Below are 70,458 nucleotides of genomic sequence, written 5' to 3' on the forward strand. Positions count from 1 at the left end.
TGGCGGCGGAGAATGAACACACAGAGAGAGAGAGAGAGATTACGATAATTAGAAGCTCAAACTCAAAAAATAATTTATGGTTTTAAAAAAAAAAAAAAAAAAAAAAAACATTTTACAAAAATTAAATAATATTTTTCTGATTAAATGAAATTGTTTGAGTTTGCTCACGATTTTCTATCACACCAAAACCAAAGAAGACAAAAAGAAAAGAAAAAAGATTTCCAAAATTCATTTCATGACATGGAAACAACCGAAGCTGTGTACTGTGGCTCACCAGGAAAAGGAAAACCAGGGAAACAATTAAACATACAAACATATGCACTACTTATGAGTTATGGATGTAGTGTGATCGATGCATAACCCTAAAACCCAAACCCAAACCCACAAAAATCACAATTAGGGAAAAAAACCCTAATGGTGGCGAAGGCCATATTAGGGCAAGGCAAGTTGAGGAATCCCAAAGTCCCCCAGCAAAGGTGCAGCACAAAAGGCAAAGGGCAAAGGCAAAACGAAATGATTACTTGAATGAGATGGGACCCAGGTGATAGTCTTTCCTTTCCAAGTCTCTCCATTTTTTGACTTGGGATTGGTCCCACCTCGGCCACCATTGTCTTTATGGATTGAATGATAAAAAGAGCACCTCACGTGGAGTCTGAACCAAAGGGCCTGTCCAACCACAGAATCAAAAAGGAACCCCCCCCCCCCCCCCCCCCCCCCCCTTCACTCACAAAAATAAAAATCATCCTCCCAGATATTTTTCCCCCCCAAAAAAACAGGGCACATTTAATTATTTATTTCCTACAAACAATTAAATAAATAAATAAATAAAGAAATTAGCTTTTTAAAGCTCACCCATATAATTCCCACTCATTATCTTTGTTGCTTAAAGCTAGCTAGCTTGCCCTCCTTATCCTCTCTCCATCTCTAGAGATCGAGTAGTAGAGACTAGAGAGTAGAAGAAAGAGAGAGAGAGGTAGTCGTCGATATATCCCCCCAACAACAACACATGAATGAAAGAGAGGAAAAACACAGTCTTTTATATATATAGGGAGAGAGCGTAAGAGAGAGACCCACCAAAAGATTAAATTAAAGGGTCCGGCCTCACTCAACTCACACACACAGTCTCTCTCATAAAGAAGCAAATTTTAGACTGGACCTCTAGCTATTTCCATGCGATCATGGAAGGAGGCGATGAGCTCAACCGCCCTAATTTCCCCTTCCAGTTGCTAGAGAAGAAGGAAGACGACCCCTGTTCCACCTCCGCCGGCTACCCTTCCCTTGACATATGCGCCCCCGAGCCCAACGCCATCATACCCGTCGCTGAACCCTCCAAGAAGCCGCCGCCAAAGAGAGCTTCCACCAAGGACCGACACACCAAGGTCGACGGCCGAGGCCGCCGTATCCGAATGCCTGCACTCTGCGCCGCCAGGGTCTTTCAGCTCACGCGCGAGCTGGGTCACAAGTCCGACGGCGAGACCATCGAGTGGCTGCTCCAGCAAGCCGAGCCGGCAGTGATCGCCGCCACTGGAACCGGCACCATCCCCGCCAACTTCACTTCGCTCAATATATCGCTCAGGAGCTCCGGCTCCAGTATGTCCGTCCCCTCCCAACTAAGATCCTCCTACTTCGGTCCAAATTACTCGATGCAGCAGCAAAGCCGGCGAAGCTTGTTTCCCGGAATTGGATTGTCCTCCGAAACTGGCTCGTCCACGCTCCTCAATTTTCAGTCTTCTACCGGCATGAACTCCATGCTGCAAGCGAAGCAAGAGTTGCGTGACGCGACGTCGTCTCTGGAATTGTCGGAGACGACGGAGGATAGCATAGGAGGAGGAAGGAAGAGGAGGCCGGAGCAGCAGGACCTAATGTCGCAGCACCAAATGGGGAGCTACTTGATGCAGTCGAGCACAGGGGCGATTCCGGCCAGCCACGGTCAGATTCCGGCCAACTTCTGGATGCTTGCTAATTCTAATAACCAGGTTATGAGTGGTGACCCGATATGGACGTTTCCTTCTGTTAACAACAGTGCTGCTGCTTTGTATAGGGGCACCATGTCTAGTGGCTTACATTTCATGAATTTTCCTCCCCCAGTAGCCCTAATGCCTGGCCAACAACTCGGCTCAGGAATGGGCAGCGGCGGCGGTGGCGGCGGTGGCGGCGGCAGTGGCAATAACAGTATGAGTGAAGGGCACTTGAATATGCTTGCCGGGTTCAATCCGTATCGGCCGATATCTGGCACAAGTGTTTCGGAGTCTCAGGCAAGCGGTTCCCATTCGCATCACGGTGGTGGCGGAGATGATCGGCACGACACAACTAGTCATCATTCATAGATCATCATCATCATCACCATCCCCCACCCCCACATCACATGTGTACTAGTTTGATGTGTAACACACGTGAGGCTTGATTGCTCTTAAAAATTTGAGTTTTATTATTTCCCAAATATTTTTTTCTTGTGTGATTAATATGAGGTTTTTTAGGGTTTGGGGAAGACTCTCTCTCTCTCTCTCTCTCTCTCTCTCTCTCTCTAGTCCCCAAATATATACATATATTTAACATGGGGTATTGGGTGTTTTTTCAGCTAAAAGTCGCATTTGGGTTTTTTTACTACACGATATCTTATCATCATTGTTTGTGCAATCTTTGCCTTTTTTTTTTCTTTTTCTTTTATTTTTTCTTTTCTTTTTCTCCAAAGCTGTTACTTTGTAATTTATGCTTTTTATGTTGGAGAAAATGACATCTTTGCATGCTAGGGTAAGTCTCCTACCTAACTGGCATCTGGGTTCTCAATACTTTTCCTCCCTCTACATGACTGACTTGGTGCAGTGAAATTCCAAATTGCAATGTAGTACTGTTCAAAATTTACACTTGTTTTTGATCAAAATCTGTAGCTAGCTACCATGGATCTGAAGGTTTAATTTACAGCATCAATGATTAAGATTTTGGAGGGAGATGGGGGGTTAATAGTGATACAAGGGTGGGGTCCAGAGCCTTATCAGTTCCAGGTGTTGGCTCAGGTGGTGGGGCCGAGCTGCTGGTCATTGCCCAAACCAATGTACAATGTCACTGACAAACAGGTGGATCATTCCCCATCTTTTCTTATGGTGCAGTTGCTGGCACCATAGAGGGATCGGTGGTGGGTGTTAATGACCCCACTGCGACTTGGCCCCATCAGCTCATTAATCTAGGCCGTTCATTCGGTGGGCCACCTTTTTGATGGGCACATTGAATGATTGGGTCTCAGTGAGGGGAAAAGTTGTGGGAATCTGGAGTTCCCATGGTCCAACTTGTTTACTGTCTCCCTTCAACATGTTTTTTTAAGACTACTTTCTAGTTGGCATGTCACAAATGGAGCTTTTCTCTTTTAACACCCAATACCATTCATGTTCTGATATCACAAATATCATTTATGCTCTTTCTTTTGGTAAGTGGAGATCGATGATTTCTGCTCTTTAATTTGTTATTCATTTACTTTCTAGGGTTTGTTTGGCTTGATTTATACTTCAGTCAAAACTAAATTCGTTAGGCTTGTAACACATGTCCCGTATCACGACACAAATGACATATATACGTCACAATCCCCTAATTAATTTGCATATATCATGATTAGAGCTACTTACTAAAAACAAAAATCATGATTAGAGTTGAAATAATGACATGGTTGGGAGGTACTGGTAATGCTACTAAGCTGATATGACAATACCTATCAATTCTTTATTTTTATTTTTTTAATAATGACGGATTCGATGCATACCGTCACGTTAACTGATCAGTGAAATGGGAATGTGAATAAAGTGTGGCATGGGTCATTTATCGCCCTTGAAAGAGATGTCATCCATTCAAATTATCCAATGCATGAAGTGAAGGGTAAGTTAGGATCTAAGAAGTGGCTTTATGGTATGTTCTACCAACTTGCCTTAAAATGTAAACATTTGTTCTTGATACACAAGCAACAGAAAATGAATTACGTCACAACTCACAAGCACTATAGACTATGGACGTAATACATCGGAATTTTTATTTTTTATTTTTTATTTTTTATTTTTTATTTTTTATTTTTTATTTTTTTCAATGCTGCCAATGATGTGATAAATTTCTTACAAATTTATACAATAATCTCGGTGTTATTTTTCTCTATCTCCTTCTGTGTTGTAATTACATTTTGGTGTATACAAATATCTTGGTCTTGTAATCACCGGATCAAGATTCTCTCTAATTATTTGTCCGAATTTAAGAAAATTAATTCGAACAAATAGTTGTGAGATGCTACTTATAGTATCCAACCTGACCGAATAAGTGGCTGGATAGCTAAACTTTTATTTGGTCAAATGAGTCTCATAAGTAGTCTTTCACAATCACATGTCCGAATTCTCTCAAATTCGGACAAATAATTTAAACGTATCATAAACCGTAATCATCTGCCTTGGACAAACAAAGAGTTAAATTCAAGTTGATCGAGTAATATTACACACTCCTGCCTTTACACTCTTTGATGTAACTTTTAAAATTACTATTTAATTTGAAATAAAACAATATTAAATTTTAATCCAATAATAATTTTAAAAATCGCATTTAAAAATGTAAGAGCAAGAGTGTGCTTATGAGCTGATGTTTTTTTTATTATTATTATTTTCCAATGCCCAAGAACTAAAACATTGTACCATAAAAATGGTCGGAAAATGATTCATGCACTACTAGTTACATCTGGGTCCTACCATAATGTGTTTTAGGGTTATGCAATAATCGTGCACCAGTAATAATTTAGCATTTCCCAAAGTGGTCATTCAGCGGGGTTCTTAATGATGATATGGCATGTAAAAAGAGAGTCTGACAGGTGTACTCGCATTGTAAAATTCAAAATACCAGCTTCGTAGATTCCAGAAGTTATCAAACTTTATTAATAATTAAATAAACCATATTAAATTAATCACGACCTCTAACAAAAGTTTGCCATTAATTACATATTATATATAATTATATATCATATCCGTTATTAAAAATCATTGTCTTAAGTATTCCCAACCGCCATCTCGATTTTTGTGATATGACACTAGATCATTCTTATCTTCTTAACAAGCTTTTTTATTTTTTTATTTATTATTTTTCCTGTTTACGAGGACTTTAATTGAATTATGATAATATTTTTCTGACGAGTAATATTACTATTCATGTCTATTTATCACACTAATTTTATATCGGTTAATATAACATATTTTAAGTGACTTTATATGTCAAAAACTTAAAAAAAAAAAAAAAAAAAAATCACTTAAAACACGTCGTGTCAACCAATGTGAAGAGTAGCATTATTCTTTCCTCACATAATGTAAAATTTCAAATCATTCCGCTATTTTTAGAGTAATGATACTATTCATATTCATCGGTTGATATGACGTATTTTATGTGACTTTTCATGTTAATCACTGAGAAAAAAAAATGCTACATCACCTGGTATGGTATGAAATGAATGTGAAAACTTAGTATAAACATTACTCATAAATAATGTGCAAAAAAAATCATGACAAATAAACATAGTTTGATCAACATGTACTTGTTTGTGATTTCTCTATATTAAAATATTAATTGAACACTCAAGTAATGGATTTTTTTTAGTTAATATAGGCTCAATGTATGTGGAGATATGTATGTATATAGTCATTATTTTCTTTTGGGTGTAATTTAAAACAAGTTGAAACTTTAAATATATTATATGATTACTCCATCAAACTATGAGTCTGAGTTATATGGTAGAAGTTGTTGAGTTGCTTGTTCATGTTCATACAAAAAAATAAAAATAAAAAGCTAAATTACAAATTGGCCGTCTCCTTAAATTTCCATTTATTGTCTACATTTTATTTTTAATCTGCCTCGACTAACAAAATAGAGTCCCTAAAACGGTAACCGAGTTCCTACACTCTCATCTCACATTCATTTTATTTGGTCTATATGATAGTGTTCATCAGTCATTGAATTATCTCTTGTTAAAAAAAAAAAAATCAAGAGTAGATGGGCACTGTCACATAAGCCTAGTCAGATGGATGTGTAGTATATATATATATAACATTACTTTTTTTATCATCTTATGCTTTTGGTATAATTAGTGACTTAACATGGCCGGTATTAGAGTTAGAATCCTAAGTTCGAACCTTAACTGTACAGTTTATAGACATTTTTAGTTAAATATTATGCATGTTATACCTCAATTATTGAGAGAGAGTTTGCTTGAGCCGATAAGATCGAGGAGTGTTAAAATAATTGTACATAGAGACCACAACACATCGATTATCAACTTTTATGTCAAACTAATATATTAATCTCATTTCTATAAAGAAAAACATTTATTTTCATTTTCTTACATATCTTTTATCCATCTTCGTACAAAAGATATGTAAATCCACCATTAAATATGTGAGATTCATGTGCAGGTTTTCCAAAAAAAAAAAAAAAGAAGATTGACAAAAGACGTGTAAGAGATTAATATAAAACGTCTTTATCACATTCAGCCAATTAAATTCTATCATATTCTTAATGAGTTTGGCTTACCTCTCGTGAAAAAATAAACGACGAATATAAAGTAAATGAGAGAGAATTAACCCGGCCTAATTATATATACTTACTAAAGGCAATCTCTACTGTTTATTTTTTTTTCCAACAAATTAAACTCCTCCTCAATAATCTACGTACCATGACAAGAACAGTTTTTGCCATTTATTGTGTTGTTGTATTTGTCTGGGGGAATGGTGTCATAGCATCATCATCCAATAGAAATGGTCTTGGTTGAACACATGCATGTTGCACATGGATGTGAATCCATATCATCGAACCGAATGGTCCCTTGCAACACAATCTTGTGCCCCAAAAATAGCATGATTAGACCATCTAAGCCACGTATTCTTCTGTCCAAGTCGGCAACTATATAAGAGCACTAGCAACAGATTCTCAACCATTTTTTCTATATTTAGGGAATAAAACTACTGTTTGCTTCCCTATAAAAAAATACCCCACAATAGATTCCCTTACCTTTCCCTATATCAATTAAATATTATTTTTTTACTCTTATTTTATTCTTTTTCTTTATTTCCTACTTTTTCTCTCTTCCCTATATCAATTAATTATACTTCTTTTATATTAAAATAATACATAGGGAATGAATAGTAGACATGTATACATTGGAAATCACTATTCATTCCCAACCCTCTCATCTAAATATAGGGCATCTGCTGTGGGAGGTTTTTTTGATGTTTTTCATGAAATTTTCCCTAAATATAGGGAAGGGAACCAATATAGGGTAACTGCTACTAGTGCTCTAAGTATGTAAAAAGTTGCTTAATACATACAAAGAATCAAGAGATTCCTATTAATTTGGCCCATTAAATCTCTTAATTCCCTTTTGATTTGGTTGTTTGGGCCCAGGAAATCTATTAATCCCACCCCCTACCCCCCACCCCCCACTGGTTTTTGGATGTTACACAGGCATGTGCCTGCCCACTTCCTACTGGCATTCAGTGTACAAGTTGGTTGTTAGGATGAAAATTAAAAGTAATTAGGGTTAGACCCACCAACACATCCACCCCCAAATAGTGGCTACTGCAATGCTCATGTTGGGACATGTCTGTCCTCTACATTAAAGTTGCGATTTGATATTACGATTGGGTAGGTAAAAAGTACGATCTTAAACCAAGTCGTAGAAATGAAACGTTTGGAATTGTATTTTTAAAAAATTGCGATTTGAAAACGTAAAAAAGCAGACAATGTGGTGCTTTTTTGAAAACGTGCAAGTTTAAAGGCTAAATTGTAATTTTAAAGGCCAAACTGCGATTTTGCCACACGCTTAACTGCGTTTTTAAAAATCATTTTTGAAATGAATTTGGCTTAAGTGCTGTACTTTTTTTCATGGTACGGATTTAATTTCAATTTTTAAAATTTATTTTCAATTAAATCTATACCGTTGAAATAAATACAACATATATTTAATAGTTATTTTTATTTTTTATTTTTTACGGCACCCCAGCCAAAACCATACAAATAGCCATTGTGTTCAATAATTACCGTGTGGCATACAAAACCTAGGCCCAAAGTCCATAGAAGCACCCACCGAACAACGCAGAAAGGGTTTTTGGGGCCAGCGAAAGAGGAAAAGAAAGGGTAATTTGGCGTATTAGCAGCCTGCTTGGTAATTGGGATCAGTTTGCTAATTTTGTGTCACGCTATGCTCCAAGTGTGTGATCCATGCCGCTTTCGGTCGAGCATTATCATTTAATTACATTGGACCATACCTCTGTGGCTCTGTCCTATAATTTAGGACTTTTGCCGAATGTATTATCATGAAAATTTAGTAATTTTAAAAGTCAATTGGAGGTAAACGCCAAACAAGAATGAGTCGTAGAATTACTTTCAAACGGCAATGTATTACTGTTAATAATAACGTGGGAGAATGGTGACGCCAAGGGCTCCGAACGGTAATGGGTGGAATCCCTCAAAACGCGTAGCTCTGATCTGGGTCACCTCCGCCTTCATCTTTTACGCTCTGTTCCAAATGGCCCTCCACAACTCCTCCCATGACCAAATCCCTACTTCATCATCTTCTTCTTCTTCGTCTTCGTCTTCAGGTACTTATCCTAATTCCTTCTCCTTCTGCCCTGTTTGGGAATCTTGGGCCTGAACTCAAAATCCGAAATTCTCTTTACCACAATAAGTGAAACCTCAAACGGGAGAGACCCATTAATTTAATGGTGCTTAATTTTATGCATATTTCAGTTGAAGCTCACTGCTAGATATATTATAAAATTCTCGTCTGCATAAATTTGTGGAGTAAGGTGTGATATAAAAATATTGGATCTACCGGCTAATCCGTTTCAAAATCAAAACTTTATGCGAATTTCGGTTTGGGTGCATAACTAGAACTAGGCTCACTGCTATGTGTATTCTAGATTATCTAGAATCTGTTTTATTATTATAATTTGTAGTAGTAGATTAGTGGGGGTAATGCTAACTTGGGATAAACTTGCATCAGGTTCTGCAATTACTAATGGGGAACAAAGATCGAAGATGTATGATAAGATGGAGAGGGAATTAGATGAGAAGGGGGCGTCTTTTCTTAATCAGGGTGAAACATCTCAGTCGTTGTCGCTTTCGGATATTTTCACTTTGAAGGATGGGTCTGTAACACCCGTACTTAAAGTATGAGACAATAATTAAGCTATTCCAGTTACATACTAAGCTAGCATAATTAATTTCTTCTTCAATTGAGTGGCAAACGATGGCTTACATCTTTTGTGTGTGTGCGTAGGCAGCAAACCCTCCTGTACGAGCTAATGTTTTGTATCTGAGCAATGAATACTCGATGCATATCTCGTAAGCATTTATTTTTCATAATCCATGCTGTTTCAATTTGTTGTACTTCCTTGTATGTTTATGATTTATTGCGAAGCAAACATTTGGAGTTTTTAATTTTGTAATTATTAGAAACTAAAAATCAAGTTCCCAATGGTCACCTTTCCTCTACATGTGGCAAGATTGTGAAAACAGTGGGAAAGGGTGCAGTCATATAAAAATCAAGCTCCCATTTGTTTGAATGATTTGTGAGACATTTCAAAAATCAGCATGACCGAAAGGTTAACAGTTTAACTTGAATGATTTTTGAAACATTCTTAAGGCTCAGCCCAACATTCATAGAAGTTGAGATGGCTAAACTTATCCAATCTTATTGATTCTCGCATTGTCGGTTATTAGAAGGTGGCCTCTAATATATGGCCTTCTATCCTCTGATTAATTGAATTCACATGGCATGAAATTTGACCAGTAGAGACACCATGCTTCTCGGTCCAGGAATGTTGTTTGCCAACAGCTTCACCTGTCATCCTCTGTGGGTTACTTACAGAAAAGGTTTGGCCCACATTCCAATCTGCTCTAGTGAGGAATTAATTTTTTTGGGGGAAAATCAACTTAACTGAATGGATTTATTATCTAACTGCAAACATAATGGCCTACTAATTGAAGGATCACATTGATTGGATTAACTGTGCAGAGAATTTCCATGATTTAATGAGTTATTGCTGTCAAATTTACATGTTTTTTGTCCTTAAAAAAAAATTCTTACATGGGTTTTGTGTCATCTATGAAAGGCATGCGAACTAGATGGTTAAAACTCATCCAATCATGATAACTTTTGGATACTAATTCCATAACTCATCAGATGATTAATCTAAGTCCTTAGTTTTGCTAAATTGCGTGGTTGAAGTATGGGTTTTTAAGCCTTTAATGGTTTTGGATGCGAAATATAAATTTGACCTTCACAATAAGATTGTCAAGTATTGATTCCAAAATTGTGATACTCAAGTATCTGTTGGGTAGAATACATTAAATATTACACCTTTCCTTATTTTTCATATTAGCACCTTAATCTCCTTAGGTTTTATATAGTATTTTTCCTTCTTTCCTTTTTAAATTCATACATGCTTGCTTGGGACAGGGAGGCTGTAAAAGATATATTTAATCCATACTTTGATAAAGGTATGCTTTTAACTTGCGTACTTCTTCACATTCGTGTTGTGTTTGAAAATTGAGTTGTTATGTTATTCATTGCTTTTAAACTATTTCAATTTGGTTTAGTTGATATAATTCACATTTTTTAGAAAATTATGATTTGAGTTTGTTGCCTTATTTTGTTGTCATTCTTATTTGTATTTGGTTAGCAATCTGGTTTCAGAACTCCAGTTTGTACCATTTTAGCATGTTTCATGCCTCACATCATATTGCACCTGTTCCTGCTAATGAAGATGAGGTAAACTGTCTTTTAGAGCAATTTTATGTGTCTATATAATTCTTCTTGTTGGAGTACAGATTTAATTCTTGAACCTTCTTTTTGATTTCTCAGATAGAAGCAGAAGCAAGTGCTGTTCATGCGGTTGCAGATGTTCTTTGCCCTTTAAAAATTATTTTAGACAGGGTGGTTTTGACTTCTACTGGAGTGCTTCTGGGGTGCTGGCAGGTTATTCTTGATAACTTTTATACGCTCTTTTGCTTTTCTTACCTCTAAATGTATGTATAGATGAGATATGATCTGCATTGTTAAAAATTATATATATCTCAATGAGCCTTGCAATGAAGCTTTATCTTTTGTGCATGTTTTCACCAAACCTTTACTTGTATCATTCAAACTTTTAAACTTAAACCTTGAATTTTCATCTTACAAGCTTCTGTTCCTATTAGTGAATGGTTGTTACCGTCATATTGGTTAATTATTGACTAGGGAGACCAACCTGGTGGGGAAGAACCTTTTATTTGGTAACTACTCCGTGTGTCACTGAAATTCTTAAGCAGCATTAGTGTCTGGAGAATTTATTGTGAATCATTACACTGACAGATTTTTGTAAGAAATACAATAATCACCAGTTCATATTAATGGTTTAGTCTTTAATGTAGGTAATCTCTGGGACAGATCCCATAACCATTCGTGCCAAGCTGAGGACTGCTCTTCCACATGCGCCACAAAAGCAACTTGTAAGCTCATGATTCAACTCCTAATATTGGATTGCAATATTTGAACCACTGCATGCCGTGTTTGCCCTTTACCACCCCCCCCCCCCGCCCACAAACAAAGAAGTTCGAATAGTCCTCTCTAATTAGTTTTGCATTTCCCTTGCTTGGAAGAAGTTTGAAATTCTTTTTAGGTGTCCTTTACACGCTCACCATGGACTTGATTTCTATCCTTTCATATATTCTATTTTTTTTATCTGTAGAGAAGACAGTGGCCCCTAGGAAAATAACTGGGACTTCAAATCCCGAAAACTTGACATGTTATCAAAGTCACCTTTTGAAAAGCATATTTTTCTCTATGGCCTCCCAGAAGGAAAACCTTTTCAGGTCCAGCACCACCTGGTGTTTTTGTAGAATACATTGACTGATGATATGTGAATCCAACTATGTTAGTTTATTTTAAGAATAAAGAGATGGTGATATATCCTATGTTGGAATTTATTTCTGCATGGTGGGTCCTATCTTCTTGTCCTGGCCTTATTGGTTCCTTACTCAATAGTATTGGTAGATTCAAACTGTGTAGCTTGAAGCTTCCGTTCCTCAAGTAGAATGATTATATAAGAAATGATAAGCATGTGGTTACTATCATTTGCTAATCTGCAGTTATTTTCTGCTGCAGTATGATGCTGCCATTCTTCACACGTCATTTGCCAGGCTTCTAGGACACCCTAAAGCATCGTCAATGGTAGTACACCTTATCTCTAACTTTGTTGCATCTTATGTTGTGATCAAGTTGCTGCTTGAAATCACTCACAACTTTTAAAAAGTGGCAATGGCAACCAGCTGAAACGTACATGCTTTTGTTGTCTCAGAAGTCAATAAGTAACTTTTGGCACTAGCTTTAGAAGAATTGCATAGAAACAAATGCTGATCATATGTATATTCTTCATGTCAACTTGTGATAACATAAAAACTCCAATAGATATCAAAGGCATTTTAGTGCCCATGCAATACACCTTTCACGTGGCCTGAGGTTACTGGTCATGGATGACTAACATAAATTAGTTTATTGGTAACAGTGAGATATATTCTTTAACGGGGGGATGCTAGTAAACCTAAAAAGAAAAAAAGAAGAGAACAACTGAAATTCAAATTTATATGTACCTAAGGGAAAGAGAGTTTCAGATGTAAAAATATGAAAATTCCTAATTAATAAATTGTGGATGTGATCATGACTTAGTTGCTTTTAAGAAGTTTTATATGAGTGTTCAAATGTCGCATTTTGATCTCCTCTCCCAAATCAGTAGTCAAGGAACATTTGTTGTTTCTCATGTTAAGGTGAATTGCATCTTTATTTTCTTTTGTATACTCAGTTCTAAGATTTACTCTTGTGATTGTTGTCTTATTTAGGAGCTGCATAAAACTTCAGACGAAGTTCAATTTTTCCATGATCTAGTTGCTCGCCTAAACAATAAAATCAGAGGATTTGAGGTAAGTTGTTATGTTCAATTATGGTAGTATTTAAAATTTAAAAGCTTTTGGTTACATAGTTGTAGTTGAACTTGGGCCTTTTGTTTTAGTAGCATTCAGTACAAAGTTGTCAATTTCTGTTTTTACTCGTGTTAGAAGATGAGTTTAGATGGGAATATGTCCATACATTTGGAAAAATCGTTGCATGTGACCATGTATTGTGCACTGCATGCATAAGCAACCTTCACTTGTTAGTCATGTGATGGGTCCTTTTTGAATGTGGCGAGCCATGTGATGATCGTGGTCCAGGTCAAACTGTATATTACATTCTGGTTGAGACAAAAAATGGATTACAGATTACAGTTATCCTGCATTTCTCTCAAATCTAAATACTCCTTTATCACAAATGTTTCTTGGCTAGCTTTTGATTGTACATTCTAGCGGTCACTCTCAAGATTTTATTTGCGAAAGCAAAGCAAAACTTTTTCTGGTATAATGGCATACAATAACATTGGGACTGTATGATCCTTGTGAAATTAAGTTGTAACTTTGTCCTGCATGCTTTGATAAGTGTGGAACTGAAAAAATGATTATAGTAACAAAAAAAAAGTAAAAGGTGTCGGCATAAGGTAATTTTTTTTTTCAAGCACCTTTATTGAGGGTAAGAATTTGGTGATGGTGAATAGAAGGTTCACATAGCACTTTCTTTGCATCTTCAGAGATGAATCAAACGAACTTTTCATAAAGTAGGATACATTCGCCTTTTCAAGGTACCTTGTTGAGCATAATGTCGAAGTGCACTTTTCTTAGTGATTACCAAGCATCTTTCACTTTTACCTGGAGCAGCCTTTAGAAATTGTTCTTGTAGAGTCAGTCTAGCACAGTTTTGGCAGCAACTTAATGGAGGAAAACCCCTTTACAAACTCACGTGGCAGTATTTTAATAGTAAAAGAGTAATGCTACTCTTAACATCCATTTATCACTCATTTTACACCAACTAACATTGTATTTGAAGTGGCTTTCCTTTTGTTTTTTTTAAGTACATGACATAGGAAGCTTCTTAAAATATGCCACGTTAGTCGGTATGAAGTGGATGTGAAGAGTAGCACTACTCATAGTGAAAAAAAAAAAAAAAAGCATGTAGGAATATGGACTGCCACCACATAGGGCAAAATTTAATTATTTAGTGGCTGACGTGGTAGTATCACATGGACTGCAACATCAATTTGTAAAAGGCTTGTAGTAGAAGTTGTAATATTCCACGCAACACTCCATTTAAAGAAATGTATGATCTTTCGAACTTTACACCAAATGTGTAGAACTTTAGACTTTTGGCAAGTCTTTAATTCTTCTAATGACTTTTTGCATGAAATTCTTCTTACATGGTATGGCATTTGGCCTGTGAATATAAATTTCAGGCAGTGGTATCCGAGCTCTGGTATGTAGAGGAATATGATATGCTGGCTCTTGCATTGGATGGAAGAATGAAGGTTCGCAGGTTTCAACTTGGCTGCTCATGAATCCAAGATTCCATAGATGATAAATGTAGCTTAAAATATATTTCATAGGCTTATAGAATCTCTCTCATCTTGGACATGTCTATGTAAATATACAAGCTTAGTCATTGATGGTCGTAATACCAGACAATCTCCACATTCCCTCTTTCATTTTCAATAATTATACATGTGTGTGTATCTTACATCAGGTAGATTACGGTTGTTTATGGAAAAAGTCTTAGGCTGTGGTTGTTTTGACTTAAAACGATTTTAAAAAATTATTATAGTATCAATTTTTTTTTTTGAAAAAATACATTTTATCTCTCCAAAGTTTGACTACTTTTTCACTTTTGCTCTCGATTTTAAAAAGTGGCAGTGTATTCCAATAAAGTTTTCAAATTTTTCAATATAAACACTATTAATTTTTTATTTCATCTTTAACAGAAATTGTTGAAAAGACTTTTTTTTTTTTTTGAATAGACTTAAATGTCCCTAAACCCTTAAAAAAAAAAAAGGAAAAAAAGAAAAAAAAAGAAAAAAAAAAGAAAAAAACCAAAGGGGTAGCCATAGCCACCCCAAATGGCCCATGGGGGTGGCAATTTATTTTATGGTTTTTTTTTTTTAAAAAAAAAAAAGAAAAAAAGAAAAAGAAATGGTATTTTGAGAATTAACACGTATATATGGTGCAATTTTAAAAATTTGATCTCAAAAAATGTAAGTTTAGTGCATGTGAGCAATTTTCTGTCAAAGAAGACGGAAATGACTAATATAGTGGTTATATTGAAAAATTCGAAAACTTTGTTGAGGTAAAATGTCATTTTTTAAACATCAGTGATAAATATGAAAAAATTGTCAAATTTTGAAGGGGTAAAATGTATTTTTTTTAAAAAATAAAAATAAAATATTGACCAGTATGAAAATTATTATCCATCAATACCCCAAAACTTAAATCTGATTAAATTGATCCGGAACCATTGCATACCACATCTAAAATCTCTTAAAAATACACTATAATCTCATTCCAAACAATCAAAAATCAGAAAAAAAAAAAAAAAAAAAAAAAAAAAAACTAAAAATGGAACCAGTTACATTCAACGTCCATCTGTATGACTTTTTTACCTTTGAATTTTAGTGCGTTGGCGGATTAAAATATTCACTCACTTTTGAATGCGACCTCGTGGACGACACGCGCTTCTTGGTTGAGACAAATCAACTACAAAAGACTGCACGTACAAGTTATGGCTGCCATTCGTGGATACCACACGCCCCTTGCGGGCCAGATCCGCTGTGGAAACATGCTGTATATTGAGAGTGCAGTTTCCACTTTCAGACAGAAATAATAACAATAATAATAAAATTCAACTAAAATATTAAAAATTTCAATATTCTTTTTTCCTTCTTTCCAATAATCATTGTGTTAAATATAATTAATATGAATAAAAAAATGATAAAAATTTTTATAAAACTTACATAAAAAAAAATGATAAGCGGCCTTTAAATATGTGATAAATACAAGTTATTAAAATAATATGTGTTTCTCATATATGAAGAGATACATATAAATCTTATATGTAAGTTGTACAAAATTTATTATAAATCAGTTTGTAGAAAATTCTTGCCTTATTAATATTATCAGAAGTATTTGTGAAATAAATATATATCTTTCAGTATTATCAAAAAAAAAAAAAATTATATACCGTAAAAAGAGACAAAGGAGAAATCACGTGGCGGACTCACACGTTGGAGTACAATGCACCCAAGTGGCACCTGCTCGCCACGCGCTCTCGTGTGCCTCCTATTGTCCCCCGCCGCTCTTCCCACTCTCCATCTCGATACTATACAAAGCACGCGTTTTGATTTCTCTCTCTGTCTAAAATCCCTAAATTTCATCGTCAAGTATACCGATTCCTCGCTCATAATCTCCCTGTTCTTCGTTTTTGCATTTGTTAAGGTTGTTCAGAAACCGTTTTCTTGTGGAGCTGTTTGTGGTTGGGTTGCTGCTGGGCTTTTGATTTGGAGGTATCAATATTGTGGGTTCTCTCTTTGGCCTTTTGTTTGATCAATGGTTTTCAATGTGCTTCCTTTGTTTTATTTGCTTTGCTTTTTTGGTTTTATTTGGCGGGTTGGTTTCTGATTTCATTTTTTGGGTTTACCAATGCCCTGTTTGGTTGCTATGAAATTGGTGGAAAAGTACAGGAAAGTGAAATTTTTAGATTTTTTGGTTCCCAAGAATTCGTCAAATTTGAACTAACTTGTCTTGAGAATCCCTCTAATGGGTTCTTTTCTTTTTGTCCAGAGAAAATGTTTTTAGTTTTTTTTTTTTTTTTTTTTTTTTCCGTCGATATATATATATATATACATTGATGCTGAAGCGTGGAAAAAACAAACCTAATTGTTAATATATGATTGTCTCCTTTCTATTTGGTTATCTGCAATTATAAGAAAAGAAAGTTTGAATTGGTGTTATTTTTTATTTTGAAGGGATTCTCCACTGGCTTTTAATTCATCAAGACGAGCATGGATTCGGAGGCTCACACCCCATTGGTTGACAAGGTCAATGTGGTGGTGGAGGAGGATTCTATGAACAGGTAATTGCTCATAGATCCTAAGTTTGATGCTGGATGGTTGAGTGTTGATCTACCACTAAGATATCTTGTAATCGAAGCAGAGTATCTCAATGCTTGAATTGCAGATTAATTGGGATGGATATTGATACATATGTAGTTTATAGATGGTTTGATTTTCTTTAGTATGAACTAATGTACCTGAAACTAAAAATTACCCTTTTAAAAGAATGTTTTTCAAGAGACAAGGTACGGTTGATTGCAATGCCACTTAAGTGCAACATTTAAAGATTCAGAAGATAAACAGTTGAATCATTTTAAGTGGTTGACTGGAATTCTTTTCACAAATGGGGTTTCTATGATGTTACGTTTGCTTACATTTTCTTGATGATTGATCCAAAAGTTTGTATTCACCTTTTCATGTCAAGTCCTAATTCATATTGTTAATATTAGGCTACAAAACATCCTTGTTTTTTTAGGAAGAAAAATCTTTGTCTACTAGATTGTGGGAAGTAATTTTTTTTTTTTCCTTTTTCTTTCCATGTTCTTGTTATCAACCCTTAGACACTGTCTGCTTGTATGTAATTCCTAGTCTTATGCATTGCGTTCTTTAATGGGTACCTTAATAGTTTAGTTGAAGAAGCCCACTTGAGTTATACTTGGATGCATTGCTCTGCATTGACAGGCATCTAATTTTGGGCATATTCCTACATGCATCAATACTAATGGTTAGCAGTTTCTGCTAATGCCGATGCAACTTACAGATGCTAAATGGTCAGCACTTCTTTTTAGCGACATTAATTCTGGCCATAACCAGTGCATGTTAATTTCTTGACACTAGGTGTCGTAATTCATCTAGGTAGCTTCACATGGATTTTAAATGTGGGTGAAATATCACAAGGGCACCTTGTTAGATTGCCTTAAAGCTGTTTGTGGTGCAGGACTTGTCCTGGCAAAAAGAATAAGGGGAAAGTTCCAAAAAGAATACAAAAGGCTGAGAGGGAAAGATTGAAGCGTGAGCATTTGAACGAGCTTTTTCTTGACCTGGCCAGTGCTCTCGGTAACTTCCTTTCGTTTAATGATGAGATTACTCAGCCACCTACTCATGTTTTAGATTCGTAGAAGTCCACTGGTCAACATGTGTACTCTAAGCAACCTTATAATCTTGATTAGCTTTTTGGCTTTGCCTTTATAAACAGTGGTCATTTTCAAGATGATGTGGATCTTGTGCAGAACTGAACCAGCATAACAATGGAAAGGCCTCTACATTATGTGAAGCTGCTCGACTATTGAAAGACTTGCTAGGTCAGATTGAGTGTCTAAAAAAGGAGAACGAATCTCTCTTGTCAGAATCTCACTACGTAAGGCACTTAACAATCTTTTACTGATCTCTGGTAAATAGTCTTCTCTCATGTGTGAGGTTATCCAGCTTAAATGGTAGCAGCAGAATTTCTTCCATTAAAGCAGGCTAGAGAATTTTCATTTTCTCTTGCTTGTTACATTGACTGACCCTGATCCATTCTCCTTTTTATAAGAAAATGCGTTGAATTGCTGATCCTAGTTTAAATTGTCTTGAACAGGTGAGCATCGAGAAGAATGAACTAAGGGAGGAGAATTCTGCCCTAGCAAATCAGATTGAGAAACTGCTGAGTGAGCTAGAAGCGAGGGTGGCCCAGTCTAAACCTGACCTAAATGTATCACCTCCCGAATTTCAGCAACCAGAACTGACATCACATTTTCCGGGAGAATGTCTCAGATTGCCTGCTGTAGAACCTTCATTGCAGCAAGCACCTGCTGTCTTTGTCCTCCCCATTGGTCCAGATCCCCAAGCTTATCCGTTGCCTGATGTTTCCCAGCTGACATCTAAGCCCAACTCAAACGTGAGCAAACCACATGCTAGGTACCCAACTCCGGCGGATTCGTGGCCATCAGAACTACTAAGGCAGCAGGTTACAGCTAGGAAGGAATTTCAACTTAGTGGTAGCAATTGTACTGGGGAAGGTGGCCCTCGAAACATTTGACTTTTGTCCTACTCACTAATCTGTAGCAGTGCATTTCCTCTCCTTATTTTTGGTTAATTGGTAATGCCCATTTGGAGGTTGTGTATCAATATGGATAAGTGGTAATTAGTATACCGTTCTTGAGGTCAACTGGGTGATGCTTGATTTCTTGCCAAGGCAGGTGGTGGTTGGTCACCAATGCCACTGCAATCAGAAAAATGTTCCAAACATGGTGGTTTAACTCATGAAACGTAAAGTGGTCAGTTGAACCATTTTCAAAGGACCGGATCTCCTGTAATTTTCTACCCGAATTGTAGTCCATCTAAGTAGGCAATTGAGAGAGGGCCTCAATTGGCGCCTACGCTCCCGAACACCTGCTAGGCAGGTGGGCCCACCGGCGTCCCCTTGTGAAAAGGTTGGGTAGGCTGTAGTTTAGTCGACGGATTGCTCTAGACTTGTTCAAGCACGCTGGTCTCATCGAAGCTCCCTCCTAGGCTCCTATAGGGTTCGGGCAATTTGCAATTTAGTCAACGAATCGGAGGAATACAATTTTTATGCTAGCTTTTATTTCTTCTTCTTTTTTCTTTTACCTTATTAAAAAAGGCATGATGGAGCGACCATAGTGACTATTCTACTTGATTGTAAACATAGTAGTACTTGCTCGCTGAAAATCAATGACAGGAGAGGCCTAGATAGACAAGAAGACTGCATGTGCTCCATCAAGCCAGATTAGCTAAAACCTGACCTAGTCCTACTAATGACACTAGAGATACCCAAGTTATTATGCTAGCATCTTCATTCAGCTTGTGAAGATTTTAAAATGTGAATTCATACCGGCGAGTTATTCTAGTTTTACTTGCCCAAAAAGAGAGTAAATGCACTTTACTTACTCCTCCCAAAAAAGTGATAGTGCTTTGGAATATAAAAAATAAAAATAATGTTACTTTTATGCTCATTTCATACCGACTAATATAGCATATTATAAGTGATTATCTAATGCAACTTTAGTCAGATGCGCCGTACATAAAACTTGATTTCAACAAAAATAAAATTATAAGTAATGATTCTTAGTAGACTGTTATACGATTGTTATGTAATTAGGATAATGTAACTTTAAAAATTAATAACAAAATTCTTTATTTTAAGTATTAATTTAAAGATAAATTTATCTGTCATACCATTCTAATTATACGTCGTCATCGCATTAAATACCATTGCTCCAAACAAATTATTTTGTCCACACAACTATTTCATCCACGCAAGGTCGGTGCTGATTCTCCGGATCAACAACTTCCCTATACTTTCGCCACGACCGCGAACATACAAAAGAGCTTTTGCTTTTTTTTTTATATGAAGAAGTCGGAAGTGAGTAGAGAGTGGCAATCCTGTGATTACAAGGACAGAGAGGTTACCTTGTAGACAATCTACAGATTCTACACAAACGCTGTTGCCAGATTCCCCAACTCCTTTGTACGAATGCTTGTCACCCACTTGTCTGATCTGGTTTCTGACACAGTAGCAACTCTCTTTTCCGTCTTTACCAATGCAACCTTAACCTCATATAAGTAGACAAAGAACCAACCTTTGCCTGCTTTGGGAGGAGATTTGAGATCAGAACTAAGGAAGAAGACGCTTTGAGGAATCAGAGAGAGAGAGAGAGGGGGAGAGAGATGGGATCTGGGGCTGCAAGTTTCTTTAAGGTGGTTCTCAAAAACTTTGACATTCTTGCCTGGTATGTCTTCCTCATTCGCTCTTTTACCTACTTTACCAATTTGCTTTGTTAACTCAAGAAGGGTTTTTTTTTTTTTTTTTTTTTTTTTTTAAAAAAAAAGATTTTTTTGTTGTTGTTGGGTTTATGAGAGATATATGCTGTATAAGTTAATCTCTTATATTAAGTTTACTTTATTAGAAAATTTTCACTAATTTGATTCGTTGGTTTGATTCGCAGGCCTGTGGTTAGCCTTGTTTATCCTCTGTAAGTGGGGTTCTGATTCTTTTCCTAAACTTCCCTTTTGTTTTCTTTTTTCTTTTTTTAACCAAAAAAAAAAAAAAAAAAAAAACAACACAAAAAAATCGAAGATAATGTCTAGCATCCCTTAATTTATTTTATTGAATTTTTGCAATGCTTATGATTTTCTATGATGGGTGGTTTTATATTTTGTAGTAAGTGTATTCATGGCTGCTGTGGTTTGGGTTATTCCACAGATATGCCTCAGTTCGGGCAATCGAGACCAAATCTCCTGTCGATGATCAGCAATGGCTTACTTATTGGGTTCTGTACTCCATGATCACACTCTTCGAGCTCACCTTAGTCAAAGTCCTTGAATGGTGAGCAGCTATACCTTTAGTTTTGTTTACTCGCAGTTGCTTTGTTATTTCGGAAGCAATTGCTGTTCAGAAACTCTCTGTATTAATTTGCTAAGTTATGAAAATTATGGGTATTGAATTTGGTGCATCTGGCCATTAGCAATCTTAGTATTAATTTTCTATGTGTTGTTTCACCTAATTTTGGTAGTTTTATAGAACCCTCTAATGGAATTACTGCTTCAGACTGTTGCAGTAGAAGGTATATTGATAATCTGAGACTCCTTCGCCACCTGGGCTGTCATTATATGGAAAGTAAACTTAATGTGTAGGGGATTGTATTGAGCATTTGAATTGTTTTATGCTAAATTGTGTTTCCCACCCTAAACAATAAGGTCATTTGCAATGTTCCTCCCAAACTTTAAATTTGAGATCAACTCCCTAAATTAAGTGATTAGTTGCAATGTTGCCTCGCTATCTTTTTCTATTCTTGGCATACTTAACCTTACTTTTCACATGCTTATTATGTGATCATAGACAGAAAAAAAAGAAAAAGAACAAAAAAAAAAGGAAAGGAATAAAAATACATAGGCACGTGATAATAGGATAAGTACGTGAGTTATAAGTTCAACGGAAGCTTTAACGGCCAGAGACATTGCAATTGACCTCATAGCTTAAGGGTATTAAGTTTAAAGCTTGAGGTGGACATTGCAGACCTCATAATTTAGGATGGGAAAGTGCAATTTGTCCAAGTCTTTTAATTCACATATTTCGCATGTGTTGTATAGCCTATGGGCCTTCGCTCAGATGGTTAAGCGATGGGATCAAATTGGGGCTTTGGGGGAATGCCTTAGATTCAAATCCTATAAATGAAAAAACAGTACTGCTTATGATTTTTGTGTGTGGAGCGGTTAGGGATTACTTAGCTTTTGCTATAATTTTCTAAATTTATGTGGCAGGATTCCCTTCTGGCCCTATGCAAAGCTAATCTTGGTCTGCTGGTTGGTCATCCCATACTTCAGTGGTGCTGCATTTGTATACGAGCATTACGTGAGACCTTTGTTTGTCAATCCACAAACTATAAACATCTGGTATGTCCCAAAGAAGAAGGATATCTTCAGTAAGCCAGATGACATTCTTACTGCTGCAGAGAAATATATTGCTGAGAACGGGACAGACCAGTTTCAGCAGATTATTAACAAGGTATCCTCATCAGCCATAATTGTTTAGGAAAATAATGTATTTATACATGCTTTTGAGACTATATTGGTAAATGATGCAAATGCATGTGCGTGTTCCTGGAATTAGTGCAATTAATGACTAATGCTTTTTGGGAGCTGGCTCAATGTATTTTTTTCTCTTGTTCCACAGGCTGACAAGTCCAGGAGGAGTGAAGGCCATCCAATCTTTGATCAGGACCATCGATATTGAGCATTGTAGCTCTGAGTATGTTTTCTGTCATCTGGTTTCTTGTGGAGAAAAGGATGTTCACGGTTAATGCTTGGTTTTTCTGTTTGTTGTTTGAAACAATCGTTGGTTATTGTAAAAAGTTGCTTAATGTCCTTAGTTTACTGTATGTAATTAGCAAAGGGTGCTTCGCATTTCCTTTTTTCCATATCAGAACTCTATGGTACAGTTTTTCCTGCCCGCAATGCTAACTTGAATTAAGCATTAGATTATTTAACCTTACAGTTTTTCCGTTTGCTATTTTTCCTATTACTTTATTTATGTAAATATCACGTTCCTCTTTCTATTACAGAACCATCAGGTTTCAGAGCTTGCATATTCTCATTTGTGGTTACATGATATTGTCTTCTAACTTCCTTGCATCATAGTCTACCTTGTGCTTCCCTTCAACTTGGGACCTATCATTCTTTCACCAGGTGATCCATGTTCATTGCATAGAGCATCATCTCAGCCGAGTTTTCGTATTCTGGTTGCCTATCAAATTCACCTCTAATTCATTCGGCTGTGTTTTACTTCTGTACTTTTTGGTCCAAAAAGATAATGCTTGTTACTTTGTTCTCACTTGCCAGTTGCAGCTTCCTTGGTGGCTAAACCTGCCTCTTTCTTTTTCTGTCTAGCCAAGAGCCAGTCTTGATCACCAAGATGGTCATACCTTTTCGAAAAACCAAATAAATAGAAACAGATATATATGGAATTAAATATGGTTGAGCATAAGGTGTACCATGGTGTTATTTGTGGCTGAATGTAGAGTCATGGATGTGTTGACAGGCCATGATTTCAGGAGCTTTCCTGCAGTTTTTTTAAACGGTGTAGATTTAATTTTAAGTTTTCCATGAAAGAGAGAGATTGAAATTAAATCTTGGTTGAATAACTTGGGCGAGATTTTGAGTGATGGTTATGTGGTTTCACTCTGTACATTTTCTCTGTTTTTGTTTTCTTCTTCTTTTTGAATCTGGCTGCTGATGATGGCGTTTGTTCCAAAATGGTCAATGTCATGATAAATCGTACTCTAGTTGAGCCTTGAGAAAAGCTCATATATGAATCCTGGGTGCTTATGAGAAATTTTACACTAGTGGATATGCTTTTCTCATTGGAAATGATGAGGAGTCGGCTGTTGGGCTAACCTCATATCTTAGGCTGCCTATAAGTGCGCCCCACAATCACTCTCTTTTGAAGCCATTGGAAATTAGACAACACTTAACCCTGCTTTTGCTTAATGTCTTACAAAGGGAAATAAGACTACTTTTGCTTTGTCCCGGCACTGTATTATGCATTGGATAATGATGATAAAGTGGATTCCCTCACTTAAACGATGCGGACAATCACATGCATGATGACAAAGTCGTATTCCTCACTTTAATAATGCAAACATTCACATAAAAAGCTTTGAACGAAACCAAACAAAATGATGCTCGCAAAGAGGGAAACAATGTTGCGATGCTACATCAATTCTGTAACAAAAGAATGCTTTTATAAATAAGAGGGAAAACTACATTTACCTCCCTCAATTTACCATCCAATTTTTAATGTTTCCCTTAAATCTTTTAACTTGATTAATGTATCCTACCAATCTGTCTGCCAACAGGGTTGCAATGTCCTCTTTTCGCGACCCAAAATGAAAATAATCTGTAGGGTCAAGAAAAGAGGACATTGCAACCGCATTAACGGATTGGTAGGATACATTAATCAAGTTGAAAGATTAAGAGAAACATTACAAATTGGGTTATATAGATATAGATAGAGAGAGATAAATGTAGTTCCCCAAAATAAAACCTTAGCAACTGAGCAAGCTTCGGGTGACCAACCAATTTTCTTCAAATTAAGTTATAGGCGAAAAAGAAGTTTGATACACTGTTATTAGGCTAGTCATTTCAAATTGTGATCATCTATCCAGCAGATACAAGTAGACATAAAGCTCATAAATGGTATTTAGCAGCTGAAGCATAGTGAAAGGTAACTAGCATCTCATGATCAAGTGAAGCCTTGGGGTTTTAACTTTTATCCAGCCAGACGGGCCTGCAAATGCCTTTCGTTTTGTAGGCAACCTCCTTTGGTAGTCAGAAGACTCGGGCCTCATTTTCTGCTTCAGCTTCACCAGGAGCCATAAACTGGGACAGGTAATCCTGCGCTTCGGAAAGTGCGGATTCCTTGGCGTCAGCAGCATACAATATCTTCTTAATCGCCACAGACATCTGCACAAAATCAAAGTAAATACATAATTAGATCAAAATCACAAACCTCCAGTACACCACATTCACATTTATATCCACCATATGTTACAAAAAAACTGTAATAAGTATCCTCTATGACTCATTCTTAAAAGCAGTATGGGAGCAGTTTAAAGGCACATATGCAGACACTCACAGACGCATACACACAGCAGAGACCTTTTAATTCTTGTGGATACAAAAAGGTTCAGCCAAGAACATAAGAGAGACTGAGGGATTATTCTGGATCTCAAAATCCCATAAAAGCATCATGACAATTGGCCCAAAACATCACGATTAGTTATAAAAGGAAACTCCTAGCAAATGATTCAAATTTACAGGCCAGAAGAGCTGCATCAGGATAATCTTTCTTTGGAACATTTTGGCAGTGGACCTTGATTCCTTCATCACCCTCAGTTATATTGGAAAGTCAAATGAGGAAGACAACATTGAAATAGAACAAGATCATAACACTAGCAGAAGAAATATGCAGAATGGCAAACTTACAAATAAATATGAATTCCATGTACAAGATATGCTATTAATATGAAAAATTAATACTATTAAAAGACATAATACATGAATGTAAGTTGTAAGGCCATAATATGAGTATAATCAGAGATCTCTAGAAACTCTTACCGGGAGATCCTCCCATTCAGGAGTCTGACAGATAATTTCTATATCCCTTAATTTTGCGAAGTAAAAATCTCGTTCTTTTTCCAAAAGATCCACAGAGAACTTGAGATCAGAAATCTGTGACAAAAGCATATAACAACAAAAAGATCCATAGAGAACTTGAGATCAGAAATCTGTGACAAAAGCATATAACAACAAAACTTTTTAAGGACTCAGCAAGGCTACTTGAAGCTCTGCCGACCAGACCACAATGTCTTTTCAATTTATAGGCAGTTGTAACAGAAGGCAATGTGAGAAACAGCAAGTAATTAATTCTATTGAACTTCAGGCAATAAACTATTTCAACTGTAGGCTGAGCATATCAAACAATGAAGGGGAGAGAGGCATGCATCAGGGAGATAGAACCATGTCTGGAACAAACGTGGTGATTGGTCCAGAGAAATTTCAAAGTGAAAGCACTAAATCAGTGGGTCATCCTTCTACTACCTTTGTGCTGTCTGAAGTAGTTATCCTCCAATAGATGATGGATGATCTCCTCAGACAGCCATCATAAACAACTAAAGTCATGGACTGCTCACATTTTGAATGTAAACACAGAAAAAGCTGTAATGTGAACCTAATGCCAGTACCTCCTTGGACAAAGCCTGAACCTCCCCTGAAGAATCAGCTCCACCTGCTGCTGCGTATGTCTTCCCTTGCCTGAAGCCTATAGCAACAAACAGCAAACAACAATGGGAAGGATGAAAAGTTAGAAACATAGAAAGTTTAGGAGCAAACAGAGAAATAAATGGGTGAAACAAGCTGACCAGAGGCTTTATTAAGACCAGCTGTGTCACCAGAAGCAGGATTGTGCGTATTGTTTGTTTGCAGTGATTTTGGATTCTTCTGAGACCCCTTAGGATTCCGATCCTTCACACCCTTACTCCTTCGCTCAATAGGATTATAATTCCTACAAGAAACACCACATGCAAGTCAAAAGTTCAGGGAAAATCACAAAGAAAATGTGGCGATATTGATGCAACAGTACTCAAAATTGTTAAAGGGGAGAGAAGGGTATTAGGACACTGAAGGAAAAACTAACATACTCATTCATAATGCCACCATTTACAGAATCACAGTAGCGTTTCAGCCATTGTAAGAACTCCAAGTTGTCCAAAGGCCGTCCTTTAACTAGCCTGTTGACTTCAATATGCTGCCATAGAGAAGAAGACTTGGCAGTCAATGAAAAATAAACCTCTCTAATCCAGCTTCCTAACTAATTTTAGGCTAACATAAAAAAACCCAATAATTGAGCCTTGCACTTCATTCTTTTGCTCGCTGTCTAAATGTGACTAAAACTTAATGGAGTAATCTCCTTTATGAAGAAAATCAATACTTGCACTGATAAGAAGATTTTTTTTTTTCCCTTTTTTTTTGGATGAATACCCTTTTCTTTCATTAACCAGAATAAACCCATAAGTCCTATTCCTCTAATTTCATTTACAAAACAGAGAAGGTCTCCATGCTTTTACGGCCCTTTTTTTTCCTTCTTTATGCCATTTCAAAAGGTCATTGCTCTCTATTGCGACCACTTGGCAATGAGACATTACCCTAAAATTGAGTATTTGCACAATTTATGTGGAATTTAACAAAGGATAATCCTAGAACTAAACTCATGAGTTTTTGGAGCGAAATTCTCCCACGAAAGTTGCCTGCTAGTAAGAGTTGCAACCCAAGAAATTCAAATATATGCAAAATTAATTTATAAGAGTTTCAGTTAGAATATTAAATTAAATAATTAAATTCACTCATTCTTACTAATTTAAACTTTTGGGACAATTAATGATTTAATATGATATTAGAACAGTGGTCCTGAATTAAAATCTGACTCCACAGTCTACATCCATTTCGATTAAAATATTTTATGTATTGGACCTCACTTGTTGAGGAGAATTTGAGCCAACACATGAAAATGAGTGCTAGATTATTAAATTAAATTATTAAATTCTCTACTTCCTACCAGCTTAAGTTTTTGAAACAATTGATGACTAAACAATTTCTAAAACCAATTCAGTCATTCCACTAGTCCTCCAATTGGAGGAACAATGGGACCAGCATTCAAGCCAAGAGCCTACCACCATTGTGAAAGATCTATTGTGTATTACCATCATATTGGTTATTCTATTTTACTTGATTCAAGAATTTATCATCAGTTCCATTTTTTTAGTTGTACTCAAGTATTTTCTTTTTTTGTCCTCATATCCCTTTCTTGGCCGATATTCAATTCTGCCCAAACAAAACTGATCCTAAACTGTAAAACTTAGACTAGAATGCTATTTCATTTTTCTCAAAGTCAGAAATGGGCAAACCCTGGAATGAACAACTCAAAAGAATATTGATAATAAAAAACTTAACACCTAAAGAAAATGAAGTTGGTAAAAGAGAAAAATAGAGCCACAACAATTCAAGCACAAAGCACTACACAAAAGACTTTGACCAGTTGGATCAAATTACCTTATCGATTTTCAACTTGTTGAATACTTCCTGCAGAACCTTATAATTTTGGATCATATCATATTCTGTCTTTGCATCATAATTCACCTAGATCCAAATGACAACCAGTGAAGACAATTCTATGAATAATGTTATTAATTAGAAGAGGATTTGCAGGGAAAAAAACATTAGAAAGCAAAAGAACAAAACAAAACAAAACAAAAAAGGAGAGTTTTGTCACCTTGTGCATTGGAACTACTCCTGGATAGGTCATGTCCATCATCTGACATTGCACTGCACCAGAAGCGGCCTAAAATTAAAAAACTAAATTAGTTAACGATTTCATCAGGGAAAAAAAATAAGATGAGAGAAGTATGATGTGGTTAACAACAGCAATACAAGCATCGAATAAGAACTGCCCTCATAGCTACTAAACTAGCCTTCTCTTATCTGGAATGCAAATTAAATCACATACAACAAAATTCAAATGGGATTGGAGGCTTGAACACTTGCACATAACACGAGTGCTATGAAAAGGCTTGCTTCCAATACCAATTCAATCAATTCTCATTGATGTGGTTCCTCAAAAACATCAGCAAACTCAATCAACATGATTCCAACAATATTTAGCAAGAAATAAAAAGTGAAATTTCTTATGTCAACACCTTGCAAGCCTTCATAAAAAATATGTTTTGTCGTGGCAATGACGCTTCGGATGTGTATTTAATATTTCCATTGCTTTCTTATGAAGCCACCATTTCGTTCCACTACATCTACGAATTTTGCATGTCCAAACATGAGGATTAAATTTTGGGTTAGGTTGCATAGTTGCACCCAACAAGCATGATCAAGAGAGAGAAACTTGCAAAATGCCATGGTTTTCTTACCCTATGGTTAGATCAGCAGCTTCCTCCTTTTACCTCTATGACTATATTCTGCTATTCCTCTATGGTTTTGCATCAAAGCTTCCTCATTTGGCATCTATGACTATACAACCCTATGGTTAGTAGAAAAAATGTGTCTATTTTCCCACACCTGACTTATTGTCTCCATAAATTAGTTAAGAACCAATGCAAAGATTTAGACATGGACCACTAGCTTAATTCCTCATATGAAGACAAACATAATTGTTCTATTAACAATGGACACACAACCATTCACTTAAGCCGAACTCTTTAAACGGACCATGCCTTAAAAAATCTAAACACTTTGTCTCTTACATACATATATCATAAAACAAAACCCCAAAGAGTAGATCAATCAGCTAAGGACCACGTGTCATGAGGCGGAGGTCACAAGTTCGAATCTCCTATTCCCCATCTCCTTGAGGCCAATTACTAATAAAAAAAAAATATCATAGAACAACAGATATAAGAAAAATGTTTTCATGCAAATAAATAAAAAGAACTACCTTATACATTGAGCGTATTGATGTATTGTTTTTCGATAAGTTAATCTCATTGAAAAAGCACAAAAGTGCGTAACCCTAATACACATGCAGTATACAAGAGAATCTCCTATTCAATTAAAATAAAATAAAAAAGAACAAAGGCTCAAAAAGTTAGAAGAACTAGAAAAAATCATACTATTATGAACTACTATCCACGTGTAGAGTTGGACTCGGGCTCCTTCGAGGGTGATCTTTTCTGTGTGGTCAGCGGCTCTACACAAAGTCTTCACCTTGGAGAGACGGCACGTCATCGTGATGGACAGATGTTGCATGTGCAGGAGAAATGGGGAGTCTGTGGACCACCTTTTTCTTCATTGTGATGTAGCTTCTAACATTTTGAGTGTTTTTTTCCAGTCGTTTTGGGATGTCCTAGGTTATACCTAGATGTGTTGTTGATCTGTATGACTATTGGTGGTCTTTTGGCAGGCCAAGGAGTATTGCGGTATGGAAAATGGTTCCTACGTGCCTCTTTTGGTGTTTGTGAAGGGAAATGAATGATATAAACTTTGAGGACAGAGAGAGGACGCTGCGGAAATTTGTATCCATATTCTACAAAACATTACATCTATGGACATCAGTGTACATGTCTCCTCTGTTAATTAGTTATAGTGACTTCCTTGTTCGTTTTGCTCTTTTTAATTAAGTGGTTCATTTTATATATTTCTTGTGTGCTTAGGGACGCCTTTCGCTTTCAATGAGATTGATTTATTACTTACTAAAAACAACAACTATCCCTGGGTAGAGGGAGTTGAATATAATTTTTTTCAGCTCCACCACTTAAGTCTCTCTATCTTCAAAGCTCTGTACATTATGTTCTCTCCAAATACACCACATTACACATAAAGGAGCCAACCTCCAAACTTCCAAAATGTCATGGGACCCCATCTGACATCCCCAACTCATCAACAACTCTCTTACCCTTTTAGGCATAACCCAATCCACACCAAACAAATTACATAAGGAGCTCCATAAATCTCTTACTACTTCATAATTGAAGAAAAATGTGACCGATAGAAACCCCACTCTTCTTGCACATACAACACTAATCCATCACAATGATGTTCCACTTCCTCAAGTTATCCAACGTCAATATTTTTCATAATGCCACCTTCCATACAAAGAACACCATTCTTGAAGGAACCTTAACTTTCCAAATACTCTTCCAAAGAAACGGGGAACCTATAAATATGGTTAGCACATGACAAAATGACTTCACTTCAAATGTGTGTCTCTTGGAAGAGATCCAACATATTCTATCCAAATCTCTTTGCCTTACTCTGAATGAATACAACATCTCAAAAAAAGAGAAGACCAACTCCACTTCCCAATCCTGTACAGGTCTAATAAAAATTATATTCCAATGAATACTTCCATTTTGGAACTGCATAAGATCCGCCACCCACACGTCCTTACAATGTGCAATACTAAATAAATCCAGACAAGAAATCTTCAATGGATGATTCCCACCCCACACATCATGCCAAAAACTAACCTTGAACACATCACCCCACCTCAACTCCAACAACTTTTGAAAAAATTTCCCACTCCCTCCTTGTATGTTTCCACATGCCCATTTCAAATGACCCTATTACTTCCTTGAAACACCAACCTCCCCTAAAATTGTCATATTCAGTTTCTATCACCAATCACCAAGCCTCACTCTTCGTAGCATAACGCCATAGGACTCAGTTAAACTAAAGCAAGTTTCTAACCCCCAACCTACCTGGTTTCATCGAGGTACAAATTCTCACCCAGTTCACTAAATGAGTTAAAATGAAACTTTAACTCGTCACCAATTTCACCTCATAAAAAGTCTCTTTGAAGTTTTTCAATCCTATTAGCCACATTCATTGATCTAACTCCCTTAGATAAATAAAGCCTTTTCCATCCAACCAATCGAAGTTCCATTTTTTCAATTATGCCATTCCAAATAAATGTAGCCTTGTAACTTGTAAGACACACCCAAAAGCAAACCCAAGTACTTCATCGGCAAAGATGATACTCTACAGCCAAGAATGTGAGCCCAACCTGCTACATCTCCTACTTTGTCAATAGCAACTATCTCTGATTACGCCAAATTAATCTTCAATCTTGATACATCTTCCAAACATAAGAAAAATCATCACAAATGGCGGAGTTGTTCAAAATTTGTCTCACAAAAAATCAAGGTATCATCTACAACAATAAGTGGGACACTAACAATTCTTTATTATTCCTTGACCTCACAGAAAAACTACACAAAAGTCCCCTATCCACTGTAATAGTCCTACTCAACACCTCCATAACAACCACAAACAATAATGGCGATAACGGGTCCCTCTGTCTCAATCCACAAGAACTACTAAAGAAACCAGACAGTGAACCATTAATAATAATGGAAAACCGCACCGTAGAAATACAATTCCCTAAACAATCCCTCCATTTCTCCCCAAATCCACATCCCTTTATCAAATATAACAAGAACTCCTAATTAACGTGATCATACGCCTTCTCCAAGTCCAATTTACACTCCTGGTTCCCCCAATCTAATCCAATTACCCAACCATTCATTAGCAACCAAAACTAAATCCAAAATGTGTCTACATCTGATGAATGCATTGGGGGAATTTAATATAATTTTTTCCAAAACCGATTTTAACCTATTCACCAACACCTTGGAGATAATTTTATAAACACCACCCACTAAACCAATAGGTCGAAAATCCTTAGTGTCCACAGCACCTGTCTTTTTTGGGATAAAGGAGACAACTGTTGCACTCAAACTTCCTTCGACTATGAAACTCCTTGAAAACTGCTAAGATGACCTCTTTCACAACCTCCTAGAAAAAAACAATGAAAAAACCATCTAGACCGGAGCCTTATTCAAATCCCTTACCACTTTCCACACTTCATTCTCCTCAAAATCCCTTTCCAGCCACTTCCTATCATCCGTATCAATGGAAATGAACGAGAGACCATCCAATTTTGGTCACCAACTAAACAGTTGATCATACGACCTCTTATAGAATTGCATTATATGCTCCCTTATCTCTGTAGAGTTGTCAACCTTTGCCCAATTAGCAGCCTAGCCAACATGATTTCTCTAGTGACAGAGTAAAGCAAACACAAGTAAACACTAAGCTCAAAATAGTGACACTCATAGATGATTTAAGCCAAAGAAAATATTGTTTACCTATTTTCACGTCTTAGAGCCTATCAACCTAGAACAAAAGCTGATTAAGGACTTGTCAGATTAGATTCAGTTTACACCGTACCCAGCTTCGATAAGAAACAGTAAACTTCACATCTAAATAACGTAAACTACAATTTGATATAGATTAAGCCGGATACTAATATGTCACTCACTGCATACTAAATTTTTGCCAAAGAATCACTTTATCCCTGTTTTAAACCCATACACATGAACCAATCTCGCTCTCGTCCTACATATTATGTTCAAACATTAATTAAATGACTAAGTTTACCTTCCCTATAAACTTAACATTTTGGGATAACAGGTGATTTAACACTTACTATATATGACCACATGCAGCATTAATAAAACCCTATCGTGCAGCATCAAAATTGTAAATCAAATTTCCAATATTTAAAGAAATAGGACAGATAGCACTATAAATTGTATGCACGCAGCCAAAAGGCACAGTGTATGGCATCCCAATCAACATTACACCATTACATACATATCGGAGTATACAGTAATTTATCAAAACACTTTTTATTCCCACCTCATTTGGGCTAAGAAAAGAAACCACTATGAAAAACCGAAATCCAAGGCGATATTTTCTATGTAAAGAATAAGAAAGTAATAATTGAACCACACGTCTCTTAGGAACTCCATCTGGGTGATCAAAATGCACCCAAACAACATCTTTGTCAACTAAATAGTACCCTGTGAAAACTTACGTCCACTACAAGAACACCCAGATGCGAAAAAGTACAACTGTTCACAACATATAACATTAAAAAAATTTCTTTCTTTCTTTTTAAAAAAAATCCATCAAACAAATAAACCCAATTTCAGGAATTCATCCAGAGAAATCCATGTCCAAGAAACTCCCACTCATTACTGCCAAGAACCAAACAAAAGCCTCGAGAAATGGGCGAACGAATGAAATGATTGGGAATAGTGTACCTCTTCAATGCGTGAGAGATTGAGCTGAAGCCTATTGTTAATCCAAGTCAATATCTCATTCCTCCCTACAAAGTAGCCGCTGTCCATCATTCCTATATTCGTTGCCATTGCAACGCCTTCAAACAATTTTCACGCACACAGAGAGAGAGAGCGAGAGAGAGAGAGATGGGAAAATTAGAGAGAGAGAGTAGTGATAATAATGCGTGGATTATGACGATTTAAAGCGTAATCTTTGGAGGGATTTTGAAATTTTTTAATCTGTTTGGTTATGTGTTTAGTGGGAGGAATTGAACGGTGAGGGATTGGAGAGAATCAGAGAATGAAACCGAAAGGCCACATCAAAAGGACTCGCTGCCACTCGGGCGTCAAAGACAATCTTCGTTTCTTTTCTTTTTATATACTCTTTTTTTTTTTTTTTTTTTTCTTTCTAATTTTAAATAAAATTATTTATTTATTATTATTATTTTGAAGAAAGAGTAATTTTTTTTGATTTGGGTAGTTTTCAATTTGTAATTTGTTTGATTACTTCTTTCAAATTTTAACGGCATGTAGGCCTGCAATTTTGTATTTTAAATTTTCTATTTAAAAATAAATAAATGACGCAGTATCATATTTTATATATTATATTATTAAATCTTGAAAAATTTAGTATGAATCAAAAAAATAATTTATTTTTTTATTTCAAATAAAATTGAGAAGATTGATCCATTTCGGTGTCGGTATTATCAAATTGTTTGGTTTGTACCAATTAAAATCGAAAAAGAAAATACATGTAAATAAAGTTTTTGTTGCATGAATCGAAAATTTTAGGATACTTTCTCATGTAAATTTTTAAATCTCAAATATTATTTTTAAATTAAATTATTTATGAAATTATAGTTGGTTAAATTAGGCAGGATATAGGGATGTAAACAAACCAGTCCGTTCGACAACCCGCTCGGTTTAGCCCGATCCGAACTCGAGCTCGATACTGTAGGAACTCGATTGTTACTGTAGAAACCCGCTCGATTAATAAGTGATACATACCCGACTCGCTCGACAAAACTCGATAGGGGCTCGCGAGCTCAGCTCATTTAAAGTTCAACCGAATCGCTCGCCCGACTCGTTAGCTCGTTCATATCTTATATATATATTAGTAAAAATAGTAAATATAATATAATATATATATAGTATTACATATTAATTATAATACTTTGATAACAATATTTAGTGTGTTAAATTAACATATTAAGTTATTAATAATTACTATATAACAATATTAAATAGTTAACAATATTAAATAGTTAGCATATGTATATATATATATATATCATACCACACATGGTTAACAATAGTTATATATTATACTTATATTATAGTTACTTAGTTTTATAGAATATATTAGACTTACTATTTGTTCACATTATACATATACCATAGTTTATACTCTCTAGTTATATATAATAACATATTGTTAATTTGTTACTTATAAACTATAGTTATGTACTATATTTTATAATATGCCTTATATCGTTACATATTATATATTTATATTATTAATAAATGCATAGAGGTTGTTCATAAACTTGGGCTTGAATTTTGCTTTGATCACTCATGGAAAAATTTAATAGTCTACCTCGAACTTTAGTTGAGCCGAGCTTGTCGAATAACCCGACTCGGCTCGAATGTCATTTTCAACGAACTCGAGCTTGAGCTCGAGCTCGCCCGAATTTTAAACGAGCCGAGCTTGAACATGCAATTTATAGCTCGGCTCGAATTCGAGCTCGACTATTTAGGCTCGACTCATAAACGAGCCAGTCTTAAAATCTTCAAACTCTACTCGGCTCGGCTCGATTACATCCCTAGGCAGGAAACAAGGCCGGCCAGCGTACGATATTTTTAGAGGGTGTATGACCAAACATACGGACACGTGTATCAAAGGCTGATGCCTTCCGCAGCCAATATCAAGAAGAAAAATACAATTTAGCCCCTTTAAAATATTACCTTCTTTTTTTTCTTTTTTTTTTTTGAACGAAGTAATCAAACAAATTACAAATTGAAAACTACCCAAATAAAATAAAACAAACTCTTTCTTCAAAAAAAAAATAATAAATAAATAAAACAAAATTTTATACCTATCAAAAAAAATATTACCTTTTTTTTTTAGATGGCTTCTCAAATTATCAAGGTTTGTATTTTGACCCCTTAAACTATCAAATCTTTTGAAAAAAGCCAATTTTGACGAAATATTTATATAATACCCTTGTCACGTGTCATTTTTCAATTTAAAAAAAAAACAAAAAAACAAAAAAAAAACTACTAAATTTTTTATTTTTTATTTTTAAAAAAATTATTGTGATTGCCGGAGGACTTAAAATTTTTAGTTTATTTCTTTTTTTAATTTTTTTTTTAGCTTCTTGAATTTTTTTTCTTTTTTTTTTTTAAAAAAAAATAATAATTGAAAAATGACACGTGACAGGGATATTATGGGGATATGTCGTCAAAATAGGCTTTTTTTTAAAGGTTTTGATAGTTTGAGAGACCAGAGTGCAAGCCTTAGTAGTTTGAGGAACAATCCGAAGAAAATGTGGTAGTTTGGGGAGCAAAATTGTATTTTTCTCTAAATCTTCTGCTTTCCAAATTTTGAATCGAAAAGTGATTCTCAAATAATGTGTCACCATTTTATGAGATGATGATATATTTCTCGAAGAAAAATATTGTATTTCCCAAAATTTATCTCTTAAATTTACTTTATAAAATAATGTGTCACAATCCTATAAGATCACGACACATTTCCCAAAAGAAAAATGATGTATCATCATCCTATGAGATGGTGACACGTTTGTCAAAATACTAGATTTTATCCATGATTAACACATTATTTGAGAATTAACTTTTGATAAAAAAATTTGATTAGTGTAGACTGTGTAGCACTTCTCTTCCCAAAGTAATAAATTATATAGGATTATAACATATCATTTATGGAGCAAATTTGAAAGAGAATTTTTGGAAGGTTTGGCATGTTTGAGTGTTCAGTTTTTTGAAATCTAAACTCAACTATAATTTAGTGCGCGAATTCTGATGCAAATAAAGTTGAAAAAAATATTTTGATAGTTTGACTTTCTAAGATAAAACTATAAAAAGTGAGATTAAATCTGATTTGTTTTTTAAAAACCCAAACACTGTACCAAATAGAATTAAGATTATTTTATTTTTCAAAATAGTAGATGGCATCCATGATTTACACGGAACCACCTTTTGGAAATAAAAAATATATATATAGCATATATTTTATAGTTAAGATTATATTTTGTTAAATTTAAAGATACATATGATGTCATATGGTTAATATGTTATCATGTTATTTAAAAGTTTTAAATGGTATAACATTATGTACACTTTAAATATAACAAAATAAAATTTTAGTCATAAAATTATAAAATCTCGATCCAGTGCTCATGGGAGGAAGCTCTAGGATAAAACAACATTGATAAGCTGTGCTTTTTTTTTTTTTTTTTTTTCTTAATCTAACTTATTAAATTGACGTTTGTCTTTAAATATGTCATTCTCACTATCATTTTTTAACATGTGTTTTTTATATGTATTTTTAAAAATGCATATAAAAAATACGTGTTTTAAGAACAAATGTCAATTTAATAGACTGTGTTTGAGGAATTTTCTCTCACCCAATTTTTTTTTTTTTTAAAAAAAACGAAGTCCAAATAATAATAGGGCCTTGGTAGTGTATTTGGAATGTTTAGAGGCAGGTTTGGTAAAGCTTTGAATAAGCATTTTGGTTGTTGGCGTTTGAAAAAAGTAAAAAATAGAGAATTGATTTGGTGGGAAAAACATTTGAGAAAAGTGTTGTATGTGAATCGACAAACAAATATTTGTTTATTAAAATTTGAGAAGTATGTTTTAAAAAAAAATAAAAAATAAAATATTGAAGAGTGTTTCCTCGAATAAAAGAAAATGAAAACTATTACAATTTACACTTCATCGTAGTTGATACCATGTGGATCACTCCATACATTCATGATAATTATTTTTTAAAAAGTTTTTGTGTTTTATTACTTGAAAAGTAAAATCAATTTTTAAAATGATAAAAAAAAAATTATACATTTTCAAATCGCAATTTTTGAAAAGCATAATTTTTTAAAAACACAATTCTCAAACGATTTATTTTTTACAATTTGATTTAAAATCGTACTTCTTATGTGCGAAAACTAACTCTCAAACTAACCATAATTTCACATCTTGTTGCAAAAAGTCAATAAAAGCACAAATCTTTTGCACACATAATCATGTAATCTCGTCAAATGAGTGGCTTTTGCCCTTATTATTGACCGATCACCCCCTAAATCCCAACGAGGGTCGGACACCCCTACTTTATAAGTAAATGGGGCAATTCTCTCCATTTCAGATGGAGATGATCCAAATTTTTGTTGAAGTGTTTAAATTACTTTTAAAAGGTAAAATGGTGATTTTCAATCTAAATTGTTTAATCAAAATTAACTATTTGAATTCTTGGAAGTGCTGACCCTTAGACTTGCTAAGGCCTCGATCCGAAAACTTTTATCCTTTTTTAAGCCTTTTGATTGACCATACCCATCTTTGTAATCTCTTTTTGCTTACTTGTCTTGCCTAGAGATAAATATTTGCTTTAGCGGTTTTAAAATATTAAATTGAAAAAAACATATAGTGATCAACGGAAACACAATATTTGACAATACGGTTAAGATTTTGATAAAATTGTAGTTTAACTTTTAAAATTACAGTTTAATGTTTTAAATTGTGTGTTTTTAAAAATACATCATATTGAGTTATGGGCAAGTTGGGCATAATCGGGTTAGGGTCACAATTAGGTCTACCCGCTTGACCCGTTTTCAATCACATGTCAACTTTCTTGACCCCCGCTTGACACGTTTATAAAATTAATTTTTTTATTAATTTATTTTACAATTTAAAGCCCCCCCCTTAAATAGGTCGTGCTTTAATCAACCTGACACAATCTATTTATCAAACGAATCAAATTGGTTAGATCGTGTCACATGCTTATTTAAATGAGTCGTATCAAGATTGATAGATATGACCTGTTTAGCCAAACGAACCGTGACGATATTGAACCGTAACAGATTGACGGGTCGATCTTGGCCCGCAAACCTGAATTGCCGGCCCAAGGGGGGATGGGGGCAAAGCAATCAAGGGATCCATTACTCTGCTTAAAAGCTCCGTCTTAAGTTGGGCCTAAGTGAACCATGGGTCTCTCCCAACGTCAGAAAGGCCTTAAACCCCAGCGTTTGGCAACGCCTAGTTTGTATGTAATTCCAGGAGTAAGGGTTTTTTATTTTTTTTGAAACCCAGGAGTAGGGTTTTAGTGTTCCCTTATTAAGCACCAAAGAACCAAGCTTTCACTTTTTTCTCTAAGCTGACCCTAGCAAGGGAGCGAGCGAGCGATCAAGAGGGAGCCATGGTGAACGTCTCGTTCTACCGCAACTGTAAGCCCTTGCTCTTAAAACCATCGTATTCTTTCATTGTCTACTATATATATCTCACATATATTTTTTAATTTTTGTGATGCTTGAATCGTTGGTGTTGATGTACCTTTTTTTTTTGTTCTTTCTAAATTTTAATCCTTGTTTGGGTACTGAGAAAATTGATGAAAGGTGGGGTTTGGGGTTCTGGGGTTTCAAATAATGGCTGGAAGTTTTAGATTCAGAATAATAGGCGTTGTTTGGTTGCGGGGAAGTTTGAGGTCTAATGGGTGAAATTCAATTTGGATGCCATTCAGTTTCTGTTGTTTGGTTTATCAGAAAAGGGCAAACTCAATTGTGTCAAGTAATTCTACAAAGGGTTGTGAGTTGCGTTAGAAACTATACAACGTTGGAAAATGTAGGATTGAAGGATCTTCCTTTATCTTCATATTTTTTTTCAGCTAAAGAGAGTCTTAATTTCTTCTCTTTCTTTATTTTCTCTGAAACTAAGCAAATTGTTAATACCATGCTTAGTTGAGTAATTTTTCATTGTATTAGATACCCATAAGAGCAGCCATGTTGGGATTTAGACTTAGTCCTTTTTCTCATCAAGGTTTCTCATCAGCTAAATAGAGAGCTATTTTCTAATATCTTTCTGCATTTAGCTCAAAATTTAGCACAGCATAAGTTAACAGATCACTTTGAGGTGTTTACTAAAAATTACATATAAGAAACTCTGAGTTTTATGCAGATGGGAAGACCTTTAAGAAGCCCCGCCGTCCATATGAGAAGGAACGGTTGGATGCTGAGCTGAAGCTCGTCGGAGAGTATGGGCTGCGATGCAAGAGAGAGCTCTGGAGGGTTCAGTATGCTCTGAGCCGTATTCGTAACAATGCGAGGATGCTTCTGACCCTTGATGAGAAGAACCCCCGTCGTATCTTTGAGGGTGAGGCTCTTCTCCGGAGGATGAACAGCTATGGGCTTTTGGATGAGAGTCAGAACAAGCTCGATTATGTCCTGGCTCTGACTGTAGAGAACTTCCTTGAGCGCCGTCTTCAGACACTAGTCTTTAAGTCAGGCATGGCCAAGTCCATCCACCATGCTCGAGTGCTCATTAGGCAGAGGCATATCAGGTAAAGTAATATTTTTTGTATGATAAATGCAGAATAACTACTTGCTACAATGTTTGATGTTGGTATTGGTCCAAATGATTAGCCTTCTAAGTCTGTCCAATAAATACAGTATCTTTTTCCTAGGAGAACTACTCCGAGTCAAAAAAATATTCAGAAAATATGTACGAATGAAATTAGGCAATAGCTTGGGTTCTTCTTCCTTTATTTTGTATGTTGATTTCCTTTAGCTTGTATGTAATTAGCTGCCTGCATATTGATGCTTAATTCCCATGTCCTGTACTGTGTAAAAATCCCAATTTAGTTTTTCTTTTTCTTAGAAGAAGAGTTGGGAAAATTGTATCAAAGGTTATTCCCGTATAGGTATAGTAGCCCTGTTAAAATCTCACCCAGCCAAATGCAACTGATTCCTACAGTCACTGGTGTTTCCGAAAGTGCCCTGATGTTTTGCCCCCGCTTCTAAAGAATGATTTCTGCACTAAAAAAAAATGCTGTTGGTGTATAATGGAGAATCAGTCTATTTCTATCAACAAAATTTTGAACTTTAAACTCCTACATTTAATGACTTTGGCTGCTATATAGAATTAAGGGCCATATGCTCTAACAATGCTGGATGTTTTCGGTTGGGCAGGGTTGGGAGGCAGGTTGTGAATATTGCATCTTTCATGGTGAAGATTGATTCACAGAAGCACATTGATTTCTCACTTACCAGTCCATTTGGTGGTGGACGACCTGGAAGAGTGAAGCGAAAGAATCAGAAGGCCGCTGCTAAGAAGGCTGGTGGTGGAGATGCAGAGGAAGAGGACGAGGAATGAGAGAGGCGTATATTAGGAATTTTGCTAGTAATACTCGTAGGACTTGTGTCTCAACTTCTGTTGGACTTTCAATATTTTGCCTGCACTATTTAGCATTGCTTTATTTGAGAGAATAGAATTAGCTGGTTGTTATTCATGTACAATCTGTCTTTCCTTGGATTTAAAATGTGCATTTGGAGCCCAATGATAGCGGAAACTTGTTATTGAGGATTGCTAGCATAATTTCAGCCGTCATTGATAAGCCTTTTAGGCTTGTTATTTGTATGTGGGATGTGCTTATTTGCTCATACCTTGTCAGTTGCGACCGTCAATAGCATTTGGTTTTTTGGTTGTCTTCTTTTACCTGCAGAGTATTGACTTTTAGAAAGGAAAGTGATGAAAGAAAGTTTGGAGAGAAGAAAGTGTTTGAGAGAAGAAAAAAAATCTTCTAGTATTGATAAAAGTGCGTAAATGAATTACAACCGAGAGTCAAATATTTATACTAAGACAAAGAATCCAACTCGACTGTACAGTTAGGATCCAGCTCATACAAAACTGAATAACAGAAATGAAACTAATTAACAAAAACTTAACTAAAATAACAACTGATAAAATATATCGTAATACCCCCCCCCCCCCCCCCTCAAGATGAAGGGAATATGTCAATAACATTCATCTTGGACTTGAGCAATTGAAAGGCTTGGTGAATATATCAGCAACCTGATGCTGAGTATGAATGTGAAGAGTCTGTAGAATGCCTTCTTGTATTTTGTCCCGAACAAGATGGCAATCAAGCTCAATGTGCTTGGTCCTCTCATGGAAAACCGGGTTTACAGCAAACAATCTCACATGCTGTGGAAGCCATGGATTGGTATTCTGCTTCAGCGGAAGATCGAGAAACAGGATGTTGTTTCTTGGATTTCCAGGAAATAAGAGACTCTCCCAAGAAAACGCAAAAGCCAGTAATGGAACGGCGGGTGTCCAGACATCCTACCCAATCCGAATCACAAAAAGCCTTTAAGTGAAAAGTGGAAGAAGCTGAGAAGAAAAGACCTTGACCAGGAGACCCTTTAAGGTATCTCAAAATTCTGTATGCTGCATCAAGATGGGGCTGTCTAGGATGAGCCATAAACTGACTAAGTTTCTGCACTGCATATGAGATGTCCAGGTGTGTGATTGTCAAGTAGAGAAGACGACCAATTAATCTTCGAAAAACTGATGGGTCTTCAAGCAAAACACCATCAGACTGAGATAACTTCAAGTTTGACTCCATGGAAAATTTTGCAGGCTTAGAAGCAAGGAGATCACAATCATCAATGATTTCTAAGGTATACTTTCGTTGAGAAACAGAAATACCTTGAGCACTTCGGGCAACCTCTAAACCAAGAAAAAATTTCAGAGGGCCGAGGTCTTTCAACTTAAACTGATTGTTCAAAAACACTGTCAACTGAGAAATAGCTTGAGAGTCATTGCTGGCCAAGATAATATCGTCAACATAAACCAATAGAATCACAAAGGAAGAACCTTGAACCCGGGTAAACAAAGAATAATCAGAGCGAGATTGGTTAAAACCCGAATTAAGTAAAGTGGTAGAGAATTTGGAGAACCACTGTCTTGAAGCCTGTTTTAAACCGTACAAAGACTTGTTCAATTTATAGACTTTGGAGGTGTCCTGTTTACAACCAGCAGGTAATAAAGTCCTGTGACAATCAAAACCGGGAGGAAGAGTCATATAAACCTCTTCGGGTAAATCGCCATGTAAAAAGGCATTATTCACATCTAATTGGTGTAAAAACCAATTTTTGGCAACAGCAACAGCAAGTAAAATTCTCACAGTAGTGAGCTTAGCAACTGGAGAAAAAGTGTCATAGTAATCCAGGCCCTCACACTGTGTGTACCCCTTGGCAACAAGCCTGGCCTTGTGACGCTCTATAGAGCCATCGGCCTTGTACTTGAGTTTATAAACCCATTTACAACCAATGGGTTGCTTATGAGAGGGTAAGTCAACAATTGTCCAAGTATTATTAAGTTCAAGTGCAGATATCTCAGCATGCATAGCATCTATCCAAGACTGTGATTTAACGGCTTGGTAAAAATATTTCGGTTCAACATGAGAAGAAAGACTAAGACAAAAATGTTTATGAGTATAAGAAAGTTTGTCATAAGCAATGCAAGATGAAAAGGAATAAGGAATACCTTGTTCGTCAGTAGAGAATGAAGAAGATGGGTGAGTGGCAAGCTTACAGTGATATTGTTGCAAATAACCAGGTTTACATTTAACACGAGTAGATCGTCGAACAAAAATAGGATCAGTAGAGACAGAAACTGAATTTGGAACAAAATCTGCATTATCTAACGAAGTATGTGGAATAGGAACAGAGGGAGTATGTGAAGGAATATGTGGAATAGGATGAGAAACAGATTCTGGAAAATCAAAAAAAGAATGAGGTAAAACAGAATGATTAAAATCTAAGGAATCAGATTTAGAAAATGATTTACAAGGAAAAATAGACTCATGAAAAATCATATTCCAAGATAGAAAAGTGGACTTAGTTTGTAAGTTAAGCAACTTGAAACCTTTGACACCAGCTGGATATCCCAAAAACAAACAAGGAATAGCTCTAGAATCAAAATTATGACGATTTCTTGTTAAAGTTGAAGCAAAACAAAGACATCCAAAGACCCGCAAATATGAATAAGAAGGAGGTTTAGAAAATAATATCTCATAAGGAGATTTATTTGATGGTAAAGGAGTTGGAAGTCTATTAATGAGGTGAAAGGCTGTAAGGACACAATCACCCCAAAAATGTAAAGGAAGATGTGATTGGAAACGCAAGGCACGAGCTACATTTAAAAGGTGTTGATGTTTACGTTCAACAATGGAGTTTTGCTGAGGAGTTTCAACACGAGATCGATGATGAATAACTCCTTTAGCCATAAAAAATTCTACCATATCAAATTCAACCCCATTATCCGAACGTAAACATTTAACTTTGGTATGAAATTGAGTTTCAACCATTTGAAAGAAGTATTGAATGAAAGAACGAGTTTGGGATTTAGAATGTAACAAAACAACCCAAGTGAAACGACTAAAATCATCCACAATTGTAAAAAAAAAACTAGCATTATTATTGGATTTCACATTAAAAGGACCCCATAGATCACAATGAATCAGATCAAATGAGGCCTGTGAAACAGAAATACTAGATGGAAAAGGAAGCTTATGCTGTTTTGCCAGAGGGCAAACTGTACAAACAGAATCAGTACTACAAGGAACAGAAGAAATGAAATTTTCTAACAATTTCATTCTAGATTGTGACAAATGACCTAACCTATAATGCCATATGTCATTAGAAGTATTCTTTATTGAAGCAGAGTAAACCTGTGCAGAATGTAAACGTGGTTTATGCATCAAATAGAAGAGACTACCGTGCTGTCTACCCACTCCAATCGTCATCCAATCCAACAAACTCTGTATGAAACAGAAATTAGCAAGAAAGATTAGACAACAATTAAGAGATTTAATCAACTTGCTAGCCGAAATCAAGTTGAAAGAGAAAGAAGGAACGCAAAGAACATCATGTAAAATAAGATGTTCAGAAAGCTTAACTGTACCGATATGAGTAACCATGGCAAAATTGCCATTTGGTAATTTTACACGAGAAGAAATGGTTGCATTAATTGAAGTGAATAATGATACTGTACTGATCATATGATCAGTAGCACCAGTATCGATAATCCAAGAATGAAGATTAATAGATGAAATATGCGGAGGTAAATGTGAAGTTGAAAACATGGAATGCTTCATATCCAAAGAAACAGAAACAGAAGCAGAGGAAATTACAGAATTAACCATAGAATGCTTCAATTTTGAAAGGAAAGAAGCAAAAGAAAAAGGAATGGAATGAAAACCATTACCTCCCATATTAGAAAACAAATGGTCCTGAGAGTTGACGACTTGATGTGCTGAAGGTAATGAAACTTCAGCAACTGAATTGGAAGTGGACAGCTTGATTAGAGCCAGCAGCTGTTGAATCTGCTCTTGAGATATAGACAGCTGAGGGACCTGGAAAGGTTGATCAGCTTCTTGAACTTGATTAGCTGAAGAAGAATTCAGCTTGTTCTTGTTGAATGTGTACCCTGGGGGATAACCATGGAGCTTGTAACATTTCTCCATTGTGTGACCGAGTAAACCACAGTGAGTACATATAGGTCTTTCTTTGCGAAACGGTGGTTTGCCAGTACGATTCGGCTGATTCTGGTACTGTGAAGCAGTCTTCGTCAGCAGTGCAGCAGTTTCAACTTGAACAGGATTAACAGAAATCACGTGCTGCCTTTTCTCCTGAATCACTAGAGAAAACACTTTATTGATCGATGGCAATGGATCAATAAGGAGAATTTGCCCTCGGATTTGAGCAAAACTGTCATTCAGTCCCATGAGGAACTGAAAAACGTAATCTTGATGATAATGATCAACAAGAATTTTCGGAGTATCACAGGAACACAGTGGAATTGGCCTGTAATTGGTCAATTCATCCCAAAGCCTCTTGAGTCGAGTATAATACTCACTGACAGAGAGGTTCTATTGCGAGTGAGAAGAAATTGCCTTCTGCAATTGAAAAATCCGAGGCCCGTTCTTCTGTGAAAAACGATCATTTAAATCGGTTCACATTTCTTCAGTCGAATTGATGTAGATTACACTCGTCGCAATATCCTTGGACACAGAATTCAAGATCCAGGATAACACCATATTATTGCTGCGATTCCATGCATGAAATTCATTTTCAAGCTCAGTAGATGGTTTCTTCAGTGATCCATCGACAAATTTGAGCTTATTCTTGGCTGTTAAAGCCATGATCATCGAGCGACTCCAAGTATGATAATTGTCTCCTTGGAGAAGTTGAGAAACGAGAACGAAGCCGGGACTGTCCCCGTGATGAAGGTAATAAGGACTAGAAGAATCAGAGAATGCAAAAGAAAAAGAGCCAGACGCCATTGACGGTTGCTCTGATACCATATTGACTTTTAGAAAGGAAAGTGATGAAAGAAAGTTTGGAGAGAAGAAAGTGTTTGAGAGAAGAAAAAAAAAATATTCTTGTATTGATAAAAGTGCGTAAATGAATTACAACCGAGAGTCAAATATTTATACTAAGACAAAGAATCCAACTCGACTGTACAGCTAGGATCCATCTCATACAAAACTGAATAACAGAAATGAAACTAATTAACAAAAACTTAACTAAAATAACAACTGATAAAATATATCGTAATACAGAGCTCTATAAATTGTAATGTTTTCTAGTTTATTCTAATGGATCTTTTGTTTTTTAATTAAAAATAAAAAAAATAAAAAAAATCTGGCGTGTGGGCCTGGATTCTTTGGAGTAAGAGAAATGTTATCATGTCAGAATTGTGGGAGACAAAAATATAATGTATAACATTACTTTTGAAGTAATACCCAACCTACTACTTGTTAACTAGTTAATTGAATGAGCTGGGTACCTTCTCTCCATGTAAAATTGGCCCTACTTAGAGCAGGGTTGATAATTTGGGTTAGCGTGTTAGTTTTAGGTTGATTCGCTTAGCTCGTCAACCTGTTAAAGATTAACCCTAACATGACACATTTAGTTAAACCCGTAAACTTTGACATGATTCGGCATGTGACCTAACACGACCCGCTTGACATGTATAGTAAATGAGTAATGTGAGGTTGACTCGATTTGACCCGCATAACATATTCAATAAACATGTCATATTGGGTCAACTCAACTTGACTCGTTTGATCAATTTTGGTCCAAACACGACCTGTTTGACCTGTATTTATTATAACGTTGAAAACAAATCTAATTTTTAATGAGTCATCCACGAGTTAATCGGGCGGGTTGACCTGGGATTGACACGTTTATCAAACGGGTCAAGCAGGTCGACCTAGTAATGACCCAAACTTGATTATACAAACTCTAACCCATTAATTTCATGTTAGGTTTGCAGGTTGTATCAAAAATTAGTACCCATAACTTAGAGTTTGATTTGCCTCCTATGAAAAAATGTAGTTTTTTTTTTTGGTGAAAAAATAAACGTCAAAGATGAAATGATTGATAGAAATTTTAGTTATTATTATTATTTTACTAGAAGCTATATTCAATGTTTATTTTTTATTGGAGGATCTCAAAATAGTCAAGCCAAATTGCGGTACTTAAATTTAGGGGTGACAATTTTTATTTGCGTGTTGAGTTCGGATTGTGTCGAAACATGAGTATAATACTAAATAGACCAGCCCTAACCGATCCATTATACATGTTAGACCCCTCAATCTAAAATCGCTAATTTTGTGTTAAGTTCGTGTTGGGTTCGCGGGTCGTGTAAAAAAAATTGTCAACCTTAAATATCACGTATTAGGTTTGAGTCGTATCGAAATATGAATATAAGATTTTATAGGTAAACTCTAACCCAACCTATTTAATTAAACGGTTTAGACCCATAAATCATAACTCGCTAATTTTGTGTTGGATTCGTATCAAGTTGGCGGCTCGTGTAAAAAATTGCCAACCATACTTAAATTCATGACTATGCCGATAGACGATAGTATTTGACATTGTAATGTCACGCCGAATATATGGTTGGCAATTTTTGACTTAACCTGTAAATCCAACAAAAAATTAATGGGTTAAAGTTGAAGGTTTTAATCCATTTAATTAAATGGGTTGAGTTATGGTTGACCTATATAGTCTTATATTCATGCATCGAGACGACGCGAACCTTACACAAGACAATTAAAGACGGCAATGCAACCTCTAAATTGACATGAACCCAATGCCAAATTAGCGAATTAAAATTAAAGGGTCTAAAAATTTTTAATTAACTTATATAACTTTATACTTATTCCTCGACAGTATTCAAACTCAAGACGACGCGAACTCGAATTGCAGCTTCTACTCGAATATTGAAGTAGCATAGGTAAGAAGACTCCAGACTTGGTCATATATGCAATACTTATAATGCTCATTTCCTTCTAACGTTGTGGCCTGCGTATCCTTCCTATCTACTCAAACACCATAAACTAAAGAAACACACAATGGATCCCATCAACGTCTTCAAAGGTTACGGCAAAGTACAGTACCTCGAAGATCAATCCCAGCACCGAAACACAAACACCAACGTCACCCGAAAGCCCTTCATCACCACCGTCGCAATCTTAGCCATCCTCCTCTTGACTCTAACCATCGGTCTCATGCTCGGGGCGCTGATCCACGAGAAAGAAACCGAGCCACCGGAGTCCCCATCACTTTCATCCAACTCGGCCGACATGCTCAAAGCCGTGTGCAACGTGACCCGGTACCCCGAATCGTGCTTCTCCGGCATATCCAACCTCACCTCCCCAAAACCCACCGACCCAGAAGCCATTTTCAAGCTCTCTCTCCGAGTCTCCATCGCCGAGCTCACGAACTTCAAGACCATCGTTTCGAATTCGAACGAGGCTGCTTTGCGCGACTGCCAGAGCCAGATAGATGACGCGCTGGGTCGACTCGGTGACTCGGTGGCGGCGATGGAGGTGGGCCCGGAAGAGAAGATTTTGACGGAGGACAAGATCAGCGATCTGCAGACATGGATCAGCGCTGCGATGACGGACCAGGAGACGTGCTTGGATGGGTTGGAGGAGATGAAGTCAACGGCTTTGGATGAGGTCAAGTCGAAGATGCAGGGGTCTAGGGAGTACACCAGTAATTGCTTGGCAATATTGGCTAATATCCACACCCTTCTTCAGAAACTACATATGTCCCTTCACTGATTTTTTATTTTCTTTGAAGAAAAAAACCACCTTAAATCTTTCTTCCACAAATTGTGATCTTAATTTTTGTGCTTTTTTGACTTGTTTCTGATGTTAATTTGTCATCTTGTTTGCACTGTTAAATTGGTAATGCGTGTATAGAGAAAGTAATTACATCCATAGCTTGTAAAATGTACACTAGAAATTGTTTATTGGATCAGAAAAAAGAAATATCTTGTTTGTTTTTTTTTTGTCAAAATTGATTGATATTTGGTGTTATTTAATTGGGGGTCTTTGCCACTCTTAATTCTAATGGCCAGCATTGTAGCTAGTTGGCGGGAAGCTTTCGAACACTTGGTGAGAAGCAACCCATCTGGCTTCTTGCTCTGAAATTGGTACATTTGTTAACTTTAGGAGCGGTCCAATTGGGGAAGGAGAGGAGCTTGTGGCTCAAATTTGAGATGGTTGGACTAATATGCCAATTTGATGTGAGCTTGGGTTGGTTGATGGCAAGAGTGACAACCTGGGAGTCACCCTCTAAAACAAGGGGAACAATACCCAAGGTGGTGGCTAACTGTGCTGCAAGCAGTGCTGCTTAGGCTTCTCCGGAGTCAACTTGTAGGAGAGGAATGCGCACTGCCTTGGCAAGAAGAATGCCACCCTGGTCGTCACTGAGGACTGCTGCTGCAAATTCCTCATAACCACATCAAAGTTGGCTTTAACATGCCCTGGGGGAGGGCAGTCTAGACTTCTCAGGTGGGGGAGGAATTCTCCCATATGTCTTTATGAGAAATGACGGTAAGCCAAATGAGTTTCAAGATTGAGGGGATGTCTGGCTTGATTGCATTATGGACCAAATTATTCATGGTGAGCCAAATTATCTCTAGGGAAATTGGGTGCCTAAAGCTGGAACTTTAGAGATTCCTCAAGAGGGATGGCCAGATTATTTTGGGGTTGGAGGATGGCTTTGATCCAGGATTCCACGGGCTTGTCTTCAAAGGAAAATGATAGGAACCGGTCCCTTAAGAGTTAGAAGCCTAATCAACTTCACTTGGGTGAAGCATCCGATCCCCGTGATCCTTATCAATTAGTAGATAGTAGATAGGTAGCTAGATAATTATGTTATCTTTATCATTATGTTGGGTAGACTACACTTATCTTTATCTCTTTTGTTCTATGTTATCGTTTGTTTTCTTTAAGTTGGGAAGAAGGAGAAACTGAGTAGGAATAGAGTTCTTATCAGATGGGTTGTTCATGCCCAGTAGGAGTAGTTGTCTATTTAAGGGAGGAAATAGCCAAAAGGAGATTATGGAAGATATAACACATTGGTGTACGGTGTTTTCCTACCTCAAGTGGATTATTTATCAATTCCATTATCATTTTTCATTCAATTCCATTCACAACCCATCCATCAATCTAGTGGATCCTTATCAAGTGGTATCAGAGCAATGTCGACCCAAAAGGACCGCATTGAGAAGTTGGAGACCGACGTGCATGAGATCCGTGCGTCTATGCAGAATTTGGAACCCTCGTGGAAGGAAATCTCTGATCGATCAGCAAAGGAGAAGGAGAGCCAGGAATGGTCAATGCAGATGAGCATTACCCGATCAGTACAGGAGGCTTTGGCCACATTTGCAAAGAAGCAAAGGGAGCCACCGTACCGTCCAGAGAAGGAGAAGGAGAAGGATAATGAGGAGAGCTCTAATTCACGGTTTAGGCACAATCGTGACCACCGGGGAAACGGGCATTATTTTCGTCCTATGAAGATGGAATTTCCAAAGTTCCATGGAGAAGATCCTATTATTTGGTTGGATCGAGTTGCTCAATTCTTTGAGTATCAATCCACGGCAGAAGAGCAAAAAGTCACACTGGCGGCGTTCTACTTGGAAGGCGAGGCAAAGCAGTGGTGGCAATGGTTAAAAAAGGTTTACCAGGTTGAAAAACAACATATTACTTGGCCCATTCTTGAGAGGGAATTGCTAGCTAGGTTTGGCCCAACAGAATACGAGGATTACGACGAAGCTCTATCCCGGGTCAAACAGAAGGGAACCTTGAGAGAGTATCAGCAGGAGTTCGAAAAACTGGCCAACCGTGTGGTTGGATGGACACAAAAAGCACTAATCGGGACATTCTTAGGCGGGTTGAAGGCTAATATTTCAAATGATGTTCGTAAGTTCAAGCCTCGCACACTCCGTGAGACCATTGAATTCGCACGAATGCGGGAGGATGAGTTGACTCACACCGAAAGGAGCCCATCATGGGAAAGCAATACCACTATAGCGATAAGTTCTAAAGCTCCAGGTTCTCAAACCTCTGTCAAAAAACTTTCGTGGGAGGAAATGCAGAAAAGAAGGGTACAAGGATTATGTTTCAATTGCACTGAGAGGTTTACGCCGGGGCATCGTTGTGCAGTCTCACATGTTTTTATTATTGAAGCTGATCTAGACGATGAGTTGGAGCTTGAACATGATGAAGAGGCAAACGGAGATGAGAGAACTCGACCTTGAGGACAAGGATCTTGTTTAAGGAGGGACAATTGATAGGAACCGGTCCCTTAGAATTAGAAGCCTAATCAACTTCACTTGGGTGAAGCATCCAATCCCCATGACCCTTATCAATTAGTAGATAGGTAGTTAGATAATTATGTTATCTTTATCATTATGTTGGGTAGACTACACTTATCTTTATCTCTTTTGTTCTATGTTATCGTTTGTTTTCTTTAAGTTGGGAAGAAGGAATAACTGAGTAGGAATAGAGTTCTTATCAGATGGGTTGTTCATGCCCAGTAGGAGTAGTTGTCTATTTAAGGGAGGAAATAACCAAAAGGAGATTATGGAAGATATAACACATTGGTGTACGGTGTTTTCCTACCTCAAGCGGAAAGGGTGTTTCTCTACCTCAAGTGGATTATTTATCAATTCCATTATCATCTTTTCATTCAATTCCATTCACAACCCATCCATCAATCTAGTGGATCCTTATCAGAAGAGGAGTCCAATGGCCATCTTGATGATCTCCAGAGAATTATGGCTAAAGGGTAGCCCAAGAATAAGTGCTGAGCAAATTCTGTCTGTACTTGGCAAACTGGGTAGGCCCAATCTTCTAGATTAGTAGAAGCTGAAAATCTTTGGATGAGTGATCTCAGTAGAAGAGCATTCCAGGTGATTTTCCAATGAAGGTGTTTTAGTCTATGCTGAAGTTTTAGGCTCCAAAGAAGTTTTCAGTCTCCTTGGAAGAGAGGGCGGCTATAGTGTGTTAATGAGGAGGCTTGGTCCAATTAAATCAGGTTCAGGGGTAGAGGGCAGGTGGATTTTTAGAATGGGGTGGATTGAGGTTGGGTCGAATCGGTGATCAAGAATGTCTCTGCCCTAAGTCCACCCATTAGGTTTAATGAGATCAGAGATATTGAAATGGGGAGGAATGTTGAGGTTCGAGTTTGGGGAAGGTTTAAAACCAGGGAGGGAGGGAATGAATCCAAGGGGTGTTCCAGATGTTTAGATTGTGGCCACTGGAAACTGCATAGCATACACCTTTCTCTACAACCATTTTGTTTTTTAGTATGCCTTTCCACAGTCTGGGTGATTGTTAAGGAGAATGGGTTTCGAGTAATTCTATAAGAGGAATCTAGTTCTTCTTGTGTCCTCTCAAATGTTACGTGACTTTAAATTACCATTCGATCAAAATTCAATAATGATCATCTCAAATTCAGTAGTGATTTTAAGTGACATGACATTTGAGAAGACACAATAAGGACTCTAATCGTCCTTATAGAATTACTCATGGGTTTCAAGCAGGTTCTCATTTTTGAGATATTTAGCTCTCTTGTGTTTTGACCCACAAGAGATCTTCCTTAGATGGGATATTTTTAGCCAAATTTTGCAAGAGGGCTCTATTAAGATTGGACATTGATTTCAGGCCCAAGCCGCCTGCCGATTTGGGTGACAGAGCTTTGACTACTGATATTTATGCCAAGAATTTCTCTGTCAAAGTCAAGGATGAACAGAAATGGGTAACACACGTGATTGTATGATTGGATCTGACATGACGTAATAATAGATTCCGTCGAAATTTTAGATGGAAGTTAAGAGTAGGGGCTTTTGTTCTTATTGTGAGTTCCGACCAAATTTTTATATTACAAGAAGTTTATTGAAAATCGGTGTAATTAAATTGACTATTTTTTTTAATATATAAAATGAAAATTAATCTCAGATGGACCGACACAAACATAGAACGATGAGAAGGATGTTGAATCCAATGATCCATCCAGCAGTTGGGGCCATTTGATAAGTTCCAGTAGATCTACATTGGAGATTACAAACTTTTTTTATTAAAAAAATTTGATGGGTCAACTCTCTTTACTGAGAGAGACTCCATCCATATCCCTACTAGTGGTTATTCTTAATTGCCTTAACAGTCCTTTTTCTAACTAATTCAAAAAAAAATAAAAAATCATGGGCCATGGACCCTTGACCTCTTGGTGTTCACTAAAGTTACATTTGATTCGCAAAATAAATATTGCATTAGAAAAAATTAATAATTTTTATTAAGAATGGAAGAAAGTGTAATAGAATAGTATTTGTGTTACTTGTTAGAGTATATGATAAGTATCTAAGACTATTTCATTCCACATTTTTTATTTTTTCAATAAAAACTATTCATTTTCTTAATTGAATAGCTATTCCGTGTACCAAACGTAACCTAAGTGTCTATCTTCAAGCACCTTTTTTGTCCGACATCATGGTGGTACTTCTCTACAACGGTTTTGGTCCAATCGTTCTTAGTGCTATCCTCCCTACTGCAACTTTCAATTTCTCTTGTTATGGTAGTAATTGTTTCTCCAAGAACTTACAAAAAGAAAAAAAGAAAAAAAATTGTTTCTCCAAGCAACCCGTTCACTGGACTGTCTCAAAAATCGTCATTTTCGGCGGTCCATTTTTTGGCCAGTGTGCTAAGAATCTATTAGGCCGAGCCATTTATAACGGAGGAATTGGATGAGGGCATTTCGGATTAGGAACCATGGTATTAACCACAAAGCTCTGATATCATGTAAATGACTAAAGGAGATTGTTTTCATTCACACAATTTTCGTAGATGCAAGCTCTTGGTTATACACACGCATGACTTTTAGCTCTAAAACTGGCTTTCCATGAATCAAAGGGGATTTACAAAATTGCTCTAAAAGTGTCTTCAAGAATCAAGGGTGTTGTGTTGCCTTGTGGGTATGATTATCTTGATGCTGGCTGCATCGTGGAGTCAAATAAATATGGTGAGAAAATCATGCCTATATAACGCTGATTGTATTTGACTTCGTTAGAAGATGTGTAGTTATGGCAAATGCCCTGCTGTTTGGAGCTGAGTTGTTGAGCAAGAGGAGTCGAATCTTCCTTTTGTGGCTTGATATGAATATTCTCTGTTTCTCTTACAAAATATTATAAATCAGATAAGTCGTGGTTTAGTGACTAATTAATACTTATCCAATCCCCAGGAAAAGGCAACAAATAAAAACCATTATCTAGCACCCAGAGAACGAAGAGATAATACTAACAAAACATTCAGCTTCCTCAGAGGCAAATCCCTATCAACTTACAGAATAAGTTATTGATGATAAAATGTCTAAGCAAGATTAAAATATATTTAAGATGAGGTCTAGAATTGCTCTTAAGATGAGGTCTAGAATTGCTCTTCGATTCAACAACCTACACAAACTGGTGGTAGAATACTAATTAAATGCCGCCAGAAAAGGAGTGGGGAGAGAGACAAGAAAGAGGGAAAACACAAGAACTTGTTTATGCCTTTTACCATTGTGCTAATTCTATATCATTTCATGTCACTAGCCTTTTCATATTTTAACCACTTGTTAATGAATTCTCACCACCGGCTTTCTCGATCGGTACCTGATTTTTGTCAACTATCTACTAGGCACCAATTACAGCCATTAATGTGGACTGGTGCCATGACGTAGGACGACTCGCACTCATTTCATACTAGCTGCCGTGATGTATTTTAAATTGTTTTTGATGTCGGTCACTTGAAAAAATAAAGTAAAAGAAAAACCTCTTAAAACAACATGCCGGTCGATATGAAATGGTGGGATGACGAGCTTGTCGTCTTTGGAAGCGGACGATGGTTTTGAGTTTCATGGCCGTGTCAAAGCCCCTTATTGGCACCGAAGATAGCTTTTGCCTTTTGCAGAAAGAGATGGAAGAAGAGAAAGAAAAATGGTGACTAATCTTGGCTGTACAACTGAAATAACAGGAGATTAATTTCCTATTATTGCTCTCCAACACATAAGCCGAATCTATATTAAAAATGCATGTGAGAATCATATGCTCTAAAAAAAGATGTCAGATTAATGGACTGAATCCAAAGAATTTAGTGAGAGCTCTGTTTTTTTTTTTTTGGTTGGTGTTATGACCAAGTTCAGCAACCACCTATTTGTCATATAATATAATCAATGTTATGTACAAAACAAAAGAGTTAGTCTTGCGTACAAAAGCAAGAATTTGGAAGCAAAACATCATAAGACGATTACAGATTTCCCACGAGGTTCAACATTTTTACTTGCAGCAAGGTGTGATTAATTTTGCATGTATGCAGTTGACATCAGCCAATGATTCACGGCAATTCTTGATAAGGATTCTGCAGTTGGGAATTGAAGTATCTAATCATGCAAAAGAACATGACAAAAATGTTCAAATGTATCTGCTAAATGCGATGCATATGCACGTAATGTGTGCACCCCATCATAGGTGAGCTGACTAAATCTGTAGCTTGCAACAGTGAAAGCCCCGGATGACATGGGGCATGGAGTCACTAAAGTGTTGATAAGCTTCGAATACACGTCCATCGCCCCATATATATATATATATATATATATATGAAAAGTAAGCACTTTTGAATACTATATGGTTTATGATTAGCTTTCGGGTGTACCTTTTCATGCTTAAGAACAAGTCAAGAACTTGAATAAACATAGGAACTTGCTACTTCTCTCATGCTAATCTTTTAACTTATTAAATTGATTCATCTGTATAAATATATAGCATTAGTGCGCCACCAGAGTCCACAGATTAGACAGAAACTTAATTTTACTGCAACGTGTTTATATGTAATTTTTATTTTTTATTTTTTACTTTCACTCTCAATTATCATTAGCTCAGAAAAGTTTTTTCTGCTCTATATATATGCCAACATAACTTCCGGGGGCTAGCCAAAAGAAGATAGACATCTAAATACTCTATAGTTGTTGAAGGGTAAATCCAACTTTAATTATGACGGCAAAGGTTCATCCCCAAGGGCTACCTTCCTCTGCCTCCTCCTACTTCTCTTCCAAACAAGAAACATTTACAATATGGATGAAGTCTCTGGTGTTCGGTGGCAAAGGTTGCACTGTCTTTGATGCCAAGGGTCAAATTGTGTATCGAGTTGATAACTACAGCCGCAAATGCAGAGATGAAGTCTATCTTATGGATTTCAAAGGAAAGGTCATATTCACCATACTAAGAAAGGTAAAAAAAAAAAAAGATTATTAAATAGCATCATTTTGAGAAGTTTGGACTCGATTTATGCTCACAATCTGTGCTTTTCTTTTGTAGAGATTCAAATTGTTCAGGTTTTGGGAGGGCTACAGATCCACAGCTACAGAGGTTGACAGGAAAAAGCCTGGTTTCCAAGTAAGAAAAACTTTTAGGATTTCAAGAGGGGACTCACCAGTCTCACCATATGAGGTTCTTGTGGGGTTAGATGAGAACCAACCAGGCCATTACAAGATCCAAAGCTGGGGTAGCAACAAGTCAGCATGCAAGATAGTAGACCAATTCGGGGGGCTTGTTGCAGAGGTGAATTTAGTCTTACACATTTTCTCATTTCATCATTCTTGAAGGGCGTTTGCCACTACAATTTTAAACCAAATCGCAAAAAATATATCGTTTGTGAGTGCGTTTATCAAAAAAGTTATATCTGAAAACGTAAAAAAATTCGCAAGCAAGAGGGAACGCATGATTTTAAAGGTCAAATTACGTTTTTACTAAACGCTTAACTGTGTTTTTAAAAATCGTTCATTGCTTTGAGTACCGTTAATTCTAACTTATCATGTTTTCATGGACAGTTACAGAGAAAGAAATCAGCATGTGGGGTTGATTTAGGCAACGATGTTTTGACAATGGTGGTGGAGCCCTATATTGATCACTCTCTTATCATGGGTGTTTTTGTTGTGTACAGTCTCATGAATCACAAAATGTGAACGTGTGTAGGCAATATAATGTTCATTTTGAATATTACTAGTTATATGAGATACGTTTGCATGTGCTTCGTAACATATTCATACGGCTAGGGTTAGATATGTCACACCATTTAAAAAATTTAAATGACGTGATATCATTTGCATCGTTAAATACAACAACATAAAATTCTGACCATGAAATGACTCATCGATCTCTATTTTAATTGAAATTGAGAGGACCCTTGTCCGGAAATGTGACCCAAGATGTTATAGCCTATTCATGTATGCCTGTTAATTAGTTGCAAATTGTAGTTCAATTGCACGAGATCTTGCTCCCAATTAGCAAGCCCCAAAAGCCAATCACTATTATGTGCTCTACTGTTCTTTGTTTTTGTTCAAAGCATCTGTAGGAGGAGCTTGAGGATCTAATATCCCTAAATGTTCCTTGAAGATTCATTTCAGTAGCTAATGCAACATTGATTCCAATTGCCACTCAAAACTAAAAGCTTGATAACAATAAACAATAGACGATTTCATGACTCAGTCCATCAATTGATCCATCGATCACCATAAACCAGTATTAGAAACCAAGCAGCTAAGAAAAGAACTTTAGCCAACATAACAAGCTGTAGTACTTCACCAATTATCCAAAATCAGAACAGGGGAAAGATATATAGTTGAATCCCTAGATATTCTAAAAGACTAAGCTGTGAGGATTCTGCGCTCAAACTCACTCTCAATAAGTGAGACCCGACGTGTATAATATTCAATTGAAATAGGGTGAATTATAAATATAAGGTTCGAAGCCAGTACTTTTGTTCTAATACCATGTTAAATCACCAGTTATTCTAAAAATTAACGTAAGCCGATAAAAAATAAAAAATATAATTATTTATAAAAATTGAAAATAGAATGTCTGCTAATCGTAATTGCTTCCTAGTGAGGGATGGGAGTATGATTCTGATAATAGGTGCTATAAGTTATAATATTAATTAATGGTTGCTATTTTTTATTAACTTAAGTTTTTGAAATAACCGGTAATTTAACAAGGTTTTAAATTCAAACCTAGACTAACAAGAGGGGAATTTACTTCCCAAGCATGCTCATGAGCCTTCATTATTGTTAAGTTGATATGCATGCTTGAGAAGAAATGGAAGGCTGAGAGTTATGCACACAATTGGGTTTCTATGGAACCCTATTGTATCCATCATAATAGCTGCACAGAGTTGGAAACTGTGAATCTCATTCTTAGGAATAGCTAAAGTATTTTGAGGATTGAGGATATTTTTTATCCACCGAGCCATGGGGTAATCTTCAAAGGCTGATATGTTTGAGTAATGTTTGCTACACGTACAACATTTGTACACATTTTGTACAACAAAGCTAGCGTGAAAATTGCTGCACAACATTACACACTTTGTAAAAAAATTGAAAGTAATTTTCACGTCAGCTTTGTTGTACAAAGTGTGCACAAATGTTGTACTGCAAACATTACTCAATATGTTTAGAGGCCATTTAGAATGTCTCCATAAAATTCTAACTATGACACATCCCAAAAAAAGATGTTGAGTTATTTCCACACTATTTGAGTGAATAAATTTGGCTGCTAACATAGCTTTGACTGGCAATATGTTCCGAGGAATCTTCCACAACAAATGCTTCGGCCTATGCTGAATTTTTTAGTCTTTATAGTTTCTTCTATTCTTTTGAAGAGAGAGGCCCTGTACTGATTTGGTTTAGATTAAGATCAAGCTCATAGCTGTTTTTATAGAAAATTGACCTGAAGCAGAGGGAGTCTGGATACATGAGTCCATTGAAGGTTGAAGGCTGAGATGAATGTTCTGTGTTTGCTGCAGAATCCGGGTTGAAAAGCTTATTTAGTTTTTCTATGTCCCGGCCCATCTATGATAATGAGATCTGAAACTTTGAGCTCAGGGAGGCATGTTAATGCTGGATTGGATTGGTGAACAATGGAGGAATGTAAAAATGGAAGGGGAATTATATTGATAAGGGATAATTGCATCAATGGTCCTTGGGGTATGTCATAATTACGAATCACTCCCTATGGTTTAAAAAGTTCATTGAAGGTCCTTGTGGTAAACTATAATTACAAATCGATCCCTGAAGTCAAATTCTGTTAAAAAAAATTGACAAATTCTGTTAAAAAATTTGACAGATTCTGTTAAATGCCATATCAAACCAATAAGATGGCGACACATGTCCATCTGAATAAAAAGATATAAATTTATTAAAAAATAAATAAATAAACTTATTTAAAATAAAAAAAAAAAAAAAAAAAAAAGGGAGGAGTGGCCGCGCAGCCACCCCCAATGGCTTGGGGTGGCCTTCGGGCCACCCCCGGCTGCCACTGGGGGTGGCCCGCGGCCACCCCTTCCTTTTTTGTTTTTAATTTTTTTTTGAATTTTTTTTTTTAAAAAATAAGTTTATTTAATTATTTTTTAATAAATTTATATTTTTTTATTCAGATGGACACGTGTCGCTATTTTATTGGTTTGATGTGGTGCTGACGTGGCATTTGACAGAATCTGTCAAAATTTTTAAAAGAATTTGACTCTAGGGATCGATTTGTAATTATAGTTTACCATAAGGACCTCCCATAAACTTTTTAAACCATAGGGAGTGATTTGTAATTATGGTATACCTCAGGAACCAGTGGTGCAATTATCCCTATTAATAATGAACTTCAATTATAGCCGGAGACAAATCACAAGTGAATCTAATTAAGGCTATAAACAAATCACATGACAAAAATCTATATGAATTCTCAGCCCTATCAATTGGTCATATGTTTGAAACCAGGAATGGTAGGCACTCAAGGATCATACCAGATTTTCAAGTTTTGCCCATCACCAACGGTACAACAAGCTCCTTTACCGACGAACATGTTGGGTATGTTTGGCAAGATAGTGGGAAAATAATTTTTGAGGTAGTAAAAGGTGATAGATGTAATATAAAGTAAAAAAAATTATATAGAAAAGTGGAAAAATTTTGTATTGTAGTGGATTTTTTTTATTTGAATAGTAATAAAAAAGTTATTGATATAAAAAGTTGAAATGTTTTGATATTGATTGTTTTTGGAAAATGTGAAAATAAAGTTGAAATTTTTTGTGTTGCTTGCCAAACAAGGCCGTTATTTCTCAGGATTCTTTTTCAAAGCCAAAGAGGCTTGGGAAGAGCAGGGGGTAACAGTCAGCAGATTTGAATGCTTCAAGTATTTGTTATTAATTAAAGGGTAAATGTATAATAAATTTTTGAATAAACGAGAGATTTGAATTCACTCACTTTTTAATTTTAGAAATTAGATGTTTGAGTTTTCAATTATTCGCAATAGATCCCTCCGTAACTTTTTTGTCTACTGTACACCGTTAATGTCAAGTCAACATTTTTGCTTAAAATAATATTTCTGTTATTTTATTAAAAGAAAATCCTAAAAAATAAGGGGAAAGTACACTTTACCCCCCTGATGTATCCACCTATTGGCAATCTGACGCCCAATGTTTAATTTTTCGTAGATGACCCCCCTGATATTTACTACGTATGTCAATCTTGACCTTCTGTCCACTTAGTCTGTCAAAAGTGATGGAAATGAGGTCACATGCCACGCACATGACTTTTTAAAGCCTGACTTTCCAAAATTACCTAAGTCCAAAAGGGTGCGTTTGGCCACTCCCATGAGGACCCACAATCTTTTAACACATTCTTTTTGGTGTTTGGTTTCTTGGAAACTAAAAGAAATAAATGGTGGATTCGGATGAGCCCGAGATGATACAGCGTCTCGTCGATAATTGATTTTTGTGTATTCTTGTAAATTTTCATGCACTCCTTCCCATAACCCGAGATGATACAGCGTCTATGCATAGCCATAGCCATTTGCAACAAAGTTGAAGAAGGAGTGTAGAAGACAACGACAAAACGCACCGTTTAACTTAAAGTTTTGAAACACTAAAAATGACATGTGCACGTGTAGAAAACTAGGCGCATGGAGAACTTCTTGTCCTACGTACATTCCATTTCTCTCCACAAACCACGTCATGCACCTTCAAATCACTGAAGCTCTTATGCTTGAAAAATTCCAGACTCACCCAAACTTGAAAAAGCTATCTGTGGAGGCCTGCATGCATGCCGCACAAAATGAGCTACTCCCCTTGGTGGTAGTGCAAGTTCTTTTCTTTGAGCAAGCTCAGGCCACCGTGGCTGGTGGGAAAGTGACTGAGCTGCCTAGCAACCTCAGGGCACTCTTAGCCACACAAGGCATTGACCCATCAAGGCCACCACCGCCATTAAGTAGCAACACTAGCATTCCTGCAGACGACCGGTGGAGTGTCTCCAGCCTTAAATCACCAAAGTCAAGGATGTCTACTTTAAGAATGAAGCTGGCTGAGGATGATGACTAGCTTGGATCAGATTTCAAATACATGCAGCCAATAAAAATATTAACAACAATCAAAAGAATGGCACCGCCTCTTATATATAGGGGCGGAGCCAGGGGGGTCGAGAGCGGGCACATGCCCCCCTCAACCCCCAAAATTTTTCCTTAGTCCCTATAAATTTTTCTTGGATATCTTGGTTGCCCACCCTCAACCACTCATCAAGGGACATCTACATTGGACTGGCAAAGCTTTTCCAAGACTAAGAGAACCAGAGTTTAGTCTTTCATGCTTTTACCATTTTAAATCTTCAAGCTTCAGACATTTTTAGGTTAAAGGTCCTTTCTTAACGAAGAAGAAGAAGAAGACGAACACTGTGCACAACACTGGGTTAATTATTTGTGACGAAACGCCCCGTTTAAATAACTCTAGCCCGCGTCCAAAACGCGTGTTGCGTGTAAAGGTAGTGTACTTTAGTTTTTATATATATACTTTAGTTAGTTTTAGCTGCTGAGTTCTTGATGCGTGTTTCAAAGTTGAAATTATTTTTTCTCTCTCTCTTTTTTAAGTGAAAAGTTATGATTTATTATAGTAATGATATTTAATAAATTGTTATATAATTTTCATACAAATAGATAACAGTAAAAATTAACCTTTAGATTAATACTTACAAAATAAAATAAAAATTTAAGGACTGATTTTCAGAGCCACACCATTTTAATTATATAATAGTCGTATAATATTTTACTAAATAACATTATTCTTGATATTATGTTTTAACTCTGCCAACATAATAACATTTTAATTGTATGAAATATAAAACTATAGTTATCTGAACTTATAGAGAGCAACAATGATTTCATTGAACTTCAATCAAACTCTAAATGAACTCGTGTTGAAGTAGATTTAGCAAATATGTCAGTAGATGCTTGCTTAAGAAAAAGATTTCAAATTATATTCATAATTATAGAGATCAAATCCGAATAGCATATCTACAAAAAGAACATTGTCAAATTATTTTTATTGAATTGTTTATTTATTTTGTCAATTACATTCTTTAATATTTTCAATTAATTTTGGGTCACTTTTATTGTTTAATTTTGTCCCCCGTGAATCAAAATCCTGGCTTCGCCACTGCTTATATATATATATATATACCAATGGAGGGTGATGTTGTTCTGAACATGGTTAACCACTTTAATCAGGAGCCGGTCGCCTTCCCTTGCTATGATACGAGGCCGAGGGAACTGCCCGTTAACAGTCACAATGCTCTTTGTTTGGCAGAGTCTTGTAACGTTTTGTAACTTGATCTGTGAAAGATTGACAAAACAGAGCATGGTTATGGTTAAGATTTTAGACATGTTGTAGATGAAATGTAATTATACGTACCACTGACCACTACGAGGAAGTAAGAACTGGAGTGGAGACTACAAGCAAGGCTGGACATTCATTTCCGGGAAGGGGTGTGAAAGTCCTGCTCTTTCAAGCGGGAGGGTATCGGCTCAAAAGGAAGGGGCCCAAGAAAAAGAGGAGTTCAAAACTTCAAATTCAGGAGCCGTTGAAGAAAGATTGAATTGAAAGAAATCAAACTTCTTTTCTTTTTTTTTTTTCGAATAATAAGGAAGTTATTGTCAATAGGAATTAGAAATGTAGTGAACTGAAAATCAAAGAATCCGTTCGTTGTTCTTGTCCCAGCCCCGATAGTAGAGTTAGAGACTTATTCATTATCGAACTTGTAGTTCATTTCACATGATATTAGAGTGAATGGTTGATATGATATAAATTTCACATCGAACTTGGCCTGCCTTTTCCTTCTTTCTACCAGTAGATATCTGTAGAAGCTGGGTGGGGAAATTAAAGGGGTTTTCCTTTAGAGCTGAACAACATCAAATGGGCCATTTTATTGCTTTCGTTTGGGTCCTCTAATCCTGTCAAAATTCTAGCTGACATGTTTACTTGGTTTAAGGTTGAGTACACCCACTAGGTAAGGGAAATGTTTGTTCACCCCTGTTTTACCCAACCAAAACAGAGGCCGACACTGTCAACAATATTTTCCGTTACCCCTCATGTTCAGCATGCATGGGTAATGGGTTGTCCATCAAACTTGTTATTTTATAGACATTATGTAAGATATTATTCCCTTATGTGGCCTTTATATCACATTTACGGTGTTTGCTATGTTTATTATTTTTTAATAAACATATACAGTATTATGATTATTTCTATTAATTTAGATTACCGTAAATATGGAATCGGTATTATGGTTATTTCTATTAATTTAGATTACCGTAAATATGGAATCGGTTAATTGATTTTAAAAATCAATTAACAATATTGTTTCCTTGATGGAAGGAAACAATACGGTGTTTACCATTTGAGGGTCCCTAACCTAGCCTATAAATAGAGTGCCTGTGTACACTATCAGTACAGCCATCAAGCAATAGGCATAGGTTAGAAGATCCCTCAAATAATCTTTTTTTTGTTCTTCAGATGGATCGTGGAAAAGCTTGAGCAAATATGGCTAGAGGTAAGCCTGAATCCTGTCTTATTTGTTTTCCGCTGCGCATGTTAGGTTAAAGAAATAATTGTTATTTAATTATTTCTAACATGCGGTATCAGAGCCATCATCTGTGCTATTTTGCTTAGCGTATAATTTTACTATGCGTTATCAATATTGAATCAAGTAATTTTTATTGGTTATCAATATTGAATCAAGTATATTCTATTTGGTATTGTTCACTTTGTTTGAGCAATATTTCGTCTTTTGTGACATGATAGAAACGTATTAGCGATTATTTTGTGAATATTTGTTGTTCACGTACTGTTTGTGAAAACCCATAAATTTGATATAACTACTTTTTGTTTTATCACTATTCTGTGTATTGTGATATACTGCCTAATTTTGAGTTGTTGTAATCTTGATATGGGTATTTTCATAAAGGGGTGGCGGCTAGGGTTCCATTTTTAGGGTTTTCAACCCATCTGGAACATTACGGGTCGGGTTGGTTGGTGACTGGGTAGGGTTTCGACCCATTAAAGTTTTTGGGTTGGATATATTTTTCGGGTAGGGTTTTTTTTTAAAACCCATGCAGTTTTGGGCCATTTAAGTGGGCTGACCTAGTTTGGGCCAGCACTATACATAGACCCAGAGGCCTGACCCGATTAAGTGGGTTGACCCAATTGCCCAAATACAGTAGCCCATTTGGAGTCTTGTGACCCAAAAGCCCAACTCAATATACTAGCCCATTACAGTAGCATTTAAATAAAATAAAAGATTTGGCTCATATGGGGTTCGAACTTGGGACCTTCATGTCCATAAAGTGACAAGCTTCAAACCATTGAGCTAAGCCTGGTTTTATGCTTTCACATTAAGATTTTATTCCCTTTATTATTTACAGTACTGTGTATTAAAATTATTGTTTATTTAATACATGAATTGAGGAATATATTTTTAATTGTTGAATTTATATTGTTTAAATATAAATTACTTGATGCCTAGACCTAAGAATAATTAACAATACCATATATACTGGTGTGTTTACAGTAATATCTAAGAATGCAATGTCGGGGAAAGTTCTGACAAGGAAAGTCTTGGGATTTAAGTGTGTCCGGTGTGACCCCCCTCACTTTCCTGGGAGCTCATCTGCTTGCACCTTGGAAAATGCTGTTTACCCCATTTAAGTATTGGTTTGTTATATTCCTGGGGCTATTAAGGGGGCATCTATAAAGTTGTTAGATGTTAATGAAGTAGCAATTATCATGATAATTTTGGGAGAGCCACAGCATCCCAATTTTGAATGACAATTGCATCAAGATTACACACACGTAATTATCATTATGATTTTAGGGAGCCACAGCATCCCGGTTTTTAATGATAATTACATCAGGATTACACATAAGAACATCATAAAGAATTTTATTAGATGTTCATAAACTGCAGAGTGATTATTATGATTTTGGGAGAGCCACAACATCTCGATTTTATAATAATTGCATAAAGATCGTACACGTGAACTTCATATAGAAAAATTAACATCGTCTTGTAATTAATTCATAAATTTAATTACTTATCCCTACAGAGAAGTTTTTATTTTTATGACTTAATTAGAATAAGATAACAAATTTGGTATTGAAAGTAAAATTTCTCTCGGTTGCCCACAGGTACAGAGAATTTTATTTTTCAATATTTAAATTTATTAGTCTTATTGATAAAGAGTAAATTTCATGCATGATGCAACCTTTGCCCACAGGTAGGTTGAAATTTACTATTTAAATTGGCATTGGCTAATTTAAAATAAAGTTAACATTGTCTTGTAATTAATTCATAAATTTAATTACTTATCCCCGCAGGGAAGTTTTTATTTTTATGACTTAATTAGAATAAGATAACAAATTTAGTATTAAAAGTAAAATTTCTTTCGGTTGCCCACAGGTACGGAGAATTTTATTTTTTAATATTTAAATTTGTCTTAGTCTTATTAATAAAGAGTAAATTTCATGCGTGATGCAACCTTTGCCCACAGGTAGGTTGAAATTTACTATTTAAATTGGCATTGACTAATTTAAAATAATGTTAATTCATAGCATTAAAGTGTTTATTTTCTTGGTTATTGCAGCTGTTCATAATACTCTACTTTGGTAGTTTTATATTTCAATACTTTATGGTAATATTTTTCTGACTGGAAAAAGATTAATATACTTTTTCAATTGAGTGTTTCTAATTCCATTATGGGAATGAAGGATATTGTAGTTTAGCTTAAGTCCCTAAAGATTAAGATTTTTTAAGTCATTATTGGTCATTTTATTTTTGAATTTTCTCTTCTAAGTGTAAAATTTTATCTTGTAACACACGTAAGGATAAATGGTTAGTAAATAAACTTCTAACCATGTGTGTTCAAGGATATGAGAGAATTCATAAAGTGTTCACATGATTACTCATGTCAAGGGAAGGACCAATAAATGCAATCATGTCCAACACTTAAAGCATGAGAATAAAGTGCCAATAAAGTATTATGGCAATCAAGATACCCATTTCTCATGCAATAAGGAAAATTAAGGGCATATAAAGAAAGATTGCATGAAGTATAAGAAATGACTTAAAATAAAGATAATCTCCATATCTAGTATGTCGTGAATCTCTTTTAGTGACTCAATCAAATATATTGTGGATTGATTATGGTTTAACAATCCACATTGTCAACACAAATGCAGAATCTTTTTAAAAGTGAATAACACGTGTTTATAATTTGAGGTTGTTGGGATCTATAGGTTAATTTTGAGATTCAGTTATATTTTTTACCTAAAAAAAAATGATTTATATTCCATAATCTTTTAGAAATTTATTTTCTAGTTTGGTTTGTTAAAAATTTCAATTTTATTTTTGAAATTTTTCTTATTTTAGGTGGAATATTGGTTGGGGTTTATTTAAAGTCTATTTAAAATTGACCTACATCCCAATTTTTGAAACAAAATTATTTATTTGTTTCTGCATACTGATGTTGACGTAAAGTAGAGTCTTTGAGAATTTAAAAATGCTCTTGTTATGGCTTTGGAGATTGAAATATATCTCTATACAGAAAATAAAAGTCGGTAATTTACTGACTTTGGTACTTGTGTGGACTGCATAAGGGAAAGCATACCAACAAGACCATTAGAGGTGCCAAAGAGAGCCTTTTAAAAATTCTTGAGATCATGAACATTGAAAGGTGTTAACCTTTCCATACTCATTGCCTAAATGGTCAAAGATATTTTTATCTCTTTTAGTGATGACCATATAAAGTTTATGTATCTCTATCTTCTAAATATTAAAGCTGGGGTATTGAATGTTTTTTAATACCTATAAGGAAGAAGAGGAGAAACAATTTGAAGATCATAAGATCTAATATAGGCATAGAGTATTAATGTAGGTACACACAAAGGGAAATGATTAGTAATACTAATCTGCTATTACCCTTATAGAGTAAAGCTTTGAAGACCATTGTGTATATGTTAAACAGTATTCCATCTAAGGTTGTCCATAAGACACCTTTTAAAGTATAAAATAGATGGAAGCTTAGTTTAAATTATTTACACATATGGGGTTGCCTTGCTAAAGAGAGGATTTATAATCCTCGCCTAAGGAAATTAGATTCAAGGACAACCAGCGGATCTTTTATAAGCTATTTAGTAAACTTTAAGGGGTTTTTATTATCCTTCACGTAAGCCTAGAGTTGTTGATTGTAAAATTTTTAGAGGATGCGGAACCTAGTAGGAGTGCTCATTCACATAAATTGGAATTAGAGGAAGCACTAGAGTTGGCCAAATCTCCTCCTCATAGAGGATGATTGATTGTATTCATGGAAAATCAGATTGATTATCCTGAGCCACAATCACTTCTAGAACAACCAACTCATACAGAACAGGTTCAAAATCTATTCTCCCATTGCAAAATGCAGAGGAAGTAGAATTAAGAAAATCCTATAGAATAAGTAGATCAACAATTCTTAGTGATCATGTTGTATATCTCCCAGAGTCTGATGTTGACATTGGACATAAAGATGATCCAAATTTGTTTTCACATGCTATGAATGGAGAAAACTCATCATTGAGATTCAGTGCCATGAAGTGAGAGTTAAGTCCATGGCTGAAGGGTCGAGTTAGACTCGTAGCCAATGGTTTTACTCATAAGGAAGGCATTGATTATCATGAAACATTCTCTCCAGTGTCTAAGGATGGTTCATCAAGATGATCATAGCATTAGTAGCTTATTTTTGATCCAGAGCTACATCAAGTGGATGCGAAAACAACTTTTCTGAATAGGGATCTTAAGGACGAGGTTTACATGAAACAATCAAAAGGTTTTATAAATAACAGTCAGAAAGCTTGCAAATTAAAGAATTCTATTTATGGGCTATGATAGATCTCTCAATGGTAAGATACTTTTTACAAGGTTATTGTTTATAGAAAACATTGTTGATTAGTATATATACCTTAAGGTCAGTGGGAGTACAGTAATCTTTCTAGTCCTATATTTGCAAGTGGTGATTTAGGTTTGCTACATAAAGTTCACAAAACTTTGAAATGAAGGATTTGGGTGAAACCTCTTATGTCTTTTGACATAGAGATTCACAGAGACATAAAGAATATTAACATTGTCTCGGAAGGCCTACATTGAAAAAGTTTTGGGAAAATTTAGAATGAAGGATTTGCACCTTCATTAGCAATTAAGAGGGACTAATTAAATACAGATTAATGTCCCAAAAGGTATTGGAATAAGGGCAGATGAAAAGTTTTAAGTGTCTGTATTATACATAACCATATGACTGACAATAAGTATATTGAGTCAATAAAGTGCTGTAAATAAAGTCTTGCGGTATATGCAAGGAACCAAGAAGTACAACTTAACCTAAGGATACACTTTCCATTTGAAGGTGGTTAGTTGTTCAGATTTGAGTTTTGCTGATTGTGTAGATAGTAGAAAGTCTACTTTAGGGTATATATCTTTTTATTGAAGGATATATCCTAGAGATGCAGTATGCGGACTATAGTTGCTACGTCTACCAAGAAAGCTAAAAGTCTAGCGTGCTATGAATTTAGTACACAGGCATGATGGTTGAGACATTTATTGAAAGTCTCAATCTTGTCGATTTTACAGTTAGACCATAAAGATACTCTGCGGTAATTCTACTATAATCTTCTTTTATAAGAATAAAGAGTAGAAGCAGAAGTGAATCGACATCAAGTATCTCAGTACGAGAGATAACATTAAGAGACATAAAGGGTCTATTGAGCATATAAGTACTGAATTAATGATTGCGGATCCCATGACTTAAAGTTTACCGGTAAAGAAAGAATAAAGTCATGCGGAATATATGAGACTCATTAATTCATTTTCGCTTGGTTTGTCTCTTTTTGGTCTATAGACATAAAGTTATTATAATAAATATTTTTTGTGCACATTTGTTATTTTATCCATGAGGATAAATAAAGTTGGACCCGAATGACTTATAGGAAGTTCATTCATAAAGCTTGATTATCCATAAGGTACTCATGTAAGGAGTGTTTTACATTGTGATACATGGAAGGGACGACCTAATTTTACAATGGTTTTACCGCCATGATTCGTGTGAAACATTTCTTATCTGAGTGGGAAGATTCCATAAGTGATTGGCCAAACTAAAGAACCTAATACCATAAGGTCATGTGTCATAAAGGCCAAGTGGGAGAATGTAAGATATTATTCCCTTATGTGGCCTTTATATCACATTTACGGTGTTTGCTATGTTTATTATTTTTTAATAAACATATACGGTATTATGATTATTTCTATTAATTTAGATTACCGTAAATATGGAATCGGTATTATGGTTATTTCTATTAATTTAGATTACCGTAAATATGGAATCGGTTAATTGATTTTAAAAATCAATTAACAATATTGTTTCCTTGATGGAAGGAAACAATACGGTGTTTACCATTTGAGGGTCCCTAACCTAGCCTATAAATAGAGTGCCTGTGTACACCATCAGTACAGCCATCAAGCAATAGGCATAGGTTAGAAGATCCCTTAAATAATCTTTTTTTTGTTCTTCAGATGGATCGTGGAAAAGCTTGAGCAAATATGGCTAGAGGTAAAGAAATAATTGTTATTTAATTATTTCTAACACATTATATATATATAAGTCGCTTGGCAGTAACGAAAAGAAGTTTGCCCATTGCTTGAATGTGAGTGAAGGAATGCTTAAAACTCAGAAGAAAAGTAGATGAAGAAGACTTGAAGGAATCGGCCATATGACAACAATAAGCCAAAGGAAATCGTTAAGATGACAGCACGTGACGCAGCTTCTTTAAAAAAAAAAAAAAAACATATCTCTTTATCATAAACAGTCATGAACATCCAAGAATATTTCAAACCTCACTGAAACAAAAAGATTCATTTCAAACCAATGGGAGAGCGTTGAGCGGTCAAAGAGATCCCAAACAGTCAGCCCAAGCCAGCATTTCTGCTATCGAAGGCGTCCCCTTTGAGTGCAGTGGACTCGACAACTTTCGCCAA

At 35.9% G+C, this 70,458-nt stretch overlaps 8 protein-coding genes across 9 annotated transcripts; 7 read left to right on the forward strand and 1 right to left on the reverse strand.

The window, feature by feature from the left end:
* Positions 1-884: 884 nt before the first annotated feature.
* On the forward strand, positions 885-2,442 carry LOC133876401 (transcription factor TCP14). The gene has a single exon (XM_062314679.1). It carries the CDS (start codon positions 1,179-1,181, stop codon positions 2,325-2,327), a length of 1,149 nt encoding a protein of 382 aa, XP_062170663.1. The 5' UTR covers positions 885-1,178; the 3' UTR covers positions 2,328-2,442.
* A 5,947-nt stretch (positions 2,443-8,389) lies between these two features.
* On the forward strand, positions 8,390-14,619 carry LOC133875998 (uncharacterized). The gene is made up of 10 exons (XM_062314294.1): positions 8,390-8,603; positions 9,008-9,174; positions 9,284-9,348; positions 10,466-10,506; positions 10,689-10,777; positions 10,871-10,984; positions 11,419-11,496; positions 12,152-12,217; positions 12,883-12,963; positions 14,361-14,619. The coding sequence occupies exons 1-10, from the start codon at positions 8,429-8,431 to the stop codon at positions 14,460-14,462; spliced, it is 978 nt and encodes a 325-aa protein (XP_062170278.1). The 5' UTR covers positions 8,390-8,428; the 3' UTR covers positions 14,463-14,619.
* A 1,614-nt stretch (positions 14,620-16,233) lies between these two features.
* Positions 16,234-19,152, forward strand: LOC133876482 (transcription factor bHLH47). Of its 2 annotated transcripts, none has more exons than XM_062314768.1 (5): positions 16,234-16,468; positions 16,920-17,026; positions 17,944-18,062; positions 18,236-18,363; positions 18,583-19,152. In XM_062314768.1, the coding sequence occupies exons 2-5, from the start codon at positions 16,956-16,958 to the stop codon at positions 19,021-19,023; spliced, it is 759 nt and encodes a 252-aa protein (XP_062170752.1). In that variant the 5' UTR covers positions 16,234-16,468; positions 16,920-16,955; the 3' UTR covers positions 19,024-19,152. The 2 variants fall into 2 exon arrangements, with proteins under 2 accessions (XP_062170752.1, XP_062170751.1); XM_062314767.1 differs by having other exon boundaries at positions 16,235-16,457.
* Positions 19,153-20,271: 1,119 nt separating this feature from the next.
* Positions 20,272-22,990, forward strand: LOC133876435 (HVA22-like protein a). The gene is made up of 5 exons (XM_062314715.1): positions 20,272-20,734; positions 20,951-20,977; positions 21,208-21,330; positions 22,266-22,509; positions 22,678-22,990. Exons 1-5 carry the CDS (start codon positions 20,673-20,675, stop codon positions 22,735-22,737), a joined length of 516 nt encoding a protein of 171 aa, XP_062170699.1. The 5' UTR covers positions 20,272-20,672; the 3' UTR covers positions 22,738-22,990.
* A 1,578-nt stretch (positions 22,991-24,568) lies between these two features.
* On the reverse strand, positions 24,569-34,030 carry LOC133874524 (microtubule-associated protein RP/EB family member 1A). The gene is made up of 8 exons (XM_062312363.1): positions 33,671-34,030; positions 28,330-28,398; positions 28,110-28,196; positions 26,702-26,808; positions 26,423-26,565; positions 26,246-26,322; positions 25,620-25,733; positions 24,569-24,965 (listed from the first exon to the last, which is right to left on the reverse strand). Exons 1-8 carry the CDS (start codon positions 33,776-33,778, stop codon positions 24,831-24,833), a joined length of 840 nt encoding a protein of 279 aa, XP_062168347.1. The 5' UTR covers positions 33,779-34,030; the 3' UTR covers positions 24,569-24,830.
* A 4,960-nt stretch (positions 34,031-38,990) lies between these two features.
* On the forward strand, positions 38,991-41,410 carry LOC133875475 (small ribosomal subunit protein uS4y-like). The gene is made up of 3 exons (XM_062313621.1): positions 38,991-39,147; positions 39,875-40,256; positions 40,885-41,410. Exons 1-3 carry the CDS (start codon positions 39,120-39,122, stop codon positions 41,066-41,068), a joined length of 594 nt encoding a protein of 197 aa, XP_062169605.1. The 5' UTR covers positions 38,991-39,119; the 3' UTR covers positions 41,069-41,410.
* A 6,597-nt stretch (positions 41,411-48,007) lies between these two features.
* LOC133876005 (pectinesterase 1) lies at positions 48,008-49,061 on the forward strand. Its single transcript, XM_062314302.1, has one exon. It carries the CDS (start codon positions 48,123-48,125, stop codon positions 48,834-48,836), a length of 714 nt encoding a protein of 237 aa, XP_062170286.1. The 5' UTR covers positions 48,008-48,122; the 3' UTR covers positions 48,837-49,061.
* A 6,901-nt stretch (positions 49,062-55,962) lies between these two features.
* On the forward strand, positions 55,963-57,132 carry LOC133875739 (protein LURP-one-related 11-like). Its single transcript, XM_062313960.1, has 3 exons — positions 55,963-56,323; positions 56,411-56,653; positions 56,923-57,132. Exons 1-3 carry the CDS (start codon positions 56,087-56,089, stop codon positions 57,055-57,057), a joined length of 615 nt encoding a protein of 204 aa, XP_062169944.1. The 5' UTR covers positions 55,963-56,086; the 3' UTR covers positions 57,058-57,132.
* Positions 57,133-70,458: the final 13,326 nt, after the last annotated feature.

Source organism: Alnus glutinosa, chromosome 8, assembly GCF_958979055.1.
Source record: "Alnus glutinosa chromosome 8, dhAlnGlut1.1, whole genome shotgun sequence".
NCBI classification, from domain to species: Eukaryota; Viridiplantae; Streptophyta; class Magnoliopsida; order Fagales; family Betulaceae; genus Alnus; species Alnus glutinosa.

Bases quoted from the DNA above. Each gene is read 5' to 3' on its own strand.
- LOC133876401 (XM_062314679.1), top strand. From the start codon at position 1,179: ATGGAAGGAGGCGATGAGCTCAACCGCCCTAATTTCCCCTTCCAGTTG.
- LOC133875998 (XM_062314294.1), top strand. From the start codon at position 8,429: ATGGTGACGCCAAGGGCTCCGAACGGTAATGGGTGGAATCCCTCAAAA. The intron at 10,778-10,870 runs GTAAACTGTCTT...TTGATTTCTCAG, and splicing joins TTCCTGCTAATGAAGATGAG to ATAGAAGCAGAAGCAAGTGC. The intron at 12,964-14,360 runs GTAAGTTGTTAT...TATAAATTTCAG, and splicing joins ATAAAATCAGAGGATTTGAG to GCAGTGGTATCCGAGCTCTG.
- LOC133876482 (XM_062314768.1), top strand. From the start codon at position 16,956: ATGGATTCGGAGGCTCACACCCCATTGGTTGACAAGGTCAATGTGGTG. The intron at 17,027-17,943 runs GTAATTGCTCAT...TTTGTGGTGCAG, and splicing joins GAGGAGGATTCTATGAACAG to GACTTGTCCTGGCAAAAAGA. The intron at 18,364-18,582 runs GTAAGGCACTTA...TGTCTTGAACAG, and splicing joins TCTTGTCAGAATCTCACTAC to GTGAGCATCGAGAAGAATGA.
- LOC133876005 (XM_062314302.1), top strand. From the start codon at position 48,123: ATGGATCCCATCAACGTCTTCAAAGGTTACGGCAAAGTACAGTACCTC.
- LOC133876435 (XM_062314715.1), top strand. From the start codon at position 20,673: ATGGGATCTGGGGCTGCAAGTTTCTTTAAGGTGGTTCTCAAAAACTTT. The intron at 20,735-20,950 runs GTATGTCTTCCT...TTTGATTCGCAG, and splicing joins AACTTTGACATTCTTGCCTG to GCCTGTGGTTAGCCTTGTTT. The intron at 20,978-21,207 runs GTAAGTGGGGTT...GTTATTCCACAG, and splicing joins GTTAGCCTTGTTTATCCTCT to ATATGCCTCAGTTCGGGCAA.
- LOC133875739 (XM_062313960.1), top strand. From the start codon at position 56,087: ATGACGGCAAAGGTTCATCCCCAAGGGCTACCTTCCTCTGCCTCCTCC. The intron at 56,324-56,410 runs GTAAAAAAAAAA...TTTCTTTTGTAG, and splicing joins TATTCACCATACTAAGAAAG to AGATTCAAATTGTTCAGGTT. The intron at 56,654-56,922 runs GTGAATTTAGTC...TTTCATGGACAG, and splicing joins TCGGGGGGCTTGTTGCAGAG to TTACAGAGAAAGAAATCAGC.
- LOC133875475 (XM_062313621.1), top strand. From the start codon at position 39,120: ATGGTGAACGTCTCGTTCTACCGCAACT. The intron at 39,148-39,874 runs GTAAGCCCTTGC...AGTTTTATGCAG, and splicing joins CGTCTCGTTCTACCGCAACT to ATGGGAAGACCTTTAAGAAG. The intron at 40,257-40,884 runs GTAAAGTAATAT...TCGGTTGGGCAG, and splicing joins ATTAGGCAGAGGCATATCAG to GGTTGGGAGGCAGGTTGTGA.
- LOC133874524 (XM_062312363.1), bottom strand. From the start codon at position 33,778: ATGGCAACGAATATAGGAATGATGGACAGCGGCTACTTTGTAGGGAGG. The intron at 26,809-28,109 runs GTAATTTGATCC...TCTCTATGGCAG, and splicing joins ACAAGTTGAAAATCGATAAG to CATATTGAAGTCAACAGGCT. The intron at 26,566-26,701 runs GTATGTTAGTTT...TGTTTCTTGTAG, and splicing joins AATGGTGGCATTATGAATGA to GAATTATAATCCTATTGAGC.